General features: G+C 58.7%; 1 protein-coding gene across 1 annotated transcript; it reads left to right on the top strand.

Annotated features, from left to right (window-relative positions):
* The first annotated feature begins 27,449 nt into the window (after nucleotides 1-27,449).
* On the top strand, nucleotides 27,450-58,722 carry MUC5AC (mucin 5AC, oligomeric mucus/gel-forming). Its single transcript, XM_068556171.1, has 52 exons — nucleotides 27,450-27,522; nucleotides 29,149-29,223; nucleotides 30,206-30,265; nucleotides 30,441-30,702; nucleotides 31,021-31,135; nucleotides 31,503-31,593; nucleotides 32,373-32,482; nucleotides 32,605-32,818; nucleotides 32,916-33,041; nucleotides 33,265-33,382; nucleotides 33,675-33,813; nucleotides 34,045-34,155; nucleotides 34,794-34,863; nucleotides 34,943-35,080; nucleotides 35,161-35,325; nucleotides 35,715-35,809; nucleotides 36,536-36,662; nucleotides 36,838-37,093; nucleotides 37,163-37,215; nucleotides 37,478-37,578; nucleotides 37,766-37,917; nucleotides 38,065-38,203; nucleotides 38,291-38,505; nucleotides 38,555-38,732; nucleotides 39,525-39,764; nucleotides 39,994-40,150; nucleotides 40,545-40,673; nucleotides 40,921-41,083; nucleotides 41,557-41,600; nucleotides 41,686-41,874; nucleotides 42,529-44,153; nucleotides 44,364-48,965; nucleotides 50,220-50,829; nucleotides 51,104-51,312; nucleotides 51,829-52,003; nucleotides 52,379-52,629; nucleotides 52,737-52,920; nucleotides 53,349-53,556; nucleotides 54,023-54,201; nucleotides 54,555-54,642; nucleotides 54,752-54,855; nucleotides 55,037-55,068; nucleotides 55,427-55,598; nucleotides 55,952-56,053; nucleotides 56,210-56,247; nucleotides 56,626-56,748; nucleotides 56,829-56,927; nucleotides 57,242-57,361; nucleotides 57,493-57,556; nucleotides 57,664-57,778; nucleotides 58,151-58,387; nucleotides 58,590-58,722. The coding sequence occupies exons 1-52, from the start codon at nucleotides 27,450-27,452 to the stop codon at nucleotides 58,720-58,722; spliced, it is 13,575 nt and encodes a 4,524-aa protein (XP_068412272.1).
* The last annotated feature ends 11,041 nt before the right edge of the window (nucleotides 58,723-69,763 follow it).

Raw genomic sequence — 69,763 nt, 5'->3', positions numbered from 1 at the left:
CGGCCTCCCTGCCTCCGGCTGTCCCTCCAATGCTGCGTCCTTGAGGGTGATGGGGGGCTGGAGAGGTCCTGTCCTCTGAGGCCCTACCTGTGGGCCTTGTCATGGGAGGCCCTGGGAGGGCAGGCATGTTGCCTGCGGGGTGGACTGACGGCCACCCTCCTGCCCCACAGGTGTCTCGAAGGCAAAGAGGGAGCAAAGCCGCGGGGGCCCGATCCCCCATTCACAGGCACCCACTCCGGGTGGGCCCGCCAGGCGGCTGTTGGAAGTGCTTGGGGGCTGCAGGACCACTACCCTGAGCCCAGCGTCCCACCGGCACTGAGCGGCTGTAATCTGAGACTCTGTGCTGACCGCTCTGGTCACCACCTGCTTGCCGTGAGGTCTGGGAGGGCAGGCCGTGCCCATCTCGTGGCCCCCGAGCCCCACCCGCAAGCATGTGCTGTGGGACAAGACGAAGGTGTCCCCTTGGGGCAGCGGGCCAGGCACAGGGTCTCCGAGGCCCTCAGAAGTGGGGGCCTCAGGCAGCTGGGGGAGGCCGTGTCCCCAGCTTGCAGGTGGTTGTCACCCTGTCTTCTGGCTCCTGGGCCGCCATCGCTAACTGACAGGGCTCCCTCCTGCCCGCACAGGCCTGGGAGTGGCCTTGGAACCCTGAAGAACACCCTGTGCCGGGCAGCCCCGCGCCCAGGGCTGGTGCGTAAGGAGCACCCCTACCGTCTGGGAAGCCTGGCCTCCTCGCTTGACGCGGGAGCTGCTGCCCAGAGAGCCTGGTTTGCCAGGAGGGGTCTTTAAGAGTGGGGCACCTAGAGGCCCCCAACCCAGCTGTTCCTCCCCCCCTGCCACCAGCAGCCCCTTACAGGGCGGGAGCAGTGGCTGCAGAGACGTCTGGTTGACCCGCAGGCGGCCCGGTGCTTGGCCGCGTTCTGAGCCGTGTTTCCCTCCTTCCTCTCCTGCCTGGGGCCTTTGATTTACCGGGGAGGAGGGGACCCGAATGGATCTCTTCCTTTCCTGTGAATAGACTAGCCTTTCACTGCCACCGAGCCAAGCACATGGCTCTCTGGCCCGTGAACCCCATGGGAGGCTGCCTGACTCAGGCTCCCCAGACGGGAACTGCCGCCCCTCGGCTGAGAGATCCTGGATTAGCCCCAGAGGGCAGGCAGCTGCCTTTGTCAGGGCTGTTCTCAAATTCTCCTTCAGGGAAGCAACACCCCACTAATCCCCGGGGCAGGTCCTCTCCTCCCGGAGTTCCTGCCTGGGCCCCTCCCTGTGCGGCCCTGGGTTGGTCAGCAGGTTTCTGGCAGACAGCGGTATCCTGCACACAGTGGGACTTAATAAATGTTTGCTGCAGGAGAAAAGGAAAGAATGGTTCCACCCCTGGTCAGCTGGACGTGGGTCCACTGCAACCCCCAGGAAGGCTTCAGTCCTCCTGGTCTAGAGCCACACGGTCAAGTCCTTCGGTGTGGACGGGACAAGGTCTGTGCCGGGAGCAGGGGGTCGGGACACAGTTCCTTCCTTCCCTCCCTCCCTCCTTCCCTTGCGGGATATCAGTTCCCCACCAGGGACTGAATCCGGCTACCGCAGTGAAAGCGCGGAGTCCTAACCACTGGACCGCCAGGGAATTCCCCGCTTTCTATAGGTTATGCTGCTCTGGGGGTGGGAGGGGTTGATTTATTTTTAAAATTATTTTTTTGAATTGCGGCAAAATGCACACAACATAAAACTTACCACCTTAACCACTTGTAAGTGAGATTTCAGCAGCGCTAAGCACATTCACACTGTTGTGTGACCATCACACCGTCCACCTCCAGAACTTCTTCATCTTCCCAAACGGACGCTCTGTCCCCATGAAACACTCACTCCCCTCCCCTCCCCCAGCCCTGGGCCCCCACCGTCTACTTCCTGTCTCTATGGATGTGACCCCTCTAGGGACCTCGTGGGAGTGGAATCAGACAGCATTTGTCCTTCTGTGTCTGGCTTATCTCACTGAGTGTAGTGTCCCCAGGGTCCATCCTATTGTAGCCTGTGTCATGACCTCCTTCCTTTTGAAGGCTGAGTAATGTTCCACTATGTGGACGGACCACACTTTGTGGACCCATCATCCACGGATGGATACTGAGTCACCTCCACCTCTTGGTGACGGCAGCACTGCCGCGAACACAGGTGTGCAAGGGGCCGATGTTCTGTAACGAGCAGGCCGGCGGGATCTAAGGTCACGCGAGAAACATGGAGGGTCCCAGAGCAGCAGGCTTGCAGTCCCCAGTGTGGGCCCAGCTGGAGCTACTGGGGCCCAGCCTGCAAGGGCTGCGTGGGTGTCGGAGCCCCCGGCCCCCCATGTGCTCAGCCCTGCCGGAAGTGCCTTGCCAGATGTTGCTAGGCACCCCAGGGAAGTGGTGGCACAGCCACTTGCAGAGGGTCAGGTCCCTCAGGTGGGAACAAGGCCTGAGACGTCTTGCCGGTTTGGGAAGAGCCCCTGGGGACCCCTGCCTTGCGAAGGCGCTGCCAGCGGGCTTGGGGTGGGCAGCCAGGCGGGGCAGTGAAGAACTGCCCAACGGTCTTGGGACAGGCTTTAAAGTCCCTGAAAACCCCAGGTTCTGCTCTCAGATCAGCAGTGGACCTCGGCCTGACCCCGGGGCTGAAGGCGGCTGAGGCTGAGAGCTGACCAGTGTGCAAGGGGCTGTGTCCAGTCCTGTGTGTCCTCAGAGCTGCCCCAGGCCCGGCTGCTCTCCATGCCAGTCTGGGCTGGGCTGGGCTGGGCTGGGGAGGCGGCCCTGCTTTCTCTCCTACGAGGCCCAGCCTCCTCCAGCCCCCCGCTGACACACCCCCACTCCTAGAGCTCTGATTTCCGCTCTAACCCTCCAGGGCAACCTTCCTCAGTTTCCATGAACCCAGCCAGCAGGGAGGAGCGGGGAGGTCGAGTCCTCCCGCTGGACGCTTCCCCCACTGCTTGCCCTCGGGTTGGAATTTCCAAACTCTCTGAGCAGTGATGCCGAGGGGAGCGGGCAGAGGGGCCGGCGAGGCCTGCAGGGGCTTCTCCGTGCAGATGGCGTGATCTGGCCCCATCCCCTCTGGTCCCGGCGTCTGGCCACCCCCACCAGGCTGGGCTGGTGTAATCCTCACCGCTTCCTGGAGGGCAACCGGGACATACGTGTCCCAGGGACGGGGGACAGCCCTGCCCCAGGGACAGAGGACTTCCTGGCCCTGGAGACCCAGAGTCGTGGTGTCCAAGCAGAGGTGTGAACCCCCTGCTCTCTGACCCAGTGGGGGTCTCGAACTTGGGCTCAAGCCTCTCAGGACTCACCTGAGGCAGGGTCCCTGCTGCCCCTCTGTTCTGACCCCGCATCACCCCTTCACACTGCTGTGTTATGACCTGTGCACGGTCTGTCCCCCAAATCGCAGTGTGCTCTGGAGGGAGGGGCCCCATAAACACTGTGCAATAAACGGGTGAGAGAAAGTGAGCGAGTGAAGGTGAGCACAGGTGAGCGCGGGGGAGCGAGTGGCGTCTGACGAGCAGGTGTCTGACGAACCAGCCGCAAGCACACGGCCCTGGCCTTCCTGCAGAGCCTCCTGGTTCCGGTGGGCCTGTCAGTCACGGAAGCTACGGCAGGAGTGTGTCCCGGCCAGGTCTGCCCGCCCTGGGCGATGGGGGCCCCCCGGCACTGGCCTGTGGTAGCACCGGTTGGCTGAGGTGATGGGGACAGCAAGGGGGGTAGACCGTGGCCAGCTCCCTTGCTGTGTGGCCTTCTGTGGCCTGTCCCCAGTTAGGGTGCCTGCAGGTGCTTTGCACGGGACCACCCCCTCCCGGCCTGTGCACCTGGAGGACGGTGTGCATCCCGGAGGGGCCCGGGCCTGGGAGAGCCCGTGGAGGCCCTCAGGGTCAGAGGTCAGGGAGCCGGAGGCCCCGAGGACGTCGCTCCGGGCCTCTCCCCCAGGCCCGGGGGCTCCGGCGCTGCTGGGCTCGTGGCCACGTCCCCTCCGTCTCTGCTCCTGTCTTCATGGCCATGTCCCCCGCGTGGTCTCTCTTTCTCAGATCTCACTGGGACCCTTGCCATTGGAGTTGGAGCCCAGGATGAAGGCCCCTCAAGGTGCTTAACTTAACTACACCTGTGAAGATCCTTTTCCCAAATACACAGACTCACGGCTTCTGGGGGCGGGGGTGTGGGGCATGTATTTTGGGGGCCACCGTTCACCTGGCTTCACCCCAGGACTCACAGCCCAGACAGCACGGTCCCCGGGGCGGGCAGGGCAGGCGGCCCATCCAATCCGACCACCAGGCAGGACGGGGAGGAACCCCACGCTGGCGGCTCGGCCCCTCGGGAAGTGAGGCTTCACATTCTGAGGGCCTGCGGGCTCCGCTCCGAGCAGCGCAGGGTATCGCCCAGCGGTGCCCGGCCCGTGGACGCCCCTGAGCCCGGGCCAGGCGGGGTGCACCTGACTGCCAGCTGGGGGATCCTGGCAGCTCCCCGAGGCTGGCACGCGGTGAGCACAGAGATCCACCCCAAGCCGGGCCCTGAGCTGGGTCTGACTCAGGAGGATCCACCCTCCAGGAGAACATCCCACACAGCCTGGTGTGAAGAGAGGCCCCCGCTGCCCCAAGGCCTGACCCCGCCAGGTCACTGTCACAGCTCCCCTGGGCCGCTGGGCACTTTCTGCAAAGTCCCCAGGTCCCGCCCCTTTGGGACAGAGACCCTGGGCCGTTGAGCTGTGACAGGTCACTAAGGTCCCTCAAGCACTGGAGACGGAGCCATGTCCCCCGCTCAGCCCCGGCCCCCCTTCACTTCTGCATCTGCAGAGCAGATCCCCGACGGGCGTACCCACAGCCTCTGGGAGCCAGCAGGCCCTGCTCTGGAGAGGAAAGAAGCACGGTCCCCGGAGACCCTCAGATGCCCGTTCTCCAGCCCCCCCTCGGTCCCCCAGACCACACCCAGGGGCTGAGCGTCCCTGGGACTTCCTGGCCATCCGGGAAGGACACTGTCCACGCCTGGTGGCTCTGCCTGTCTAAGCCCTCCCGGCCAGGTGTCTCAGGCCCCGCAGGGCAGCAAAGGCTCTGTGCACGGCCCACCTTCCCGCCCGGCCCGCGTGCTCACCTGGCGCCACCTCCGCCCCCCCACCGTCAGCTGTGCTGGGGGAGGGGCGTCTGTGGGGACCCATGCTCATGCCTGGCCCCTGACCTCCAAGCATATGTCCCCTCCCAGAGGCCCTGTGACTGTGCTTCTGAAATCGCCGACCTGCCCCACACCACCCCGGTCCAAATTCTTCATAGAGTTTGTCACCAGCCGACACTGTCCTGGGCACTCACCGGTTTGTGGGCTGTCCCCTGCCCCCAGCGTCAGAGCCACGAGGGCGAGGTCTGCTTTGCTCTGTGCTGTGTCCCTGGTGCGGGAACACGCCGGGCCCAGAGCAGGCCCTTGGCCGAAATCCTGAATGAAGGAAACAGGCTCATCTGCACGCCCTCCCCGCTTCAGCCTCGAAGTAGCCCCCAGGGGTGGCGATCGGCGTCCTCACGATGTAGGACAGAGTCTGCCCCCCCGGGCAGCCCTGAGTGGGGCTGACCGCTGGCACCCCCAGCCCTGCATCCTATCTGGGGGAACCTCGGCTGCGCTCGGAGCACCTCTGTTGGCCATCTGTGCCCGGGGTGGGGGTGTTCCAGCCTTGGGCTGGGAGGGTCTCCGGGGGGGCAGTTCCCGGGGACGGATGGCCGAGTCCTTGCAGCCAGCACTCCTAGTGGCCAGGGGCAGGGGGAGAGGGCGTGGTCCTTGAGGGGCCCAGGTGGCACCTCGCAAGCCTACTGCAGCCACGGGGGTCTGGCTTCTCAAGACCTCTATCCACTAGCACGTAGCCCTCAAGTGCGGCCCTGCTGCCCCCTCGACAGCTGCCCCCAGGACCCTTCCAGCTGCCCTTTCAAACCACTTCCGGCCCACCATCCTGCTGGTCCCCGCGAGAGGGGCTGGCCCTCAGTCTCCCAGCCCCCTCCACGTGGCAGGCAGCCCTCACTTCTCTGCCTCTGGGTGCCCAGTGCCCATGCCAGCCGGACCTGGCCCCGGGGTGGGGGTGCCTCAGGAGCACCTGCCCCGATGCTCTGTGTGCAGCCGGGGCCTGAGGCCAAGTCACCCATGAGCACGCCCCGCCCAGAGCTGCCCAGTGGGGACGGGCACAAGCCCGGGCTGTGCGGGCACCGTCCAGCCATACAGGAGGGGGTAGGACGTCCCGAGCCTTCCCTCCCACACAGGCACTCCCTGGCCCGGGTTCTGGCCACCACCATGGACGGCGGTCACCTCCTGGCCCAGCTGCCCTGCAGGTGGACATGGCCGCAGGTGTGGGGCGCAGGGAAGGGGGGAGGGGAACATGCTGGACCCTCGGCTCTGGCCTTTGCTGGACAGGATAGCCAAGCTGGGGCAGCGGAGAGAGCCCCTCCCCCTTCCCCATCAGGCCCAGGGGGCTCCTCTTGGGTGTGGCCTGGCGCCCCCGGGTAAGCAGATTAGCGCTGCGGGCGCCAGTGCGCGAGATCAGTGAGGTCAGCCTTATCACGCGGGGATGTTGTCTCAGGTGGAGCTGGACAGGCCCAGGTGAGGAGGGAGTTCCCCACCCCACCCCATGGCTGGCGGGTGGCGGGGGCCGGGAGCCTGGGCCGGGGTCCGCTCCACTTGGCTCCTGGCTGCCACGGACCCGGGAGGGCCAGGGTGTGGAGGACGGCAGGGACCCCGCTGCTTGGTGTTCCGGCCTGGTCTCCAACGGGCCTGCCCTTCCCTGATCGTCCTCGCAGAACCTCCACTCATGCGTCTCCTGAGCTTCTGTGTCGGGGGCGCCGACAGACACCAGGAGGGGGATGCTGGGGTTTGGGGGGGCCCGGCCTGCTCAGGGCACCCAGGGGGAGGGGCCTCGGGCATCAGCGGGGCAGTGCCTGCAGTGGTGTTGGGGGCACCTGGGGGGACCAAGAGCACCCACATGCCATCTGGATGGCTTCTCAAGAGGGGACCACCACCAGCAAATGAGGAAACAAGCTCGGGAATTTGGCTGCCTGGCCTGAGGTCACTGGCTGGTGGTTTGAAGTTCACCTCATCCCTACCGAGCTGGGAAAATATAATAAACCCAGTGAGGAAACTGGGGAAAGAAACGCAGACACGGGGACCTGGGTAGAGCCAGGCCAGTGGCCGGACAGCTGGTGCTGCTGAGGTGGGCCCTGCTCGCAAGCGGCAGGGTGTTGGCACCCAGCATTCCTGTCATTCCTGGCTGGACGTGAGGAGAAGGGCCATGGAGAGGGAGGGGGGAGCCAGGGTGGCTTGGGGGGCCTGGGGGAGGGGCCGAGCCCTGGGGGGAGGTTGCGGAAGAGGAGGGCAGAGGAGGATGGTGTGGGCGCAGACCCGTAGCCGTTGGGGCCCTCCTCGTCTGCCCACCCCGGCCAGGCTGAGCCCCATCTCCCACTTCTTCACTCCCTGAAAGTCCTGTTCTGGATCTGCCCCCGGGACCCCTGCCCGCCCCCAGCCCCAAGTCCATCTAGTGAAGTCTCGCCCTGCAACCAAGCCTTGCTGGACGCACCCTCCACGAAGCCCTTCCACGTCTCCTGTCCATCCTCACCCCACCCACCCCTCGTCCACAGATGGGCAACAGGCTCTGAGGACGAGCTCCCAGGCCAGGTCCTCCAGCCGAGCCCCGCAGCTGCGTGTGCGTCCCGGGAGACTGCCGCAGCCCTGTATCACTCTGGGAGGGGGTTGTCGAGGAGCCTGCAGTCTAGACCGCCCGCCCACAGGGGAGGGCAGAGACACAGAGGCTGTGGGAGCCTGGAACCCACCGAGGGGCCAGAGGAGGGAGAGCCGAGGCCGTGGTCCCACCCTGCCGCCCTCCTCCTGCCCCTGCTTGGCCCTTCCTTCTCTCGCGGTCACCTCCTCCAGGAAGCCAGCAGGATGTGGCCCCCCTCCTGTCTCTTCCCACCCCCCACTAGCCTCAGAGCTCCTCCCGTGGGGCCACGATGGGGGAGCCGTCTGCGGGGCCTGCTAAGGGCTTGTGAGGTGATGCAGCCACCCCAGGCGCCTGGCTGCCATTCGCTGTGCTCCAGTGGTGCCCAGCCTCTGCCACAGGCAATTCAGACCCTCTGGCAGGGGAACCGGCGTGCACCACACCAGCTTCTGATCTCTCCTCCTCGCACGCCCTCACTTCCCCTCCGCATCCCAGCCCAGCCGGTGCTCACCGTGCCGGTATCTGCTCGGCGCTGCTCAAGGGACACCTTCCATGCTTTCCTTGCCCAGCTGCGCACGCACCGTCGGAAATTCTCCGCGGCCCTCCGGGCCGGGTCTGCCTTTTCCACGGAGCCTCGTTTCCCTTGCATCTCGACCGTGCTGGCTACGTGTCTCCAGACTTTCTGGAGACCCCGCGTCATTATCACCCACATTCTTACCCCATCGGGTCCCACCTCAGCCCCCACCTCAGCCCCCTCAGGATTTAACCCTTCGAGGGCCACTTCCTCCCCGGCACCCCAGCCTTCTCATTCATGCACAGATCTCCACTTATTCAGGATGACTTTACCGCTCTGGGCAATAAAGGTACGGAAAAAGGAACATCTTTAGCAAAACTGTTGGACCAGGCTTTGCCCTCTGCCACAGCACATGGCAATGCTCCATCAGCCTGGGTCCTGCAGCGAGGACAGTGAACCCACAACAGACGTGCCACGTGGGTCCCGAGTAAAGCTTGGCTAGTTTAAGCCTCACACTCTTAAGTAACTGACTGATACACTAACCAACTGGTGAGCCCAGGGACCAGTAGAACCTGCGGTCCCCTCAACAGGAAAGTACCAGAAGCCACTTCATAGCAAGCAAACGACAAACAAATAAAACCAACTGAAGTGGGGCCCTTGGAAAGAGTCATTAGCTAGTATGAAAGAAACATTTCTGCTGAGAGACAGGAGAGACACATAGTTTTGTAAGAAAAAGAATTACGACAGGGAAATAAAGTATATTTTAGAAAGTATCTATTAATTCAAGAAACCATTGACTCTGAAACAAGAAGGGAAAGACGGACGATTAAAGATGGCTAAAAATGGGACTTCCCTGGTGGCGGAGTGGTTAAGAATCTGCCTGCCAATGCACGGGACACGGGTTCGAGCGCTGGTCCGGGAAGATCCCACATGCCGTGGAGCAACTGAGCCCGTGCGCCACAACTACAGAGCCTGCGCTCTAGAGCCCGCGAGCTACAACTACTGAGCCCGTGTGCCACAACTACTGAAGCCTGTGCGCCTAGAGCCCATGCTCTGCAACAAGAGAAGCCACCACAATGAGAAGCCTGTGCACTGCAACAAAGAGTAGCCCCCGCTCACCGCAACTACAGAAAGCCAGTGCTCAGCAATGAAGACCCAACGCAGCCAGAAGTAAATAAATAAATAAATTTATTAAAAAAAAACAAAAGATGGCTAAAAAGAATCCTCCTAAAGATCAAGTGATCCACCAATGATTTAACTCCCTGCTGACCCGGAACAGAACCCTCTCCTAAGGATGAGAACAGAACCTAGATTCTCAGCCATGTTTCTTGCACAAGGTTCCATGTGCAATAAAAGCCACTGGGCCTGATAACGTGACCTCCACCAAGAGGAAGAAGACAGCCAAAGAATTGCACTCACAGAGACCCATGTGATGGAATTAGCCCAGAAACATTTTAAAGTAACCATTAGAGGGACTTCCCTGGTGGTCCAGTGGTTAAAACTTTGCCTTCCAATGCAGGGGGTGTGGGTTTGATCCCTGGTCTGGGAACTAAGATCCCACATGCTGTGGGGCAAATAAGCCCGCACACCACAACTAGAGAGAAGCCTGAGCGCCACAAGGAAGAGACTGTGTGCCATAACAAAAAGATCCCGTGTGCCGCAACTAAGACCCAACGCAGCCAAAAAAAAAAAAAAAAAAGGAAAATAAATAAATAAAACTAAAACTAAAAAAAAAAAAAGCTCTACATTAAGAAAACACAATAAGTTAAAAATCTATTTTAAAAAGGTATGTCTACAAAAAGGCTTGCACAAAAATGTTAATGGCAGCGTTATTGATAATTATAAAAGACTGGAAATGACTAAAATATTCATCAAGAGGTGGGTGAAATAAACAAATTGTAATTTATCTGTGCAACGTGATATCACACAAGACTGAAAAGAAACGAACTATGGGTACACACCATAGCACAGGTGAATCTCAGAAATATCCAGACACAAGGAGTTAATCCTTATGATTCCACCTGTATGACATTCCAGAACAGACATGAATAAGGTACAGGGACAAAACTCAGACCAGCGGTTGCCTGGGTCAGGAATAAGGGTGGGGTTGACTGGAAAGGGGCACGAAGTAATTTTTTGAGGTTATGGAAATGTATCTTGATCGTGGTGCTGGTTCCGTGACTGTAAACATTTGCTAAAACTCACTGACTATTGACTTGAAATGAATTAATCTTATGGTGTGTGAATTATATCTCAATAAAGTTTACTCTAGAAGAAAAGAAAAAACTGATTAACTGAAAAGAAATCAGGAAAGAGGAACAAAGAACAGGTGGGTAAAACACAAAACAAATTGCAATATGATAGACTTAAACCCAACTGTGCCAATCACATAACTGGATTGAAGATATGATAAAAGAAAACATTTCTGAGCTGAAGTAAGACGTCAGTTTTGCTCGTTTATTTAGCTATTTGAGAACCTCTCCTTTTCATTGAACAAAGGTCACAAAAACAGACAAAGTCCTTGCTCTCATGGGAATTAATGTTTGGCAGGATCACCATTTTCTGGTTCTATAGTCTCATTAATCAGTGTATAATTGCAAAAGGAACATAACTCTGTGGGAATATTCATCCTGGGGAGGTGAGCCTGCCTGGAGCAGAGAACAGCCAGAGACAGTGCCCCTAAACAGGTGATGGAGGTCAGCGGGGAATGGATGGGGGTCCAGAAGCAGGTGTCAGACACAGGTGTTCAGAAGCTTGTGCAGCCTGGAGTGGGAGGGAACGGGCCCTCTGAACACTGTTAAGTCTAAGGATTAGAAAGAATATTTCCCACATACTTTTCCTGGAAACTAAAAGGACTTGAAGACATCCTTTGAGATCATACAATCAAGATACAATCTCAGTAGCATGCTCAAGAACGGGGAAGTCTTGACCTAAGAAGCCTGGTGAGAGCCCTGGAGCTGTCTGGTTTAAGGGCTGCTCCAGGTGGCTGTGTGCTGTGGCAATAGCCCTGAGTGCAAAGATCAGAAGTAACTCTTGCAGGACAGACACAGGGGTGAAATTGTTATTACAATCCAGGGTGAACATTCCAGAACAAGGCCTGGAAGAATGGAAGGGTGGTGGTTTCTCTGCCATCCACAGTGGTGACTCAATATTGCTAATAGAAAAAGATAGTCTCTATGGTAACATTACTCAGTGAGTATCCACAGGGCAAAAAATGCAAAGCAAACATGAGCCAAATGGCACGAGAAGTGCAGGCCAAAGAAAGAGGCAAGGATGCATCCAACAGGGTGACTGGAGAGCCCACTCTTACCTATGAGAATAAAGGCACATCCAACTTCCCCTGAACACAAAGCTGGAGGTGGGGCTAAAAAGGAAGGAGAATACTTACAGGCTACATGTTTATAGGAGACATATCTAAAAATCATGCTACGGAAGAGTTAGAGGGGAGAGGCAACACCTTCCCCCAGAGTGTCAGTGGAGGTTGTGTAGGGGAGCACTAATGAGGAGCACCTGCTCCCCCCAGCCAGGGAGGCCCCATGGGGAGCCAGGACTCCCACCCCACCCAGCAGTAATGAGAAGGTCTCTCGGGTGTCAACAGAGGGTTAGACCTCCATCTGGTGCTCCCCTTCCCTTGGTAAATCTGCGCTAGAGAAAGCCAACTAAACAGGCTTAAATAAGGTCCAGAATCTCATGACAATACCCAAAATGTCCAGGTTTCAATAAAAATATTGCTCATCATGACAAGCAGGAAGATCTCGAACTGAATGAAAAAGGACAATCAACAGAGGCCAACACTGATGACACAGATGTTAGATTATCCAGCAAAGAGTTTAAAGCAGTTGCCAAAAAATGTTTCGCTTATGAACACATTGAAACAAATAAAAAATATAAAGTGCCCGCAAAGAAAGAGAAAATATAAAGGAGAACCCATGGAAACTTTGGAACTGAAAATTACAATAAATGAAATAAAAACCAAACCAACAAAGGAAAACCTCTCAATGGATGTGCTCACCAGCAAAATGGAGGGAAAGAATCACTGTACTGGATTGTAGAACAATGGAAATTATCCGATCTGATCAACAAAAAGAAAATAAATGGGAAAAAAAAGGAACAGAGACTCAGAAACCCGTGGGATTATAACAAAATATCTAACATCTGTGCCACTGGGGACCTGGAAAAAGTACTCAAAGAAATAATGTTTTAAAACGTCCCAAATTTGGCAAAAGACCCACAGATTGAAAAAGCTGAGTGAATCCTAAACAGGTTAAACCCAAAGAAAGCCATACCAAGACATATCATAGTCAAACTTCTGAAATCTAAAGGCAAGAAAATTTAAAAAATGAAAGCAATGAGAGAAACAGTACTTTACCTTTAGGGGTAAACCAATTTGAATGACAGCCGATTTCTCATTAGAAATCATGAAGGCTAAAAAAGCATGACATCTTCCACATGTTGAAAGAAAAGGACTGTCAGCCCAGAATGCTTAACCCAGTGGAAATACCCTCCAGAACGGAAGGGGAAGACAAACTATTCTCAGATGAAGGAAAGGTTAGAGAATCTGTCACCATAAGATATACCCTAAAAGCTGCAAAATATGTGAACTGAAAACTGATATAACTGAAAGGGGAAATACATAAATTTACAATTACAGCTGGAGATGTCAACCCCTGTCTCTCAACAACTGACAGAACAACTAGACAGAAAATCAACAAGGATGTAGAAGAACTTAATACTATCAACCAACAGGATCTAATCAACATTTACAGAACACTCCACCCAACAGTAGCAGAATACACACACTTTTCAAGTGCCCACAGAAAATATACCAAGAAGGACCATATCCTGGGACATAAAACAAATCTCAACAGATTTAACATAACTGAAACAACACAGAGTTTGTTCTCTGACAACAATAGAATCAGATTAGAAACCAGTAACTGAAAATTAACAAGAAGATCTCCAAATACTCAGAAACACATTTCTAAATAATCCATGGACCAGTGAGGAAGTCTTGAGGGAAACACAAAGATACACTGAACTGAATAGAAATGAAAACTCAACAAATCAAAAATTGAGGGACAAAGCTAAAGCAGTGCTGGGGAAATTTTATATCAGTAAAGGCATATAATAGGAAAGAGGAAAAGTCTCATATCAGGAAACTAAGCTCCCACCTCAAGAACCTAGGAAAAGAAGAGAAAAATGGGCTCAAAGCAGAAGGAAGGAAAAAGCAAAGACAACAGCAGAAACCAGCGAAATTGAAAACAGGAAAATGGGAAAGAAATGAATGAATTTTAACTCATTCAAATGAAATAAATGAAATGAAAGAAAGAAAAATATCAATAAAATTGACAGAACTCTAGAAAGGCTGGAAAGAAAAAAGAGAGAAGACCCAAGTTACCAATATCAGGAATGAAACAGGGGATATCACTACAGAACCCACAGTCGTCAAAAGGGTAATGAGCAAATGCTAGGAACAACTCTACACACAGAAACTTGACAACTTAGATGAAACAAACCAATTCCTCAAAAAGCACAAACTACCACAACTCACTCAATATAGATAATTTGTGTAGCCTTATAACTATTAAGGAAATTAGATTCATAATTTTAAACTCCAAAAAGAGAATCCAGGCTCAGATGGTTTCAGTGAAGAATTCTATCAAACTTTCAAAGAAGAATTAACACCAAGTCTGTGCAATTTCTTCCAGAAAGGAGAAGAGGAGGGGACACGTCCCAACTGATTTTATGAAGCTAGTATTACCCAGACACCATAATTATAGAGACAGTACAAAAAAATTAAAAGTCAAAACCAACAACTACAGATTAACATCTTTCATAAATATAGATACAAAAATGTTTTACAAAGTAACGTCACACAGAGTTCATCAGTACATAAAGAGAATTATACATTTTCACCAAGTGGGGTCTATTCCAGGGATGCAGGCTGCTTCAATATTCAAAAATTAATGAAATCAACTATATTAACAGGCCAAAAAGGAAAAATCACATGAGCATATCAATTAATGCAGAAAAAGCACTTGACAAAGTTCAACATCCATTCATGATAAAAGCTCTCAGAGAAACAGGAATAGAGGGAACTTCCTCAGCTGGCTGAAGACCATCTACAAAAAAACTCTACTGCTAACATTGAACTTCTTGAGGGAGAGATGAGTGCTGGAAACCAGGCAAGGGTGCCCACTCTCACCACTCTTATCCAACAGGCCTGGAAGTTCTAGTCAGTGCAGTAAGGTAAGAAAAGGAAATAAAGAGCATCCAGTTTGGAAGAAATGAAGCTGTCCCTATCTGCAAATGACACAATTGTCTACACAGAAAATTCCAAATAATCTATTAAAAAAATCTAAGAATAAGCCAATTCGGCAAGCTTCAAGGATACAAGATAAACATACACCCATGAGCTGTATTTCTGTAGCTTACCAATGACCACGTGGTCACTGACCATTGTATTAAGAATATAAAACTATTTGCGATGGCTCAAATAAATTGAAAAACTTAGGTGTAGGTCTAACAAGGCATATATAGGACTTGTGTGCCAAAAACTGCAAAACACTGATGAAAGGAATCAAAGAGGATCTGAACAGATGGAAGTGTCACCGACCTCAGGTTTGGCTGCTTGTCAGCTCAAGAATCCAATACTGAGAGACAAGTATCGGCTAAAAGGAAGGTAGCTTTATTGAGGAAGCCAGCAATCCTGGGGAGAATGTGGACTCGTGTCCCAAAGAACCAACTCCCCAGCTGCTGATCAGAGGGCAAGAGCTTTTAAAGGGGGGTTTCAGGGTTGTATAGGCGGAGGGAGGGGCTAAATGCAGAAACGGCGGAGTCAGCTCTGACAGTCATTTTGAAACTGGTCTGCAGTGGTCTGATCAGCGTCATCTTGATGGTTTTAAGGACAGTTAATCTTTAACTCCAGGGTCGGTTTGTTCCCATTTCCTTGAGGCCAGTTCTTGGAATTGTGCAAGATGGAGCAGCTTATGTCATGGCTACAGTCTGGTCACCATGCAGTCAGCTTTTTCCATTCAGTGCCAGTTTCTGTATCTGCAAAACAGCTCAGAGGATATGGCTCAGGATATTATCTGTAGCCCTGGAGGAGGAACTAAAGGTCCTTGACTTTGTTTAATGGCTAAACTATTATTATTTCATCTTGTTTGACTGTTTTCCTTTGTTTTTTCATTTTCTCACGTCTCTGATTAAATTTATTCTTTGGAACTCAGGGAAGGCCTAGGAAGCTAGTTTTCTATAAACAAGAGGCAGTCGGAGGACAGGGCAGGATCTGTCCCAGGAAGGCCCCACAGGGTCCCACTCGCTTAAGGACATACCATGCTCACGCACTGGAGGACTTGACATAGTAAAAATGTCAATTCTCCTCAAATTAACATACAAGTGCAATACAATTCCTATCAAAATCCCAGCAAGAATTTTTGTAGATATAGACAAGATTATTCTAAAATTCATATGGAAACATGAAGGAACTAGAGTAGACAAAGCAACTGTGAATGAGAAGAAATTGGGAGACATCAATGTGCATGATTCCAGGACTTCTTATGTAGCTGGATAACCAAAGCTATGTGGTATAGGTAGAGGGCTAGAGATAGATCAGTGGGACAGAAAAGAGACCCCAGAAACAGACCCACACAAATATGCCCAAAGGTGCCAAAGCAATTCAGTGGATGAAGGGTTGTTTTTTCCACAAGTTGCTGGAGGCATTGGACATACACAGACAAAAAAAAAAAAAAAAAAAAGAATGTGGACCTAACACGTTATGCAAAAATTAGCTCAAGATGGATCACACACTTAAAGGTAAAAAAAGGTAAAAGGCAAAACTCTAAAACTTTTAGGAAAAATGGGAGAAAATCTTCAGGATTTAGGATTAGGCAAAGAGTTCTTAGTCTTGACACTAAAAGCATGATCCATAGAAGGAAATAAAAGGTAAATTTGACTTTATCAAAATTAAAAACGTCTGCTTTGTGAAAGACCCTGTTGTGGGATAAAAAGAGAAGGTACTGACTGGGAGAACATATCTGCAGACCACATATTCACCAAAGGATTAGTATCTAGAATATATAACAAACTCTCAAAACTCAACATTGAAAACCAAACAATCCAATTAGAAAATGGGAAAAAGACATGAAGAGTCACTTCTCTGAAGAGGACATAGAGAAGGCAAATAAGCACATGAGAAGATGCTCAACATCATTAGCCTGGAGGGAAATGTAAATTAAAACCACAATGAGATATCATGACATACTTGTCAGGATGGCTGAGAAAACCAGAATACCAGATGTTGGTGAGGATGTGGAGAAAGTGACTCACTCATTCATTGCTGATGGGAATGCAAAATAATACAATCACTCTAATAATAATAACAGTTTGTCGAGTTCTTAAAATTCTGAACATGCAACTATTGTACAGCGCAGCAATTGCACGAAGGCATTTATTTATCCTGGAGAAATAAGAACTGATGTTTACACCAAAGCCTTTGTACACATCTTCACAGCAACATCATTTGTAACAGCCAAAACCTGGACACAACCCAGATGTCGTTCAACAGGTGAATAGACGAACAAGCTGTGGTCCACCCACGCCCTGGGATCTCACTCGGCAGTAAAAAGCAGTGAACACAAAACAATCTGAGTGAATCCCCAGAGAATTATGCTGAGTGGAAAAATGTCAGTCCCCAAAGGTTATATACAACTCCTGAAACAACAAAGTTATAGAGCTAGAGAACAGATTTGTGGTTGTCAGGGGTTAACTAGGTGGTGAGAGTGAGAGCAAAGGCAAGAGGCAGGATCCTGGTGGGGCTGGAAATGCTCTGTGTCTCGGCTGTATCAATGCCAACATCCTGGTTGAGATGTCCCACTATTGTTTTGTAAGATGTCACCATTGGGGGAGGCTGGGTAAAGGGTACCTGGAATCTTTCTGGATTATTTCTTAGAGCTTCATGAGAATCTACAATTATCTCAAAATAAAAAGCTTACTTGAAAAAAACCCCATAGCATCAAAATACGTTAAACTGTCTTTTCAGCAAATGGTGCTGAAGTACTTGAACATCCACATGCAAAACAATGAAAGAAAGAAAAGGAACCCAATCCTTACATCACACCTCACACACGAATTAACTCAAAATGGATGAGGATCTAAATGTAGAACCTGAAATTATAAGACTTCCAGAGGAAAACAAGAGAAAATCTTGGTGACACTGGTGTAGGCAAAATTTCTTAGCTATGACACCAAAAGCAAGACCCATAAGAGAAGAAATTGATAAATTGGGTCTCATCACAATTAAAAACTTTTGCTCTTTGAAAGACCCTCTGAAAAGTGAAAAGATCAGCCATGGACTGGGAGAAAATGTTGACAAATCACGTGTCTGATAAAGGACTTGTATTCAGAATACACAAAGGTTTTTCAAGACTCAACAATAAGAAAGCAAACAATTCCATTTAAAAATTGGCAAAAGTGTTGACGGTCACCTCAGCAAAGAAGACACACGGATGAAAGGCAAAGAAGGACATAATACATCCTCAACATCAAAAGCTGTTAGAGAAATTCAAATTAAAGCTACAAGGAGACTCACTATGAATCTGTCAGAATGGAGAGGGTACAGAGTGGCCAGGCTACCACACGGCTGGCAGAATCAGGACGGCACAGCTGCGCTGGAATATGGTCCAGCAGTTTATTATAAGTTAGATGTACTCTTACCGTAGGGTCCAGTCACCCATGCCTGGGTGGTGGTTGTTAGACACAACAGTATGCATTCATCAGAACTCCCAGAATTCTGCACCAACAAGAGAGAATTTTACTGTGTATAAATTACACCTTAATAAAACATGAAAAATATACAGAGAGTTGATGTCAAAAAGAGCACAGAGGAATTGCGAAGAGGTGGTTGTAGTCTCCCACCCCATGACAGGTGCAAGATGGACGGCTAGACAGACATAGAGGCAAGATCTGAATTATGTGATTCATAAGATTTATTTATTCATACATTTCTAACTTTATTCCCTAATACAGATGATATTCATTCATTTTTAGAGTCCAGAAGATAGTCACAAAAATTAATCTATATTAGTCTCCAGGGGAAACTGCAACTCATTCCATAGATAATAAATGTTACTTGTTTATGAAATGTTAGCCATGGTCCAGTAAAAATTCAAGCAAAGCGAAACAGTGTAATTGGTGAGTTAACGGTGTGGTTAGCCCCCAGCCCCTCTCCCCTCCTTCTCTCCTTCCCTTTCCCCTCCTCCCTCTCTCCCATCCTCCCCCTCCCCCTCCCCTCCCCCCTCCCCTCCCCCCTCCCCTCCCCCCTCCCCTCCCCCCTCCCCTCCCCTCCCCCTTCCATCAGCTGGGCAGAATGGGAAACCCAGGAAGAGACCCACACATGTGGCTACTTGGCTTGTGACGAACACACCATGAACAGCAGTGCTCGGGCCCTTGGACATCGGATGGAAAGACATGAACCTGACCAGGCCACACCACACACAGACAGGGTTCCAGCTGGATCACGGTCCTGTACGTGGGATGGGAAACAAGAAAACTTCCGGGAGAAAACATGGGAGCATGTCTTCAGACTGTGAGTTAGATGAAGATTACTTAGAACACGAAAACATCAACTAAGAAAGAAAAAAAGGGATAATTGTGTTCCATCAAAAATAAGAACTTCATCAAAACACACTTAAAAAAGGTACTCACAGTACGAGCTTCTGACAAAGAACTTGTATCAAGTATGTATAAAGTACTCTTGCAAATCAATAAGAAAAGAAAAACAAACCAACTTGGAAAACATGGGCATTTGAAATGTCACTATTTACTTGTTTATTTTACTGTACGTGGACATTGGGTTGTTTCCATTTGTTGACTATTATGGATGGTGGTGCCTTGAAATGTATGATTGTAAATTTCCTAAATTTTTTCTTTTAAGTTTCTTCTACTGCTTTTATGCTTCTTACATTTTTCTCTATTTGGGAATTATAGACAGATTCACCTATATTTTTCTAGTTACCAAAATAATGTTATCTTAAATATTCAAATATTAAATACCCGTGATGGAATTAGTTTAGGGAGTCATATCTTATGGGTACAACTATTTTTTTTTCATCCAAATAGTTAAATAATTGAACCTTTAAATGATTAATCGATTTTTGAACATTTGATCTTTCTGCAAACTTTGTGATCTGATAAATTATTAACAGATGCAAGTGTTTACATGTGATTGCTCTATTTTGACATTCACAATGATTTCAAACCAAAGACTAAAAGTTTAAATAAGAGACTAAAAAGATTCATTGAGAAAACAAAAAAAGAAATAGGCAAAGTCTCGCTGCGCTGCAGCAGAGGGGCGCCAAGTGTCATAGCACATGTGGGAAGAAGCTCAGCTTGGTGGCCCTGGACCCCACCTTGCTCCCAGCAGAATGCCCCACGCTGGGGTCACTGACGGGGACACTCCCAGAGCAGGATCTGTGGGTCAGCTGGCCGGACACAGCCAGCCGTGACCAGTGACTGCTCCAGGTCAGTCCTGGCCCGGCCATGTGCAGGGCAGAGGGCTCTTCCTGTACCCGCCTACCCCCCAAGACCCCCAGCCCCCACCTGCTCCCGCCCCATGGCTTTCCGAGTGGTCCGTGGGAGTCCTGCTGGCAGGGCGAGGGTGACCAGCTGTTCTGGTCCCCGGGGACTGAAGGGTTTCTTAGGATGTGGGATTTTTAGCTTTCTGGGGGAGAGGGCGCTGGGGTCTGGCCCAGGCTGCCTGCAGCCCAGGAATGTCCACTGGATCCAGTTTCTAGCTGGGACGCCTCCTTCCCCGAGGGGGCCCTTCCGCTCCTTCATTGGGGGTCACTTGTCATCCCACAGGAAAGCCAGGGGCAGGGCTGAGGGGTCATGGATGGAGAGAGGGGTCCTGGGACAGAGGGATGCGGGACGTGGAAGAGGAGAGGGGCCTGAGCAGGGAGTGAGGTCGCCCAGCGGGGAGCGGACTGGGGACGACTTCCCAAGGGACTGTGGCCCGTGGGTGAGGGGGCGGAGGCGCTAAGTGGCTCCCAGTCTGCGCGCTGGAACTCCGCAGCTCAGTGGCGTGTGGTCCCGGGCGACTGCCAAACCCCTGGCCACGGGGGCTGCGCTTCCAGCCTGGCCCGAGCTCCTGGCCCAGCCCCTGGGGGTCCCAGAATCTGTGCTGCCTCAGCCTCCAGCCCAGGGCTCGGAGGGGGTGTCCAGCCTTGGGAGTGGAGCCTGGTTGTGCCGGGCTTGGGAAGGGCTTGTGTTGCCCTTGGGGCTCCCGAGAGCTCTCCAGGGTCTGTCCAGGGAGGATGTTGGGGGTCCCTCTGCACACCCCAGCTCTGCAGAGCAGATGAGGGGAGAGAGGCGGCCTGGGCTGTGGGGACCGCGTCACTGAGGCGTGGTGCTCACTGCCTCCCCTGCCCTCTGTGTGTGCCTGTGTGCGTGTGTATTTGCATTCGTGTTCCTGCCTGTTTCGTTGGGGTGTGTGTGACTGCTTTGACAGCTACTGAGACAATGTTTCAGTTCCAGCTACAGTGTTTCAGCTCTATTGTTTGTGCACTTGTTTTCAGAAGGAACACCCGCCCATAGCCCCACCGTCCACACCAGAGCAGTCACTGCAGTGATTTCCTTCGGCATCCTTTTGGTCTTATCTTTACAGATCTGGGGTAGTGCAGGCACGAGTGTGATGCGCTGGTGAGCATTTCTCTCCAGATCACTGCCTGGCTGCCTGGGCCCCTGGCGCTCACGTCCCCGGCCCCTCTGGGTGGAGACACCGCTGTCCCTGTCCCCCTCTGGGCCAAGCCTGTTGGGGCCTTGGTCCCTCCACCATTCCCAGGGGCCTGGCCCAGGGAGGTGGGGCGGTGGAGTCCAGGCTCCATCAGTGCTGGAGGCTCGAGGCCCCCCCAGCCGGGCCTGGGGGGCAGTGATTCACAGCAGGTGTGCCCAGGTCACGGGTGGCTATTTGCCTGCACATTGCGCAGAGACTCCAGGTGCGAGTGAGTGGACGCTCCCGGCTGGTGTTTGCCAAGTGGGAGCTCCAGGCAGGGTGGTTCCCCAGCACCTCTGGGTTTCCAGCCCCAGAAGTGGGTGCCAGGCACGTGTGCTCTTACAGGTGGAATCCCGCCAGCCCTGGGAAGGCTAAGCTCCACCAGTATTCCAGGGGCGCTGGCCTGGCCCCCCTGTGGGTCGGCTCCCCTCCAAGCCATGACTTTAATGAATGTTCCTGGAGATGTGTCTGATCTCTTTGTATTTATATGAGCCAGGAAAAGGGACAGGAAGTGGTCCCTTGGAGGGAGGAGGGGCTGGGCCGCCACCAACAGAGGCTCAGAAGAGTGTACTGTGAAAAGCCTGCTTTCAAGATCTGCAAACACAGACACCAGATTATTTACAGGTACTTTCTCAAGGTGAGAGTGGCAACTTTTGCTTCACTTTTTTTCCCATTAAAAAATTGTGTTAAAATACATGTAACAAAATGTACCATCTTAACCATGTCTAAGTGTACAGTTCAGAGGCACTAAGCACATTCACATTCTTGTGCAAACTTCACTACCATCCACTCCAGAACTTTCCATCTTCCCAAACGGACACTCGGTTCCCATTAAACACTCACTCCCCTCTCCTCCCCCAGCCCCTGATCCCCACCATCTGCTTTCTGTCTCTATGGATGTGACTCCCCCAGGGACCTCCTGTGATTGAATCATGCAGGACTTGTCCTGCGTCTGGCTTATTTCACTGAACATCTTGTCCGCAAGATTCATCCTGTGTTGCCTGAGTCAGATTTCCTTCCTTTTTAAGGCTGAATAATATCTCACCGTGTGGATGGACCATGTGTATCCCTTCATCCATCGATGGACACTTGGGTTGCCTCTACCTCTTGGCTGCTGTGAGCACAGGTGTGCAAATATCTCTTCGAAGCCCTGCTTTCAATTCTTTTGGGATACACCCGGAAGTGGTGCTTTAATTTTTATGAGTATGATTTTACACTGTGAAAAATACCTTTTAAATGTGCTGATGGTATTAGACAACCCCCAGCCCCCCGAGTGCTGATGTTCTTTTGTCCTGGGGTCAGAGGCACCCGCTCCACGTCAGGACCCTGGGGGGCCACAGTCAGTGTTGTATGGACGGCATCTCACGTTGGCTCCGTCCTCCCCTCCCCCTAGAGGCTGACAGGACAGTCAAGGGTGACTTTTCCTTGTCCTAATGCAGGCAAGTGGGCCGGGCAGCTCCCCGCCTGCGGGTGGCGGTGTTCGGGGGAGGGGCTGGCACAGTGCTCTTAGGGCAGAGGTGGGGATTCTAGTAGTGTCAGCTGCTACCTGACCCCTGGGTGCCCAGGCTGCCTGGGCAGCTATGAGGGACACAGATGCGGTTGCCTCCAGGGAACAACCTCAACGGACAGTCCCCTCCGTCCCCCCCAGGGAGGTGGAAGGGTGACCGCTGAGCGGAGGCTGAGGAGGAAGGCGTGGTGGGGAGGGGCTGAGGGCCTTTGTGTTTTCTGGGGCAGGAGGAGGCGGGCGGGGGCTCCCAGGAGCCGAGCTGGGTCCAGGGAGATGAGGGACTCCGGGGCCAGCACTTCCCCGCCCAGGCCTGGGCAGAGAGGGGCTCAGCTGTGGGGGGGAGGGGGGGAGCCGCTGTCAGCAGCAAGCGGGGGTCTCACTGCCCTTCATCTACAGCTGTGGATCTGGGGGACCAGGTCAGATCTCGGGAGGAATTCTGTTTGCCCAGTGATGCAGATAAACAAACACGTGCAGGAAGCCTCCAAATCAGTGCAGCCCCGCCATAAAACCAGACTTACTCTCCGCTCCCTTCTCCCGCTGCTCAGAAAGCATCCCCCAGGCGCCCCCCCCCCGCCCCCGCCGCCGGTCCCGGGAGGGTCTTGGCCCCTCGGCCCGGGGAGGCGGACCCCACCCATGGGCATCTTCCAGATGGCTCTCTCCCCCTCGTGCCCCAAAGCCAAGCAGGAGGGATTAGGACGCCGTCCTCCTTATCAAGGAAGTTCCCGGCTTGGAGCAACGCTGAAGTCACCCTGCCCTTTCTGTCAACAGCACAATTCCTGTAAGCTATCAGAGGTTCCCAGCGCCTCCCTGCCAAGGTGGCGCCCACTTCCTCTTCGAAGGTTAGAGGGGTTCCATCTGCTTTTGTCCTGAACTCATTCTCTGTCACACGGAATACGTGGTAAACTTTCCCCAAACTGCTGGTTTCCGCATCTATGACATCAGGCCGCACCCTCGGCCTCACGGTGTCCCCTGCGTCAGGAGTGACTGTGGGTCACGGATGCTAAGCCAACATTGGTGAGAAACTGTGCTGTGATTTTAGGTGCAGCGAAGAGAGGAAGGTGCTGCCTGTTTGATTGTCATGGTGCGGTTAGGCTGACAATGCACCGAGCTTCCAGGTGTGTTAAAATGTGCAGAAAGTCGAGGGGGTGACCCAGCGCGGCACCATCACCCCGTTTCAGGAAGAGAAAGCGGGAGCTTCATGAGGTCCCTCGACTTGCCTGAAGGCTCCTGGAGGTGACCGCTGCGAGGGCGGCAGGGGCTCTTCCGGGGGACCAGACGCAGCTCAGAGGGTGCTTCCCTGATGCATCAGTTGGTTTTGTCCCTGGGGCAACAGTCCTCTGAGCAGTGCTCCTACGGTCACCATTTTCCAGATGAGATGCCCGAGGCACAGAGAGGGTGATGTGCTGGCCCAGGGCTACACAGCTGATGGGTTTCAGGGCCAGGATGCCACCTCCTCCCAGTGTCTGGAGCCCCAGGCCCTGGGTTCGAATTCCAATTGGTTCCTCTGAGGTCAGGTGCCTCCCATCTGTGTCATCCAAAAAGCAGGGATAACCACAGTTCCAACCCCTCAGGAGTTTTTGGTTTTCTATGGACTGAGTTATACAGTGAAGCCTCCAAGAAGTGTGCCCGGCCCACCAGGACTGCCACCAGGCTGGCGTCCGAGACGGGGCTGACAAAGTGTCCACTGGAGACAGCCGTCCACTCCGCGGTCTCGGCAGAAAACAGGAGTCACAGCTGACTGTCTGCTTTAAGACGTGTGGCTGGTCCAGGCCTGGCTCTTCTCCCAGGGCAGGGGGTTGGAGGGACCTGGCGTTTGGGGTGCAGGTGTTGACCTCTGGGTTGGAGATGTGTCCCAGGTGGAAGGGTGGAAGTCAAGTCTGCCCCGCACCGCAGCCCCTCGAGGGCACCGGGCTATAGGGGAGGGAGGGCTGGGTCCGGCTGCCTGGCCACTCCAGCCGGACGGTCTGCGCATCCAGTCAGATCCCGCTGTGCTCACGTCCTCGCCCTGGAGGGGAGGAGGCCAACCCCGCAGAGTCCCACATGGGGAGGGCCATGAACCTGCCCCCTTTTCCTGCCCCAAAGCTGTACCTGTCCCCCAGGACAGAGCCTCTGCCCTGCAGCCTGCGTGGGCTGAGGGAGGTGGGAGCGTCGGTCCCGAAGAAGGCTGCGGGGATGGCTCAGCCCCCAGGTCCTGCAGCTACAGCAGAGTGACCCCAACGGCCCTGCAGGTCACCTGCGTTGGGACCTCGGCCATGCCCAGAAACTGGAAAGGAAGGGACAGGCGTGGGGGAGGAGTGCCAGCCCTGGGCAGGCAATGCTGAAGCCAGTGTCCCCTGCCTTGGTCACCTTGGCCAGAAACAGCTGGGCTGGGCTGGGCTAGGCCAGCGTCAGGATCAGGGTCAGGGTCAGGCAGCCCAGGGTCCTGAGGGTCATGGGGGCCGCTTCTCCACCAGGTCATGCGTCTGAGGAGAGAGCTGTGAGGAACATGCTGCCCCCGGGGGTCGCAGGACACCACCCGCCCCAAGAGGAAAGCGCTGGACTCGCACCTCCCACCCATAGGCTCCTTGCCCACCCGTGGGGCCCTGTTCTTGGCCGGATCCGGGTTGGTGGGCGTTTCATCCTCACCTGGGTCAATCCCTCATACAAATAGGAGCTATCTGATGCCTGCTTCCGGTCCCAAATCAGAGCTGCCAGAGTGAGTCAGCGGCCTGGCCTGCATCCCATCCCCACATCCCTCCACCGTCCTCCTGTTGCCACGGCAATGCTTGGGCGATCCTGTCAGGGCTGGACCCCAGCCCTCTGTCCAAACAAGCACTGCCTTGCTCTCCAGTAAACCCGCTAGTTTATCAGGTCCGGGTGGGGGGCTGGCAGCAGCCCAGGTGCAGGCTGTGTGGCCTCCGGGGAACCCGGGGGAGCAGAGGCTTCTGGGGCCACCGCCCTGGGCGAGCCCCATCCCCACGTGTGGCTCCCGCTCCCCACACACAGCACCCTACTGTGAACCCCTGGACATGAACCCTCTTCCTGCAGGGGTTTTCATGGACCCCCTTTTCAGATGAGGAAACTGAGGGTGGCCGAGGCTCACCCCGGCCGTGCCCCTACCCCTGTGCTGCCCTCACTAAGCGTGAAGGCCCCTGAGAGCAGGAGGGTGGAATCACTGCCCCACTGCTTTAAGGGACCCCTTCCAGCCCCCCACCCCTCCACAGCCCCCACTGGGCTGTGGAGGTCACAGGGAAGAAGACCCCTGGTTTTCAAGGCTGGGTCACTGGTCCCACACACCTGCCCCGACCCCAGACCCCCTCTCCATGGGTCCCTCTTATGGGGTTCCCCCACCCCGGGAAGGGAAGCGTGCCTGGTGACTCAGATGGGTCGGGGGCGAGGTGTGGACTCAGGCCTGTGCCCTACGCCGTGGACACTGGTTGACCTGTTGCCTCCCTGCCTTCCTGGGGTCGTGGGGAGGGGAGGCCCATGTCACTCAAGCTTCCCTCAGCTTGGGTCTGGCCCCCAGCTGCAGACCCTAGAGCCTCCCCACCAAGGCACTGGTTCCCCATGTCCAATATCCTAACCACAAAACCTGCACAGCCCTTTGGAGCCAGACTGGTCCCCTCGGCCTGCCCCTAGGGGCCTGCCCTGCTCAGCACCAGGTGACTTGCTGTCAGGCTCTAGAGCCAGGCAGCCGTGCCGGGGAGGGTGAGGACGTGATACACCAGCCTGCAGGGAGGGTGGGGGGGGCGGGGGGGCACGGAGGTGGCGCCAGCTCCCTTCAACCCGCATCCACGCCCCCTGCTATGTGATCACCCACCCACCCACCCACTCACTCACTCGTTCATTCACTCACTCACTCATTCATTCACTCGTTCATTCACTCATTCATTCATTCACTCATTCATTCACTCACTCTCTTACACTCTCACTCCTTCACTCACTCACCCCCGTGTCCCTCCCCCACTCTCCTGTTATGTGTGAGGCATTCTTTCTACCAGGTACCAGGGCCAATTTGGGGCATGAGGAGGGGATGGCTCAGGGACCAAAAACAAGGTGACCAGAAGGAGCTTGGGACAGGCCCCAAGTGAGCCAGAAGCAAATGCTCGGATCAGCTCCAGGGTGCCCCCTGCCCCCAGACCCCTCCCCAGCATGGTGGGGACCCAGCCCAGCCCCTCCCGCTCACCTTGCTGCCACTCCGCCCCACGTAGAGCTTCCTGGCTGGGCCCACCTGTGGCAGTGGAGCCGCCAGCCTTGGTGGGGGTGTGTGGACCCCTGCGGCGGAGGTCCAGCCGCAGCGCCTGGCTCCCTGATAGGCCCAGGGCTCGCACACCCACTGTCTGAGGCCGGGTGTCCATCACACCAGGGTGCTTTCTCAGCCAGAGCCCATCAGGGCCAAGACCACTGGGCCCGTTTCTGGGCTGGTTCAGTCGGCATCTCTGCAGCTCAGCGGACTCCGCCACCCCTGCCCCTCGAGGCCACAGGCCCACTTGTGCCTGGAGCCGGCCTGGGGTCACCCGCCCAGCTGGAGCACGGCCAGGCTCCCAGGCAGTGCTGGTCGGGGGGCTGCACTGTGGGGCGGGGTCCTGTCACCGGGGGCGCCACGCCCTGAGCCCTTCTCCAGTGAGGGTGGGGCTGGCCCCAGCAGCCCCAGCAGCAGGGAAGATGCCAGTGGCCACTCCAGGTGCCAGGAACTCAGGGGTCCGGCTGCACGGGAGAGCGCCCAGGGAAGGTCCAGGGGCAGGGGCGTGGTGGAGGGTGCCTGAGGCCAGGACTGGGGGACCCTCAGGAACCACATCCCACCTGGCAGACACACCCATCCCTGCCTGTCTTCAGCTGCCAGCCAGCCCGTAGCCAGTGTCCACTGTTTACCTGGGTGAGGGGAACCACAGGCCCTGCCCCACCCTCCCACGTGAGGCCAGTGGGGCTGGAGCCAGCTCTGGGACTACAAAAGGCTCCTGCAGACTCAGAGCCCTCCTCAGAGGCTGCCCTGGGGACTTCTCCCCCCACACACCATGGGTGCCGGCCGGAGGAAGCTGGCCCTGCTCTGGGCCCTGGGCCTCACTCTGGCCTGTGCCCAGCACACAGGTAAGGCTCGTGCTGGCTTTCCCAGGCTGGCCCTGACCATGGCCTGGGGCCCCTGGGGCCCCCCCAAATCCTAGGGTGGCCCTGGCCCCCGGCGGGCAGCAGGCAGCTCTGAGGCCTCGTCCTGGGCTCTGGTCAAGCTGAGTGCATCCGTGAGCGGCTCTTCCAGCTCGGCGCCCGCTCCAGCGGCTTCCAGCTTGTGGGGTTGGGGAGGGGTTCTTGGGGGCTGCGGGGTCCATGTGGGGGTTGGGGGTGGGAGCAGCCCAGCGTCTATGAGCCCCTGGCTGCAGGATCTCATCCACACGTGCGTCTCTGCTGCTCTCTGCCCTCTGCCCCCTGCCAAGCCTGGTCTGAGCAGACTCTCGAACTCCTGGGCCAGCCTGGCAGAGCTGCCCACCTGCCTGGGACACCCCCCCGGGCATCCCCGGTTCACCAGCTCACTTTCCCTGTCTGGTTCTCTATGGTGGGCTCAGTCCCGGCTGGAGGGTGTGATAAGGGAGGCTCACAGCCTCCGTGGTCCTCGGAGGCCCCTCCCCATCTGGGCTGCACCTCCCTCCTCTGCTTCCCAGGGGATAGCAGGGACCTGGATGGGTGAGGGGTGGCTCCCAGGCTCCCGGAACGGCGGCTTGGGGAACATGACATGTTAGCCAAGGTCCCCACTGCCCCAGGCGGCTCGCACATCTCGGTCCCCAGTCTCCCGCTGCTGCCAGACGGTCCCAGAACTGGGAAGCTCTCCCTCGAGTACTCCGGGCAGGGCTGCCCCACTGGATGTTCCCTGGACACATGGCGAGCATGAGTCCAGGTTGTCCCGGGTGATCTGAGAAATGGGGCCAGAACACGAGTGAGTGAAGCTGTGCTCCCTGGGTCAGCCCCCCATCCAGAGGAGGGCTGGGCCTCCCCCTCCGGGTGGGGGGCTAGGCACCCTCCTGCCATGCCAGCTCTGTGCAGGATCATGGCAAGCCTGTGTCTGACGACATTCTGCACCTTTGGAACGGCCTCTGAGGACCCCAGAAATGAGGTCCTTGGGGTGGCCTCCGGGCCGACACTGCCTGTCCCGGGCCCTGCCTGCCTGGCCTCCACGGCGCTGGGCCCTTACCTGTGCAGTGGCCCTGAGCACCCCATTTTGGGTGCAGCTCTGTCCCCACTCTTGGTCCCAGATCCCCAACAGGCTCTGAATTTTCCTCCAGAGCTCTGGTTGCCTTTGGACCAGCTGCAGCAGACCCGTGACTTTACTGTCTGCTCCCTCAGTAGATGGGATGCCCCCGGACGGGGGCTGCCTGCCTGTCCCCTTACGTCCTGAGCAGGGGACCAGCGGCTGGGCCCTGGTGGACACTCGGTGGGCATGAATGAACAGTGAACGAAGGAATGGCCCCTGGAGAGACCAGCCGGGGTCACCCCCACATGCTCATGGGGCCACCTGAGGGGGAGGTCAAGGGAGTGGCGGCCCAGCCGTGGGCCCGGGTGACCTCAGAGGCTCGGCAGCCGGGAAGAGATCCCCCCGGACAGTGCCCCCGTCCGCACAGAGAACCCCACCATCCGGACCTTCCATCCCTCCCTACGTGCATCCTCTGAGGGGACGTGCGGGTCCTTCGGCCGGCTCAGGCCCAGCGCCCTCTCCTCTTCCCAAAGGCCAGGCCCGGGACAGCGCTGCAGAGCTCGGCTATGAGTACCCGGACCTCCCTCCTGCCCCCCAGGGGCCTGGCGGTGAGTGGACCCCCCACCTGTCAGAGCCCCCACCCCGCCCCAGCAGTCAAAGAGCCCTTGAGGGGCCATGGGCCACTCGCCTTGGGCCCTGCAGGCTGCTTGCCATCCCCATCCGGCGTGGCTGAGACAGGGTCACAGGCTCGCTGGGAGCTCACAGAATGTCCCTTTCTCCCTGGAGTTAACACCTGATACTCCAGTGGTGGCAGGGCGGGTGAGGGTCAGCCCCCAGCACGGCCAGACACCCCAGAGCAAGGGGAGGCTCGGGGACAGACCCAGCCACCTCAGTTTGCATGTCCCCAAAAGGGGCTCCCAGGGAGGCGCACCTGTGCCTGATGTCAGCACCCAAGGGATTGTCCGTAGCTGCTGATGCATTTGTTTTTTTTTTTTAATCGGGGTATAGTTTTACAATGTTGTGTTAGTTTCTACCGTACAGCAAAGCAAAGTAGAGTTCCCTGTGCTATCCAGCAGGTTCTCAGTTGTTACCTATTTTATACTTAGTAGTGTATATATGTTAATCCCAATCTCCCAATTCATCCCACCCCCCTTTCCCCGCTTGGTGTCCATACGTTTGTTCTCTACGTCTGTGTCTCTATTTCTGCCTTGCAAACCAGTTCATCTGTACCATTTTTCTAGATTCCACGAATATGCGTTAATATACGATATTTGTTTTTCTCTTTCTGACTTACTTCACTCTGCATGACAGTCTCCAGGTTTTGATTCAGGCATTTTTGAGATTCCGGGAGCAAGGAAGCCCCAGTGCAAACAGCATTCTGGGCCACGTGGTGTGAGAGCTGGGGCCCCTGGGGTGCTCTGCTCTCAGCCCACAGTGGTGCCCGCTGGCCTTGGTGTTCACACCGGCCGGGAGGCCATATACACGGCAGAACCCGGAGCCGGATCTGGAGTCCGCCAGATCCGAGCAGTTGCGGAGCCACCAAAGGGCGGTGGGGGTGAGGGCTGTGCGTCACCCGCCCTGTTTCCACAGGCAACTCCCTCCGCGGGGTGACCATCCACCCGCCTCTGAGGAGCAGCCCCCTGGTGCGAGGTGAGACCCCGAGAGGCCAGGCCGGGGGCTGTGTGGGCCGAGCTCTGCCTTGTCAGACCTGGTGGGGGGACAGGGGGACCGCAGCTTCCCAGGTGGATAAGGGCCCAGGTTTTGGGACGTCCAGGTGTCCCAGACTTGGCACCCTCGGAAAGGCCCTGCTCTGTTCGGCCCACAGCCCTGAACACGGCGCACGGTGGGCGGGTGTGCAGCACGTGGGGCGACTTCCACTACAAGACCTTCGACGGCGACGTCTTCCGCTTCCCCGGGCTGTGCAACTACGTCTTCTCCGCGCACTGCGGTGCCGCCTACGAGGACTTCAACCTCCAGCTCCGCCGCGGCCCAGGCCCCAACGCCACCGCGCCCAGCAGGGTCACCATGAAGCTTGACGGCATGGTTGTCGAGCTGACAAAGGGCTCCGTGCTGGTCAACGGCCGCCCGTGAGTCTGGGCCCCGGACGGCGGGGATGCTTCTGGGCCGTCGGGGGAGGGAAGTGCAGTTGTCCCAAGAGTGGGGCTGGGGGCGGTGCCCCCCAGGCCCCCATGCTCGGCCCCCTGCCCCGCCCAGGGGCTCAGGCTCTCACTCTGCCCCCGAAGCGGCCCCTTCCTCGTTCTTCTGATGCCAGAGCTCCAGGCTCTTGTGGGCGTGTTGACCTTTTCACACGTGTGACCGAAGGGACCCTCCCTGCCTGAGGCCCAGGCCTATGTTGCCCGCCCCCTCGTGCCCTGTGGTGCCTCAGCTGGGCCCTCTCTCCGCAGAGCTCAGCTGCCCTTCAGCCACTCCGGAGTCTTCATTGAGCAGAGCAGCAGCTACGTGAAGGTGGCGGCCAAGCTGGGCCTGGTCTTCATGTGGAACCAGGATGACAGCCTTCTGGTGAGGCGGGGGGCCGGGCTCGGGGGACCAGGCACATGCCTCCAGCCGGGCAGCCTCCCCAGGGAGGGAAGAAGGTGCTCTGGGCGAAGGAGGGTGGGAAAACCAGACACCCCCGGCCCCACGGCAGTGAGGATGGGGGCCCAGAGGCTAACGGGGCCCCAGGGTCCACACCCCTGATGGAGACCCTGCGTGTGGGGGTCGTTTCCTCCAGGACAGACCCCCTGCTCCGGGTCCCAACTGCGTGGAGCAAGTGGGGAGGGTCCTCTGTGAGGAGGCCCAGCTGCTCCAGCCTTGGGAACCTCGTCTGTCCTTCTGGTCCGGGGGTGTCCCTGGCACGGCTGGAGCCTGATGCGTCCTCTCATTGCAGCTGGAGCTGGACGCCAAGTACGCCAACCAGACCTGCGGGCTCTGCGGAGACTTCAATGGCGTCCCCATCTTCAACGAGTTCTTCTCCCACAGTAAGCCCCGGGGCGCGAGCCCCCCTCCCTGCCACCTGCTCCATCTCTGTGCTCCCTGGAAGCCTGCCTTCCAGGGTCCCAAGTCAGAGGTCTCAGTCTTAACACACGTGCACGCACCCACACGTGCACGCAGACCCACACACTCGAGGTCCAGCATGCACGCGCACCCACACCACACACATGTGCACAGACTCTGGCACGCCCCGGCACACACAGACGCACGGCGTGCGCTCACGTGCACTCACCCCCACCCCATCCCACCCAGCACACGCTCTCAGCGGGGCAGCCCCCACTGAGCCCTCCTGTTCTCAGTACCCATCACACACCCTCCTCTGAAATCGAAGACCGGCCTCCATCCAGACCCTGTCTCTGCTTCTTGGTCCTTGAGACTTTGCCAAGCAGTGGCCTTTTATGTGACCCACACCTGCTGCAGTCCCGATCACAGGGTCCCCACTGTCAGGCCCATGAAGCCCCACGCAGAGCCCATCCGTAAGGGACGCCCTCAGGGGAAGCCTGCCCGGGTGCACAGCAGTGGCCGGCAGGGGCCCAGGGTCACTCTCCAGCCCTGGGCCAGCGGAGCGTCAGTTAGCGGACCTCAGCCCGCTGCCCTGCAGCCCCAAATGCCCGGGAGTTCCTCATTTCATCTCCAGACTCCCCGAAAGTCTTGTGTAGCCGCCACTTAAACTGGCAGTGTGGAAGGGGAAGGCAGGCGTAGCCCGGTCGCCCCGAGCGAGGGGTGCTGGGAGCCTGAGAAGAGCCCGGTGTTGTGCTTCTGGCAGACATCAAGCTGACCCCCACCGAGTTTGGGAATCTGCAGAAGATGGACGGCCCCACGGAGCGGTGTCAGGACCCCGCCCCTGAGCCCCCCACGAACTGCTTGACCGGTTTTGTAAGTCCCAGAGTGAACGGGGGTGGCGTCCTGCTCCCACGGCCCCGGGGACAAGTCGAGGAGGGGGCCGTGGGCCAGGGGATGTTCCAGAGCCTGGACTGAGTGCCCCGGCTTTGCCCCAGGGCATCTGCGAGGAGATGTTGAGCAGCGAGCTCTTCTCGGACTGTGCCGCCCTGGTGGACACCAGCAGCTACCTGGAGGCCTGCCGGCAAGACCTCTGCCGCTGTGACCAGGCCAACCCCAGCAGCTGCCTCTGCCACACGCTTGCCGAGTACTCACGCCAGTGCTCCCACGCCGGGGGGCTGCCCCTGGACTGGCGGCGCCCCCAGCTCTGCCGTGAGTGCCCTGCGTGGCCCCGGCCCTGCCATGCGGTCCCTTCTCGGGCCGGAGGCAGGGGCAGGGTGTGACGTGGGCCCCATCCCCCTCCCTGCAGCCCAGACGTGCCCCCTCAACATGCAGTACCGCGAGTGCGGGTCGCCCTGTGCGGACACCTGCTCCAACCCCGAGCACTCCCCGCTCTGTGAGGACCACTGCGTCGCCGGCTGCTTCTGCCCCGAGGGTGAGATGGAGCCCCACCCCCTCTGGGCCCCCAGAATCACCCAGAGGCACTGTGGGTGCTCAGGAAGGAAGGCCCCTCTGACGTGGCCCGAGGCGTCCCTGGGCCCCTGGGTCTGAGGAACCCTCTAGGGCAGGGCCACTGTGGGCAGAGGGCCTGTCCCCTCCACACACTCACATGGTAGACACAGTCCGGCACCTGCCACGTGTCCCGCCTGCCTCTGCAGGGACGGTGCTGGATGACATTGGCCATGCTGGCTGCATCCCGGTGCCCCAGTGCTCCTGTGTGTACAACGGGGCCACCTACACTCCAGGGACCGGCTACTCCACAGACTGCACCAACTGGTAGGACCCTGGGCCCCTGCCCTCCCTTCCCCCTGGAGATGCCCAGGGACGGCCCCTGCCCTCTGGTCCCCCTGGATGCACCCGGGCCGGCCCCTCTGGGGGTTGTGGCCCCGGGGCTGCTCGTCCCCTCCCACGCAGGTCCCCAGGCAGAGGCCAGTGGCTCTCTGGGCAGGCGCTGATGGGCTTCAGTCTATGAGGTGATGCAGGCAGGCCTGGGCAAGTCTACCTGCCATCTTGGGGGGGCGGGCTGCTCCCGTGGGCCGGCACCCACGTGGTCGCTCCCTGCTCTCAGCACCTGCTCTGGAGGCCGGTGGAGATGCCAGGAGGTGCAGTGCCCGGGCACCTGCTCGGTGCTGGGCGGTGCCCACTTCTCCACGTTCGACGAGCGGCAGTACACGGTACATGGGGACTGCAGCTACGTGCTGGCCAAGGTACGTGGCCCCAGGGTCCCCCCGGACAGAGCGGCTTTCAGGCCGTGGGCCCACGTGTCCTTCCCCAGCCTGGGCTGCACATAGGTGCTGCATTTGGGGCCACCTCGGGATCCCCAATGCCGAGTCCTCCAGGAAACCACCCCAGCTCTGGGCGGGCAGACAGGTGGTGGGGAGGGGAGGGTGAGGCAGGCTGGGGGCCGCTGAGCTTTGGGTGAGGACCTGTGTTTCCAGCCCTGTGACAGCAGCGCCTTCACCGTGCTGGCCGAGCTGCGCAGGTGTGGGCTGACCGACAGCGAGACCTGCCTGAAGAGCCTGACGCTGATCCTGGGCGGGGGGCACATGGTGAGTGCAGACCCTGGGGCTGGGGGGGAGGGGCACATGGTGAGAGCAGACCCTGGGGCTGGGGGGGAGGGGCACATGGTGAGTGCAGACCCTGGGGCTGGGGGGGAGGGGCACATGGTGAGTGCAGACCCTGGGGCTCCGGGGAAGGGGCACATGGTGAGTGCAGACCCTGGGGCTGGGGGGGAGGGGCACATGGTGAGTGCAGACCCTGGGGCTGGGGGGGAGGGGCACATGGTGAGTGCAGACCCTGGGGTTGGGGGTGTCCTTCACGGCAAGTGACCTCTGCCCGAGCCCTTGATCCCACATGGGGAGCAGGTGGCCCAGGCACGGCCCGAGGACCCTCCCACTGACTCCCTGCTTCCACCTCTTGTGGCTCTTTTGAGTGACCGTCCCCAAAGGGAACAGCTCAGGGACTGGCATGGGGCCTCCACACCTCCCCCATGAGGCCAGGAAGCTTCTCTGCTGAAGTTGACTTTTTTACTTTAGTAAATCTCTTTGGTTTTCATGTCGCCAAAAAAAGGTCCGGTCCTCGCGGAAAGCTTAGCAGAGCAGGCTGAGCCTGGGGGACGGGGGGCCAGGTCAACAGCCCTCCTCTGCCCTGGGGAGGCCATCGTGAGCCATGTCATGTGCTTCTCCAGGTCTTCGTGGTAAAGGCCAGCGGGGAGGTGTTTGTGAACCAGATCTACACCCAGCTGCCCCTCTCGGCAGGTGAGGGCGCCTGCCCTGCCCAACCCCCTGACAGCCCCGCCCCTTGCGCCCACTGAGACCTGGTCCCCTGTGTCTGCAGCCAACGTCACGCTCTTCAGACCCTCCACCTTCTTCATCATCGCCCAGACCCAGCTGGGCCTGCAGCTGGACGTCCAGCTGGTGCCCGTCATGCAGGTGTTCGTGAGGCTGGCGCCCCAGCTCCGGGGGCAGACCTGCGGTAAGAGGGTCACCACCCAGCACCCGAGCCCACCCTCCGCAGCCCAGCACACAGGGGCCTCACGCCACCCCCGCCCCCAGGCCTGTGCGGGAACTTCAACCAGAACCAGGCCGACGACTTCCGGACCATCAGCGGCGTGGTGGAGGGCACGGCCGCCGCCTTCGCCAACACCTGGAAGACCCAGGCCGCCTGCCCCAACGTCAAGAACGGCTTCGAGGACCCCTGCTCCCTCAGCGTGGAGAACGGTATGTGTGTCCAGCGGCCTTGCGGGCCAACCTGGTGCCGGGGCCCCTGGGCCAGAGGTCTGAGCATGGGCTCCTTGGGGGCCCGGCCTGAAGGGCGAGTCAGGTGGTAGGTAAACAGGCAGAGTCAACATGCGTTGTTCTGGCCGGGTGAGCCCCGGGAGGAGAGGATCAGGGTGCTGGGGGGAGTGGAGGCCCACCCTCCGTGCCTCCTCTCCTGGGGGGACCAGGCTGGGGGGCGCTCGGGAAGTAGCCGAGCTCTGCTCACACCTGGCACTCCTTTATAAGGAGCATCAGGAATTGCGGCTAAAAGGAAAGCTGCTCACCTCCATGTAGCTCCCGCCTGACATGACTGTCCAGCCTCGCTGACCGCCCCCCTCCTCTGTCCACAGAGAAGTACGCTCAGCGCTGGTGCTCGCGGCTGACAGACCCCCACGGCCCCTTCGCCCGGTGTCACGCTGCTGTGAACCCCAGCGCCTACTACTCGGTAATGCCACCCACCTGCCTCTACCCTTGGACCACTCAGCCACCCTCAGGGTCCCAAGGGCCGTGGCAGCAGTGTCTGGGCCCAGCCGGTCTCTCAACCTCCAGTTTCTCCCACCCCCATTCACTCACTCATTCACTCACTCACTCATTCATTCATCCACTCATTCATTCATTCACTCACTCATTCATCCACTCACTCATTCATCCATCACTCACTCACTCATTCATCCACTCACTCATTCATTCACTCACTCATTCATCCACTCACTCATTCATCCACTCACTCATTCATTCATTCATCCACTCACTCATTCATTCATTCATCCACTCACTCATTCATCCACTCACTCATTCATCCATCACTCACTCACTCACTCACCCACCTACTGCGGTTCTGAGCCCGTCCTGTCCTCCTGCTCCACGCTAGGCACAGGGGCTACACCCAGGGAGTGAGTAGCCCGCTGGCCCCGGGGTGCAGATGAGAAACTGGTGTCTAAGGCTGACTACACAGGGCTGGACTGCTGGGTCACAGAGATGAGGGGCTGTGGTCCTTCCAGCACCCCTGTCCCCCAGCCCAGGGGTGTGACTGCAAGATGCTCTGTGCACGTTAGTGGGACCCCCGTGAGGCTCGGGGAGGGGTCCTGGGGAGGCAGGGCCTCCGGCAGCAGTGCGGGGGAAGCTCACCGTGTGTGGCCTGGTGTCCCTGACGTCCCGATGCCCCCCCCAGAACTGCATGTTCGACACGTGCAGCTGCGAGAAGAGTGAGGACTGCATGTGCGCGGCCCTGTCCTCCTACGTGCGGGCCTGCGCCGCCCGGGGCGTGCTGCTCAGCGGCTGGCGGGACGGCGTGTGCAGTGAGTGTCCCAGGGTGGATGGCCCATGGCCCCCGTCCCCCAACCAGGCTCAGAGGCCAAGGAGCGCCCAGGCCGGTATCCCGGGACCCCATCAAGGACGAAGGGCCTGGCGGGAACAGGGAAGCCAGGGGGGCCGGCCCTGTCCTGAGTGCTGCCCCCTCCTGGCATCCTGCAGCAAAGCCCATGACCACCTGCCCCAAGTCGCTGACCTACCTCTACAACATCAGCACCTGTCAGCCCACCTGCCGGGCCCGGAGTGACGCGGATGTCACCTGCAGCGTCAGCTTCGTTCCCGTGGACGGCTGCACCTGCCCTGACGGCACCTTCCTGGATGATATGGGCAAGTGTGTGCCGGCCACCAGCTGCCCCTGCTACCGTGGGGGCTCCGTGGTCCCCGATGGGGAGTCGACGCACGAGCAGGGGGTCATCTGGTAAGAGCCCCTGCTGAGTGGGTGGGGTGGGCGAGGCTGGGGGGCTCTCTGACCACTCTCTCCTTGCAGCACCTGCACCCAGGGCACACTGACCTGCATCGGAGGTCACGCCCCAGCTCCAGGTGAGCCCGGAGTGGGGGAGGGGGAGGGAGGGGGCCCTCGGTTATCTCTGCATAAAGTTACCTAAGTACGGGGTTAAATGCCCACAAGTCAGCGAGGCTGGTGGGTGTCAATCAGCGTCTCTGGGCTCAGCAGTGTGGGCACCCTTCCCACGCACTCACACGCTCACCCCGGGGCAGCCAAACTCTGCCGTCGGGAAACACGTCCCTCAAGCCAGCCTGGCAGGTGGCGTCAGGGTCCCCTGAATGGCCCCTCCCTCCCCAGTCTGTACCCCACCCATGGTCTACTTCGACTGCCGCAATACCACGCCTGGGGCTGCTGGGGCCGGCTGTCAGAAGAGCTGCCACACCCTGGACATGGACTGTGTGAGTGTCCCCAGAGACCCCCCTCCAACAAGCCCACAGCTGCTTGGCGCTCATGGGCACCTGTGGAGAAGCCCACTCGCTGGCCCCCGGGGACCCTTGCCCGCAGGTTGCTGGTCCTCTATCCCTGTGGCCCCGCTGCAGGCCCTGGGGGTCCACTAAGCTGTGTCTGCTCCCCCCGCCTCCACAGTACAGCTCCCAGTGTGTGCCGGGCTGTGTGTGTCCCCACGGGCTGGTGGCCAGTGGCGACGGCGGCTGCATCCCTGTGTCCGACTGCCCTTGTGTGCACAACGAGGCCAGCTACCAGCCGGGCCAGATCATCCGGGTGGGCTGCAACACCTGGTACGGGGAGGGGCTCGGACCCCATCTGGGGGAGGGTTCCTTGCAGCGGGAGGTACAGCCCAGCCGGCAAGTCCTGCCCCCACCCAGGCAGGCAGCTGGCCCGCTAGGAGGGAGGCTTGGGCCTGATGCCTGCCGCCCCTGCCCCAGCACCTGTAAGAGCAGGATGTGGCAGTGCACAGACCAGCCCTGCTCGGCCACCTGCGCGGTGTACGGCGACGGCCACTACCTCACCTTCGACGGGCAGCGCTACAGCTTCAGCGGAGACTGCGAGTACACGCTGCTTCAGGTATGTGGCTGCCGAGCTCTCCCGCCGCCCCGCAGGCCGGCTGTGCTGCCCCGGGGCGCATGCTCAGTCCCACCCCGGCCTCCCCAGGACCACTGCGGGGGGAACGGCAGCGCCCAGGATGGCTTCCGCGTCATCACCGAGAACGTCCCCTGCGGCACCACCGGGACCACCTGCTCCAAGGCCATCAAGATCTTCCTGGGGGTGAGCAGTGGATGGGGGGCTTGGCAGGGAGCCCCCAGGAAGGCCGCGCTCCCATGGCCGAGCCGGGACAGGGGCCACAGGGCCATGGACCCATTCGACAGGTGGCCGGGGTCCTCACCCAGACACTCACTGGCCCTGCCCCACGCAGAGCTACGAGCTGAAGCTGAGTGACGGGAACGTGGAGGTGATCGAGAAGGAACAGGGGCAGCTGCCACCCTTCTCCATCCGCCAGATGGGCATCTACCTGGTGGTAGACACGGATGTCAGCCTGGTGTTGCTGTGGGACAAGGGGACCAGCATCTTCCTCAGACTCAGCCCCGAGTTCAAGGTGAGGCCCTGCCCAGGAAGGACGCCGCCCTCACCCCAGACCAAGGGCCGGCCAGAGACGGGGGTGCGGGTGGGGGAGGGACAGAGAGACAGAGAGAGATTGAGAGACACAGAGACAGCGTGAGAGACACAGAGAGAGATAGAAAAACAGAGAGACACAGAGAGATATAGAGAGACAGAGAGACAGACAGAGAGAAACAGAGAGGCAGAGAGATAGAGAGGAGGTAACAGTAGGAGACCCACGGCCGTGTCCGGGTCCTGCAGCTGCTGGAAGAAATGATCCCTAACTGGTGGCCCTTCTCTCACAGTCTGGACACTAAGTCCAACCAGATGCCCCAGGGCCACATTCCCTCCAGAGGCTCGAGGGGAGGATCCTTCCCGCCTCCTCCAGCTTCCGTGGCCCCAAGCGCCCTATCATCCCAACCTCTGCCTACAACGTCCCTTTACTGTCTTCACTCTGTGTGTGTCCCTCATCCTGTAAGGACACCGGCCACTGGATCAGCCACCCACCCCCCAGTCCAGGATGCCCTCATCCTAACTTGATTGCATCCGCAGAGACCCTACTTCCACTTTGGGCCACACTCGTGGGTCCCGGGTCAGGACCTGAGCCTGCCTTTGGGGGACAATCCATAGCCACTAGGCTGCTTCTCCTGTGCCCTCCCCTCCTGGAGACTTCAGAGCCCAGTGGGGCTCTTCCTGAGGGCGCCGGGGTGGGGGGGGAGTGAGTGAGGTCGCAGGGCCCCTCCTGCGCTTGCCCTGAGCCTGTGCCGTCTCTGCGTCTGTCCGTCCGCAGGGGAGGGTCTGCGGGCTGTGCGGGAACTTTGACGACAATGCCCTCAACGACTTCACCACGCGGAGCCAGTCCGTGGTGGGCGACGCGCTGGAGTTCGGCAACAGCTGGAAATTCTCCCCGTCCTGCCCGGACGCCCAGGCCCCCAAGGACCCCTGCGCCGCCAACCCGTACCGCAAGTCCTGGGCCCAGAAGCAGTGCAGCATAGTCAACAGCGCCACCTTCAGCGCCTGCCACGCCCACGTACGTGGGGTGTTCCTCCAGGCGCCTGGGGAAGAAGGGACAGAAATGGGAGCAGTGGCTCTTTGCCACCCTCTAGGGCCAGCTGTGGCCATGAGGACCCGTCTGGCCGGCCTCGTGGGACAACGAGCTCCAGGGGAAACCGGCCCAGGCCGACACCAAGCTGCATTGATTCCCCGGAGCCCACAGGGATGGCGGGTCCCCCGGCGTCTGAAGCCTCTCTCTCCCGTAGGTGGAGTCGGCCAGGTACTACGAGGCCTGCGTGAGCGACGCATGTGCCTGCGACTCGGGGGGTGACTGCGAGTGTTTCTGCACGGCCGTGGCCGCCTACGCCCAGGCTTGTCACGAAGCGGGCGTGTGCGTGTCCTGGCGGACCCCGGACGTCTGCCGTGAGTGCCCACGGATGTGTCCGTCAGGGTGGGGCGGAGACACAGGGAGTGACAAGAGTGGTATTGAATGTGCGAGGGGAGGAAGGGCTTGAAGGGAATCAGCAGAGCACCCCCCCCCTCCATGGAGACTGGCTGCCGTGGGTGGGCGCCCCTGACAACCAGCCCGCCACCCTCCCCACTGCCCCCTCTTGTCCCTGGGCATCCTAGGCCCATGTCCTCTGAGGCCGCGCCCGGGAGGCACAGAGGAGGGACGTGTCTTCAGAACAGCTCACAGGACTTGGTCAAGGATCGGGGTACAGGGGAGCCCCCCGGGGCTGTCCTTGCAAGGGCGGCACTCCACCCGGGACCCCCTGGGCCGAGCGCCCGGCCCTGAGCCCGCCCCCGTTGTCCGCAGCCCTCTTCTGCGACTACTACAACCCCCAGGGCCAGTGCGAGTGGCACTACCAGCCCTGCGGGGCCCCCTTCCTGAGGACCTGCCGGAACCCCCGCGGCCAGTACCTGCACGACATCCGCGGCCTGGAAGGTGCACTGCTGCCCTGCTGGTCTGGGCGGGGCCGTGCTGGGGAGCTGGTGGTTGGGGCTGAGGTTTGTCCTGGGGATCCTGGGACCCTTGGCCAGGCTGGGCTCCTCCTGACCCTCGTGGTGCCTTTGCGGCCGTAGCCTCAAGCTCCCCACGGCGTGATGGGGTCCAGGGCTGGGGACTGAGTCGAGGCGGGGGTGAGGCAGTGGGCAGTTGGTGTGGCTGGGACTCAGGCCTCTCTGGTCCACAGGCTGCTACCCCAAGTGCCCATCAGAGGCCCCCATCTTCGATGAGGACCAGATGCGATGTGTAGCTTCATGCCCAACCCCGACCCCACCAACGCCCTGCCGTGTCCAGGGCAAGTCCTACCGGCCGGGCTCCACGGTACCCTTGGAAAAGAACTGCCACTACTGGTGAGACGCTTGGCGGGAGCCAAGAAGACCCTGGAGCACGTTGGGGATTCGCCCAGCCCTCCACCACTGGGGAAAGGCCCCACCCGGCCACCCCCCAGCAGAGCCTCCCTCTTTCAGGGCCAGAGGGTCCCCCAGCCTGGGTTTCCTGTGGGGTCCAACAGGGAGCTTCCTTTATGCAGGATGAGGGTGGGGGGTCTGGGGGTGAAGGAAGAGGCCAGAGGGGAAGCTGAGCAGTGACACGGCCCAAGGACCTCTGGGAAGACACCCTGGAGAGGGAGTGGCCTTCAGAAGGTCCAGGAGGCTCAGTGGCTATGCGCGAACTGCCTTCTCCGGTCATAGATAGGAAGGGCTCCCTGGGAGGGTGTGACTTCTGGGGCTGAGGCATGGCCCCCAGGGACCCCAGTGGGGCTTCCCCTGCCTGCCTGCCCCTGGGTGAGTCTCCACCCCCAGACTCATCTCCCTTCTGTCACCAGCGTTTGCACCGAGAGCGGCGTGCATTGCACCTACAACTCTGAGGGTGAGTGGTGGGCAGCCCTCCTTGTGCCCGGGGTCTCGGGTCCCTGCCTGCGCCCCAGCCCCCTAACCGCCTGTCCTCCCCACAGCCTGTGTCTGCACCTACGACGGGAAGCGCTTCCGTCCCGGGGAAGTCATCTACCACACGATGGACGGCACGGGGGGCTGCATCTCCGCCCACTGTGGGGCTAACGGCACCATCGAGAGGAGGGTCGAAGCCTGCAGCCCTACCCCCCGCACCCCCCAAACCACCTTCGTCTTCTCTACAACCCCATTTGGTAAGGCAGACACGTGGGGTGCCGACCGGGTGGGGCCGTCCCCCCACCCCTGGCCCCAAGAAGCAGGAAGGAGCCAGGACGAGACAGAGGGCATGTCCCTGTGCCCGCCGGCCCGCAGCCAGGAAGGGCCAGCCACCTTGAGGCTGGCAGGTCCCATGTCCCCAGTCATGCTCTCAGGGCTGAGGCACCCAGCACGGGGCAGGGGCTGTGAGCAAAGGTATCCCAGGCTGGTTCCTGGGAAGAGGACCACGAGAAGCCCAGCTGGGGAGTCCCTGCCTGGATCCACTGCTCTCCGATCGCCTTGCGTTGCCCCAGGGCCAGGCACCTCCGCATCCTCACCTCTTCTAAGGGCGCCTTAGGGCCTTATTAGAGCTTCCCCCAAGGGTGAAGAGCCCCTGTAACTCTGGCTTTAGATTCCGGGGAGCAGGCTTCCCTTACACAAGCTTAATTCACCCCTTGACTCAGCTGCAGTGAGCTTTACCCCTGCCCGGTTTGGGCGTATCCCAGACGCTTGGCAGCTGCCCTCTCTCCCAAGTTCCCGTCATGGGCGGAGACAGACAGTCGGCTGACACTGACAGAGGGGGCAGGGGGGTGTCCTCAAGGAGCGTGGGGAGACCTGGCCCCTGACGCTTGCCCTTTCTCTCCTGCCCTCAGTCATGAGCTCCACGCTTCCACCCAGCACACACCCCAGCCCTTCCGAAAGCACAGCACACACTCCGAGCTCGGCCCCGGCCACCACCCCGGGCACATCCCCTGGACCAACTCCTCCCACAGCCTCCTCCCCGCCCTCGTCCCGGCCGCACTGTGGGGAGGAGTGCCAGTGGTCGCCGTGGCTGGATGTCAGCCGTCCGGGATGGGGCATAGACAGCGGTGACTTCGACACGCTGGAGAACCTCCGTGCCTATGGGTACCGGGTTTGCCGAGCGCCGAGGGCGGTGGAGTGCCGAGCCGAGGGTGCCCCCGAGGTGCCGCTGGAAGTCCTGGGGCAGCACGTGGAGTGCAGCCCGACGGTGGGGCTGACCTGCTACAACAGGGACCAGGCCTCTGGGCGCTGTGACAACTACCAGATCAGGATCCTGTGCTGCTCCCCCCGGGCCTGCCCCACTAGCAGTACAGAGACCACCCCTCCTGCAACCTTCAGCACGACTGAAACTGGGCCCACGCCAGGAGCCAGCAGGGTTACATCTGTGCCGACAGGGAGCACAGGTTCCTCAGCCCCTGTCAGCACACCTGGCCCAACCACTGCCTCTACGACTAGCAAAACACCTGGCCCAGGTACCTCTACACCTGCCCCAGGTACCTCAACAACTGGGAAAACAACCCTCTCGACTCCCAGCCGAGCGCCAGTTTCAACAACAGTTACAACCACAACCTCTGTGTCAACCACAACCCCAGGGCCCTCGAAGGGAACGTCATCTGAGCCAACCCAGGTCACCTGTTTACAAGAATCATGCACCTGGACCAAGTGGATTGACGGCAGCTACCCAGGGGCAGGGAGGAACAGTGGAGATTTTGACAGTTTTCAGAATCTGAGATCCAAAGGTTATAAATTCTGTGCAAAGCCCAAGAACGTGGAATGCCGGGCAGAGGTCTTTCCCAACACCCCACTGCAGGCACTGGGGCAGAACCTGATCTGTGACAAAAACGTGGGGCTGATTTGCTGGAACAAAGACCAGCTGCCCCCCATCTGCTACAACTACCAAATCCGGATCCTGTGCTGTGAGGTGGTGGACGTTTGCAGAACAAAGACCACACCACCTACCACACCTGGGCCCACACAGACGACCACAGGCGAAACCAGCACTGCCTGGGCCACTGCAACCTTCTCGTCTTCCACACAACACAGCACTGCCAGCTCGGCACACGTGCCCCCAAGAACGAGGGTCACAGCCAGAACAAATGAGCGGACCTCTCCAGGGACCACCTCCTGCCAGCCACAGTGCACGTGGACCAAGTGGTTCGATGTGGACTTCCCATTTCCTGGGCCCCACGGAGGAGACTTTGAAACCTACAGCAACATCGTCAGAAGAGGAGAGAAGATCTGCCACCGACCCGAATACATCAGCGCCCTGGAGTGCCGAGCCGAGAACCACCCAGATGTCAGCATCCAGACACTGGGGCAGGTGGTGCAGTGCAGCCCGGAAGTGGGCTTGGTGTGTCGGAACCGGGACCAGAAGGGCAAGTTCAGGATGTGCCTCAACTACGAGGTGCGTGTGCTGTGCTGTGAGCCCCAGAAAGGCTGCACTGTCACACATGTCACAGTTCCCAGCACCTCAAGTGTGAGTGTCACCGGCCAGACAAGGACCACCTCCCATGAGGCCACATCCAGTGCAACCACTGTGCAGACAACCAGCCCAACCGCAGTGCCTATAACCAGCACAGCCTCTGTGGAGACAACCAGCACAACCTCAGCTCCTACAACCAGCACCACTACTGTGGAGACAGCCAGCACAACCCCAGTTCCTACAATTAGCACCACCACTGTGGAGACAACCAGCCAAACTACAGGTCCTACAGTTAGCACCACCACTGTGGAGACAACCAGCACCACCACTGTGGAGACAACTGGCCCAACCACAGCTCCTACAACCAGCACCACCACTGCTGAGACAGTCAGCACAACCACAGCTCCTACAACCAGCACCACCACTGTTGAGAGAGCCAGCACAACCTCAGCTCCTATAACCAGCACCACCACTGTGGAGACAACCGGCCCAAACACAGCTCCTACAACCAGCACAACCGCCGTGGAGACAACCAGCACAAACTCCGTGGAGAAAACCAGCCCAACCACAGGTCCTACAACCAGCACCACCACTGTGGAGACAACCGGCCCAACATCAGCTCCTACAACCAGCACCACCACTGTTGAGACAGCCAGCACAACCTCAGCTCCTACAACCAGCACCACCACTGTGGAGACAACCAGCCCAACCACAGCTCCTACAACCAGCACCACCACTGTGGAGACAACCGGCCCAACATCAGCTCCTACAACCAGCACAACTTTTGTCCCTATACCTGAAACTACTCCCTCCCAACTCGGGACCACCTCCTGCCAGCCACAGTGCACGTGGACCAAGTGGTTCGATGCGGACTTCCCATCTCCTGGGCCCCACGGAGGAGACTTTGAAACCTACAGCAACATCGTCAGAAGAGGAGAGAAGATCTGCCACCGACCCGAATACATCAGCGCCCTGGAGTGCCGGGCCGAGAACCACCCAGATGTCAGCATCCAGACGCTGGGGCAGGTGGTGCAGTGCAGCCCGGAAGTGGGCTTGGTGTGTCGGAACCGGGACCAGAAGGGCAAGTTCAGGATGTGCCTCAACTACGAGGTGCGCGTGCTGTGCTGTGAGCCCCAGAAAGGCTGCACTGCCACACATGTCACAGTTCCCAGCACGTCAAGTGTGAGTGTCACCAGCCACACAAGGACCACCTCCCGTGAGGCCACATCCAGTGCAACCACTGTGCAGACAACCAGCCCAACCGCAGTGCCTACAACCAGCACAGCCTCTGTGGAGACAACCAGCCCAACCTCAGCTCCTACAACCAGCACCACCACTGTTGAGACAGCCAGCACAACCTCAGCTCCTAGAACCAGCACCACCACTGTGGAGACAACCAGCCCAACCACAGCTCCTACAACCAGCACCACCACTGTGGAGACAACTAGCACAACATCAGCTCCTACAACCAGCACAACTTTTGTCCCTATACCTGAAACTACCCCCTCCCAACCTGGGACCACCTCCTGCCAGCCACAGTGCCTGTGGACCAAGTGGTTTGATGTGGACTTCCCATTTCCTGGGCCCCACGGAGGAGACTTTGAAACCTACAGCAACATCGTCAGAAGAGGAGAGAAGATCTGCCACCGACCCGAATACATCAGCGCCCTGGAGTGCCGAGCCGAGAACCACCCAGATGTCAGCATCCAGACGCTGGGGCAGGTGGTGCAGTGCAGCCCGGAAGTGGGCTTGGTGTGTCGGAACCGGGACCAGAAGGGCAAGTTCAGGATGTGCCTCAACTACGAGGTGCGCGTGCTGTGCTGTGAGCCCCAGGAAGGCTGCACTGTCACACATGTCACAGTTCCCAGCACCTCAAGTGTGAGTGTCACCGGCCACACAAGGACCACCTCCCGTGAGGCCACATCCAGTGCAACCACTGTGCAGACAACCAGCCCAACCGCAGTGCCTATAACCAGCACAGCCTCTGTGGAGACAACCAGCACAACCTCAGCTCCTACAACCAGCACCACTACTGTGGAGACAGCCAGCACAACCCCAGTTCCTACAATTAGCACCACCACTGTGGAGACAACCAGCCCAACCACAGCTCCTAGAACCAGCACCACCACTCTGGAGAAAACCAGCCCAACCACAGCTCCTAGAACCAGCACCACCACTGTTGAGACAGCCAGCACAACCACACCTCCTACAATTAGCACCACCACTGTGGAGACAACCAGCCAAACTACAGGTCCTACAGTTAGCACCACCACTGTGGAGACAACCAGCACCACCACTGTGGAGACAACTGGCCCAACCACAGCTCCTACAACCAGCACCACCACTGCTGAGACAGGCAGCACAACCACAGCTCCTACAACCAGCACCACCACTGTTGAGAGAGCCAGCACAACCTCAGCTCCTATAACCAGCACCACCACTGTGGAGACAACCGGCCCAAACACAGCTCCTACAACCAGCACAACCGCCGTGGAGACAACCAGCACAAACTCCGTGGAGAAAACCAGCCCAACCACAGGTCCTACAACCAGCACCACCACTGTGGAGATAACCAGCCCAACCTCAGCTCCTACAACCAGCACCACCACTGTGGAGACAACCGGCCCAACATCAGCTCCTACAACCAGCACCACCACTGTTGAGACAGCCAGCACAACCTCAGCTCCTACAACCAGCACCACCACTGTGGAGACAACCAGCCCAACCACAGCTCCTACAACCAGCACCACCACTGTGGAGACAACCGGCCCAACATCAGCTCCTACAACCAGCACAACTTTTGTCCCTATACCTGAAACTACTCCCTCCCAACTCGGGACCACCTCCTGCCAGCCACAGTGCACGTGGACCAAGTGGTTCGATGCGGACTTCCCATCTCCTGGGCCCCACGGAGGAGACTTTGAAACCTACAGCAACATCGTCAGAAGAGGAGAGAAGATCTGCCACCGACCCGAATACATCAGCGCCCTGGAGTGCCGAGCCGAGAACCACCCAGATGTCAGCATCCAGACGCTGGGGCAGGTGGTGCAGTGCAGCCCGGAAGTGGGCTTGGTGTGTCGGAATCGGGACCAGAAGGGCAAGTTCAGGATGTGCCTCAACTACGAGGTGCGCGTGCTGTGCTGTGAGCCCCAGAAAGGCTGCACTGCCACACATGTCACAGTTCCCAGCACGTCAAGTGTGAGTGTCACCAGCCACACAAGGACCACCTCCCGTGAGGCCACATCCAGTGCAACCACTGTGCAGACAACCAGCCCAACCGCAGTGCCTATAACCAGCACAGCCTCTGTGGAGACAACCAGCACAACCTCAGCTCCTACAGCCAGCACCACCACTGTTCAGACAGCCAGCACAACCTCAGCTCCTACAACCAGCACCACCACTGTGGAGACAACCAGCCCAACCACAGCTCCTAGAACCAGCACCACCACTGTTGAGACAGTCAGCACAGCCTCAGCTCCTACAACCAGCACCACCACTGTGGAGACAACCAGCCCAACCACAGCTCCTACAACCAGCACAAGCTCCATGGAGACAACCAGCACAAACTCCGTGGAGAAAACCAGCACAACCTCAGCTCCTACAACCAGCACCACCACTGTGGAGACAACCAGCCCAACCACAGCTCCTAGAACCAGCACCACCCCTGTGGAGACAACTGGCCCAACCACAGCTCCTACAAGAAGTACCACCACTGTGGAGACAATCAGCCCAACCACAGCTCCTAGAACCAGCACCACCACTGTTGAGACAGCCAGCACAACCTCAGCTCCTACAACCAGCACCACCACTGTGGAGACAGCCAGCCCAACCACAGCTCCTAGAACCAGCACCACCACTATTGAGACAGCCAGCACAACCTCAGCTCCTAGAACCAGCACCACCACTGTTGAGACAGCCAGCCCAACCACAGCTCCTACAACCAGCACCACCACTGTGGAGACAACTAGCACAACATCAGCTCCTACAACCAGCACAACTTTTGTCCCTATACCTGAAACTACCCCCTCCCAACCTGGGACCACCTCCTGCCAGCCACAGTGCCTGTGGACCAAGTGGTTCGATGTGGACTTCCCATTTCCTGGGCCCCACGGAGGAGACTTTGAAACCTACAGCAACATCGTCAGAAGAGGAGAGAAGATCTGCCACCGACCCGAATACATCAGCACCCTGGAGTGCCGAGCCGAGAACCACCCAGATGTCAGCATCCAGACGCTGGGGCAGGTGGTGCAGTGCAGCCCGGAAGTGGGCTTGGTGTGTCGGAACCGGGACCAGAAGGGCAAGTTCAGGATGTGCCTCAACTACGAGGTGCGCGTGCTGTGCTGTGAGCCCCAGGAAGGCTGCACTGTCACACATGTCACAGTTCCCAGCACCTCAAGTGTGAGTGTCACTGGCCACACAAGGACCACCTCCCGTGAGGCCACATCCAGTGCAACCACTGTGCAGACAACCAGCCCAACCGCAGTGCCTATAACCAGCACAGCCTCTGTGGAGACAACCAGCACAACCTCAGCTCCTACAGAAGGCCCAACCTCTGCAGAGATGACCAGCGCAACCACAGCTCCTACAACCAGCCCAACCGCAGTTCCTCTAACCAGCACAAACTCTGTGGAGACTACCAGCCCAACCATAGCTCCTACAACCAGCACCACCACTGTTGAGACAGCCAGCACAACCACAGCTCCTAGAACCAGCACCACCACTGTGGAGACAGCCAGCCCAACCAAAGCTCCTAGAACCAGCACCACCACTGTTGAGACAACCAGCACAACCTCAGCTCCTACAACCAGCAGAACATCTGCGGAGACAACCAGCTCAACCTCAGCTCCTACAACCAGCACAATCTCTGTGCAGACAACCAGCCCAAGCACAGCTCTTACAATTAGCACCACCACTGTGGGGACAACCAGCCCAATCACAGCTCCTAAAACCAGCACCACCACTGTGGAGACAACAAGCCCAACCACAGCTCCTAGAACCAGCACCACCACTGTTGAGACAGCCAGCACAACCTCAGCTCCTACAACCAGCACCACCACTGTGGAGACAACTGGCCCAACCACAGCTCCTCCAACCATCACCACCACTGTTGAGACAGCCAGCACAACCTCAGCTCCTACATCCAGCACCACTACTGTGGAGACGACCAGCCCAACCCAAGTTCCTACAATTACCACCACCACTGTGGAGACAACCAGCCCAACCACAGGTCCTACAGCCAGCACCACCACTCAGGAGACAACCAGCCCAACCACAGGTCCTACAATTAGCACCACCACTCTGGAGACAACCAGCTCAACCACAGCTCCTAGAACCAGCACCTCCACTGTGGAGACAACCAGCCCAACCACACCTCCTACAATTAGCACCACCACTGTGGAGACAACCAGCCCAACCACAGGTCCTACAATTAGCATCACCACTGTGGAGACAACCAGCACCACCACTGTGGAGACAACTGGCCCATCCAAAGCTCCTAGAACCAGCACCACCGTTGTGGAGACAACTAGCGCAACCACAGGTCCTACAATTAGCACCACAACTGTTGAGACAACCGGCCCATCCACAGCTCCTAGAACCAGCACCACCACTGTGGAGACAACCAGCCCAACCACAGCTCCTACAACCAGTACCACCACTGTGGAGACAACCAGCCCAACCACAGCTCCTACAACCAGCACCACCACTCAGGAGACAACCAGCCCAACCACAGGACCTACAATTAGCACCACCACTCTGGAGACAACCAGCTCAACCACAGCTCCTAGAACCGGCACCACCACTGTGGAGACAACCAGCCCAACCACACCTCCTACAATTAGCACCACCACTGTGGAGACAATCAGCCCAACCACACCTCCTACAATTAGCACCACCACTGTGGAGACAACCAGCCCAACCACACCTCCTACAATTAGCACCACCACTGTGGAGACAACCAGCACCACCACTGTGGAGACAACTGGCCCATCCACAGCTCCTAGAACCAGCACCACCACTGTGGAGACAACCGGCCCAACCACAGCTCCTACAACCAGTACCATCACTGTGGAGACAACCAGCCCAACCACAGGTCCTACAACCAGCACCACCACTGTGGAGACAACCAGCACAACATCAGCTCCTACAACCAGCACCTCCACTGTGGAGACAACTAGCCCAACCTCAGCTCCTTCATCCAGCACAACTTTTGTCCCTATACCTGAAACTACCCCCTCCCCACCCGGGACCACCTCCTGCCAGCCACAGTGCACGTGGACCAAGTGGTTCGATGCGGACTTCCCATCTCCTGGGCCCCACGGAGGAGACTTTGAAACCTACAGCAACATCATCAGAAGAGGAGAGAAGATCTGCCACCGACCCGAATACATCAGCGCCCTGGAGTGCCGAGCCGAGAACCACCCAGATGTCAGCATCCAGACACTGGGGCAGGTGGTGCAGTGCAGCCCGGAAGTGGGCTTGGTGTGTCGGAACCGGGACCAGAAGGGCAAGTTCAGGATGTGCCTCAACTACGAGGTGCGCGTGCTGTGCTGTGAGCCCCAGAAAGGCTGCCCTGTCAACTCTGTGACTCCCTTTGTGACTTCAAGTCCCCAGTCCTCACTCTCTCCCGAGTCCACCACCCTCACGGTTTCCCTGGTGACCTCCCCCAGCTCCGCAGCGCCCTCCACCTCCACGTGCTACTGCAGTGTGGCCCACGGGTTCTACTCCGCAGGTATGTGTACTCTACCTGGGTGTGTGGTGTGTGCTGACCCTGGGCACTGTTGTCCTGTTCACAAAACTACGGTGGTAAGGAGAGGGAGGGGTGTCTTGTCTTTGCGAAAGGGCTAGGTCTTGTGTATCGGAAGGCAGTAAGCCGTCTCTGAGGACATGCCATCTACATCTGGGCAGGAAGGCCACCTGCCAGACTGGCACCCAGGTGGACCACCAGCCTGGTTAGAGTCGCTCCCGGCGGCTCTGCTAGTGCCCTCCTGTTCCTTTTCTTGCAGGATCCATCATTTACCAACAGACGGACCTCTCCGGGCACTGCTATTATGCCGTTTGCAGCCTGGACTGCCACGTGGTCAGGCGGACCGACCACACTTGTCCCACCAGCACGCCACCTCCCACCCCGGCCACCTCCACGCCAGCGTCCTCCCCTTCTGCCTCTGTGCCCGTTACTCAGCGAGGATGCCCAAATGCAGTCCCCCCAAGAATGGTACCCTCACCTTTCCTGCCCTTCTCGGGGGCTCGGGGGGGCCAGGGCAGGGACCCTCAGCATCATTCAAAGTAGGCTGTGGCATCAAGTGTGCATGAAGGTTGGTGACTCCTTGGCTGATGTAGGCTGACCATGGCAAGTGGCCATTTCTGGTCCTCCAGAACTTCTGGAAGGGGGTGCCAGGAGCGTGGGGCCCGAGGTTGAGACTCTGTTGCCTATAAAGGGGGCTAGAGCAGGTGACTGATGCTCTGGACAGGGTCAAACAGCCAAGGAGTGGAAACGGTGGGTGGGGAACAGGGTGGAAACGGGCAGAGGGGGAAGGGGGCAACCCTCAACACCCGGAACCCCTCCTAGTCGGCAGGGCGCTTGGCGGGGGCTGGGGGAGGAGAGGCCTGGTGTGAGTGTTGGTCCCAATCCCGGTGGCTCTTCTCTCCCTGGAGACCCAGGCGAGCTCTGAGCCCCGAGGGGTGGGCACCGGGTCAGGGCAAGGCCCTGCAGCAGTCTTTGCTTCCGCAGAAAGGTGAAACCTGGGCCATGCCCAACTGCTCTGAGGCCACTTGTGAGGGCAACGGGGCCATCACTGTGAGGTCGCGCCAGTGTCCAAAGGTGCAGGAGCTCACCTGCGCCAATGGCTACCCCGCTGTGACGGTGGCCAACCAGGAGGACTGCTGCCCACACTACGCGTGCCAGTGTGAGTGGGCGGGGCCGGGGGTGGTGGCCACGGCAGAGAAGGCGGGACGGAATTGGTGGGACCCAGGAAGGACTTCCTAAGATCAGGGCAGCGGTGGTGGCGCCCAGCCTCCTCCCCAGGTGCCCGGCGGAACCCTGCCCGATCCCAGAGCAGCCGGGCCACGCAGGCGCGAGGAGGCGTCCGGAGTCTGGTCCCACCTCTTGGCCGCTTCGGGCACCTACTGGACAGAGTTCTGTGGGCTGTTGGCGTGTGGGTCCCGACAACAGGGCAGTCGCCTGCTCCCCTTGCTGCGGGACACACTTGCCCCTGGGGGAGCCCCGGGGCGGCGGGAGGAGGCCCATAGTGCGGCCCGTAAGGTGGCTCCTCCACCCGCAGGCGTGTGTAGTGGCTGGGGCGACCCCCACTACATCACTTTTGATGGCACATACTACACGCTTCTGGATAACTGCACGTACGTGCTGGTGCAGCAGATCGTGCCCGTGTTCGGACACTTCCGGGTGCTGATCGACAACTACTTCTGTGATGCTGAGGATAGGCTGTCCTGCCCACAGTCCATCATCGTCGAGTACCAGCAGGACCGCGTCGTGCTGACCCGCCAGCCCGTCCGAGGGGTGATGACCAACGAGGTGGGGACGCCCGCCGGGCAGCCCCCGTTTGTGCCGGGGGGGCTGGGGGCGCCAGGCACTGGCTGATCGCCACCCGGTTCTCTTTCCCTCGCTGGGTCACCGTCCAGATCATCTTCAACGGTGAGGTGGTCAGACCCGGCTTCCAGAAAGACGGCATCGTCGTCTCCCAAATCGGCATCAAGATGTACGTGGCCATCCCCGCCCTCGGTGTCCAGGTCATGTTCAGCGGCCTCATCTTCTCCGTGGAGGTGCCTTTCAGCAAGTTCAGCAACAACACGGAAGGGCAGTGCGGTGAGCGCCCGGCCCCAGCCCCGCTCTGGCCCTCCGGACTCTGGGCCCTTTCTCCGGCTGGGAGTGTCTGGTGTGAGAAGGGTCGGCCTCGGGTGTGTCCCTCCAGGAACTGCATTCTTGGCTGGGGGTGAGGCCGCCCGTGTAGCGCCGAGCCTTCAGGTGATTCTGCTTTCCAGCCGCACCAAGAATGTGCGGCCACACGGCCCAGGGGCCTGGCCCCGTGGCCCATACCTGAGGCCTCTTTGGGAACTGCCCCAGGGTCTGGCTTCTTGGAGGCAGAGGAAAGCACAGGGAGGTCAGGGGACAGGTCCCACAGCAACCCATCGAGTGCTGCGCGGAGACGCTGGGGCCCGGCCCCCAGCGCCCCAAGGGAGGGTGAGGGTGCCTCCGCTTTCCCCGGCTGCCTGACCGCTGCTTCCACGCCCCAGGCACCTGTACCAACGACCAGAAGGACGAGTGCCGCCTGCCCGGGGGGGCGGTGGTATCTTCTTGCTCCGACATGTCCGGCCACTGGAATGTGACATACCCCGGCCAGCCATCCTGCCACAGGCCTCCCCTGACACCCACCACAGTTGAGCCCAAGAAATCGCCCACCTCGTGCCCACCTTCGCCAATCTGCCTGCTAATTCTGAGCGAGTGAGCTTCCCTGGCAGGGCTGGGGTGTGGGGGGTGTCGAGTAGCCCTGCTAATCCCACGCTGCCTGGGAGATGGGAAGAAGTGGGCGGGCCTGCAGGGGGCTCCGAGGGAGAGTGGGTCACAGCTGCTGGAACGCCAGGCGCAGAGCCCAGCGGGGCTCATGGCGGGTCGGCCTCTGAGGCTCTGAGGCAGCTCATGGTGGCTCCGGGCATAAGTCCTCAGCCAGCGGCAGCACCCGGGTGTGCAGGGCACGGGGGGAGCCCAGCGGAGAATTTGCAGAAAGAAAAGCTGCGCTGCAGCCAGACACCGTCCCCGCCTCACACAGATGGCCCCAGAGGCTGGGGTCCCTCGGCGCACAGGTCGGCCCGGTGACGCCTCTCCCTCGGGCCCCTTCGTTAGGGAAAGCCTACAGCCTGGCAACCCCACCATGGAGCTGCCCCATGACCCGTGTGTCTCTGTGCTGCAGGGTCTTCAAGCCGTGTCACTCGGTGATCCCCCCGTGGCCATACTACCAAGGCTGCACCTTCGACCAGTGCCACATGCCCAGGGGGGACGTGGTGTGCTCCAGCCTGGAGCTGTACGCCGCCCTGTGTGCTTCGCTCAGTGTGTGCATCGACTGGCGGGGCCTGACCAACCACACGTGCTGTGAGTGCCCACCCCCGCCCCAGAGTGCCCCGTCCCGCTGGGTGGTGGCGATCAGCGTGTTCGAGGGGACAGACACACTGGGCAATCCATGGGTGGGCTTGGGTGGTCAGGGTGGGCTTCCGGGAGGAGGAGGGCTGAACCCAGGATGGAGTGCATTTGTTTCCTGGAGGGACAAGGGGGGCATCCAGGTCAGAGCACCGGGGCCCAGGGTGCAGGGGTCCAGGGCTCAGACAGGCTGGGCGGTGCAGGGCACACAGCAGGTGCCTGGGCCAAGAGCTCCAGCCAGCAGGGCCCAGGCCAGGGCTCGCTGCTCGTGCCCTCCAGCCTCAGGTGTGGCCTCACCCTTCGCACAGCTTTCACCTGCCCTGCTGACAAAGTGTACCGGCCCTGCGGCCCGTCCAATCCTTCCTACTGTTACATGAACGACAGTGCCAACACCCTGTAAGCACCTGCCCTCTCCCTCTGGGACACCCCCACCCCGCCCCGTGTCCCCAGGCCGCCTCTCCCCACCCTGGAGGTCACGGCCCCACTCCCCCTCCGCTCCCCACAGGGCCCTCCCGGAAGCCATTCCCATCACGGAAGGCTGCTTCTGCCCGGAGGACATGATGCTGTTCAGCTCGGGCACGGAGGTCTGCGTGCCAGCCAACTGCAGCAGTACGTCCCTGGGGCTGGGCTTGGGGCCTCCACGCACTGCGCCCTCGGGGTCCGCACGCCTCGGCCAGACCCCAGGGCTTTCCACCACAGCCCAGGTTTCCCCAGCCCCCGACACCGGGGCTGCCCGTGATGGGCTGGGGGCCGTGGAGGCCCAGAGATGACGTCCTCTCTTTCCCTCCAGGTTGCCTGGGGCCCCACGGGGAGCCCGTGGAGGTAAGTGTGGCCCCCTCGGGGGACTCGGAGGAGGGGAAGGGAGGGGCCGGGGTTTCCTGAGCAAAGACTCAGGAGGCTTCCTTGCACGGCCCCGGAGGAGGGTGGGTGCTGGCCCCAAGGCTGGCCACGTCCCGCCCTCCCGCCCTGCTCCCACACAGTGAAGGTGGGGACGGTGGGGAGGGAGGCCAGTCACCCACACAACCCCCTCCCACCCCACCTCCTGGCCCCCATGGGCCCCCCAGAGCCCCAGCAGCCCTCAGCCCCACCCACACCTTTGAAGACCCCTTGCGGGCCCTCGGGTGCCACGGGACAGGCAGGTGACCAATGGCCCGGGGGCCCCATGTCCTCCCCCTGCCAGCCTGGCCACACTGTCAGCGTGGGCTGTCAAGAGTGCACCTGCAAGGGAAGCACCCAGACTCTGAGCTGCCAGACTCGGCCCTGCCCCCTGCCCCCCGCCTGCCCCGAGCCCGGCTTCGTGCCAGCGCCCGCGGCCCTGCAGACCGGCCAGTGCTGTCCCCAGTACACCTGCGGTGAGCCCCAGGCTGGGCGGGGGGTGCACAGGCACAGGCTCAGGGCTGGCCAGCTTTGCCCCTGAAGGGTCCCGAGGTGCTGGCACCCGGGGGCACGCCCCAGGAGGGTGGTGGGCATACCCTCCCTTTATGTGGCTTCAGCTGCTGACCCCCAGCAGGAAGGCTCAAGAGTAAGGGGTACCATGGAGGTCAGGGCCGACCAGAAGCCTCATCCCCCGTGGCGGTGGGCACCCCCTGGAGAGCCTACCACCTGTCCACTGGGTAGTCAGTACTCCTGGAGACCCCCAGGGAGAGGCGACACTCAGGCTTGGGAGGGAGGCAGGTCCCCTGACGCCCCCTTCCGTCTGCTGCAGTCTGCAACGCCACACACTGCCCCGCGCCCGTGGACTGTCCAGAAGGCTCCCGTTCCATCCTGACCTATAAGGAAGGGGCTTGCTGCCCGACCCAAAACTGCAGTGAGTGTCCTGGCTCAGCGGCGCCAGGCTGGGGAGGAGCATGGGCCGTCGCCCGGGGCTGGGATGCTGTAGTGGTGGGCGCGGGCAGCTGCTACTCGGGAGACTGGCGGGACAAGAGGAGGGCGGGTCCGCAGGTCTGTTTTCTCCCCTGAGCAGGCTGGACCGTCTGCAGCATCAACGGCACCTTGTACCAGGTAAGAACCAGCCGAAGGTCTGGTGCACAGGGACCGGAGTCCCCCCCGTCCTGCCAGCTTCTCCCCGAGGCTGCGTCCCTGAGGGCCTGGGTGGCCTTTGGAGCAGCAGTGGGTTCTTCTGGGACCACAACCCCTGTCCTGAACTTGAGAAGGCCCCCAGCCTCGCTCTCCCCATGCCGGGTCCTCCAGAGCATGTGACCTCCCTGGAGGAGCAGCCTTGGGGCTCTGTCCCCAAGACCGGGACCCCAACCAGGAGGCACTACTGAGGGTCACCTCAGAGGAAGAGTCTGCCTGGTGGGGGCAGGCCTGGAGGGGATGTCCGGGAGGGCAGGGGCACCAGGCCCGACTGGGCAGACACTGTCACCTTGACTCCCCCAGCCTGGTGCCATAGTTTCCTCGAACCTGTGCGAAAAGTGTTGGTGTGAGTTGGCCGGTGGCCCCCAGTCAGACACGTTCGTGATCAGCTGTGAGACCCAGATCTGCAGCACCCGTTGCCCCGTGGTGAGTGCCCCCCCTTCTCACTCCCACCCCCACGCAGCGCCCAGTCCGGGCTCAGGCCACACATCCTGCCCCCCTCCCAGGGCTTCGAGTACCAGACACGGAGCGGGCAGTGCTGTGGCGAGTGTGTACAGGTGGCCTGTGTCATGAACACCAGCGGCAGCTCCGCCCACCTCTTCTACGTGAGTAGCGGTCACGGGGCCTTGGGGTGGGTTCCGGGCGGGGCCGGCCACAGGCTCCGGGGGGGCCAGCCCCACCCCTGAACGGGGGGGCGCCGGGAGCGCACAGCGGCAGCGGGGGTGCTGGGTGGATGGCTTCCTGGTGCACCGGGGCCCCTGGGGAGCCATCAGTGCAAGGCGGGCGCAGGGCAGAGGCCGCGGGAGCCCCTGGAAGCCCGTGGGCTGGGGGCTGACAGACAGACGGATGCAGCACCCTCCCCTGCTGGAAGGGGGGCCTTGGGGAGGGCCACTCACTTGCTGGCTGGGCCTCCCTGCAGCCCGGCGAGTCCTGGTCAGACCCCAGGAGCCGCTGCGTGACACACGAGTGTGAGAAGCACCAGGATGGGCTCGTGGTGGTGACCACGAAGAAGGCGTGTCTCCCACTCAACTGTCCTGCGGTGAGTCCTGGGAGCCCACCGGCCCTGCCCAGGGGGGTCGACAGTGGCCACGGGAGGATCAGGCCGTGGATGGGAGTGGGCACCACTGTCTTGCGTCCCTGCCCTCGCTAACGGCCTCTCTGTCCTCATAGGATAAGGCTCGGCTGAGCGAGGACGGCTGCTGCCTCTCCTGCCCCCAACACCCACCCCAGAACAGTGAGTGGGCGTGTCTGCCAGGGGAGGGGGACGCAGGAGGCGGCGTGGGGCGGGGGGAGCGCCCGGCCAGGGCTGACCTCTGCGCCGCCTCCCGTGTCCCTCCCCAGGGTCGACCTGCACCGTGTACCACAAGCTCCAGGTCCTCCGGCAGCCAGGCTGCAGCTCTGTGGAGCCCGTGCGCCTCACCTACTGCCAGGGCAACTGTGGGGACACCAGCTCCGTGTACGTGAGCCCCTGACTCACCCAGGGCAGACGCGCACCCCCCCCCCACAGAGGGCTCCTGCAGGGCAGGGCTTGGGGTGGGCAGACAGGGGCAGGATGGGGGGCTGGGGGCCAGCAGCGGGCTGGGTCGGGGTCCAGGGATGGCTCGCGGCCTGTCTGGACTCACACTCTTCTCTTTACTGAGACCCCAGGCTCGGGGTCCCCGTTGGTGACCTGCTGGTCAAGTGGTTGGTGAGAGGCTGCTGGGCCCCTCCCTAGCCTTTGGGGGGCTCAGAAGGAGCCACAGGGCACCTCAGCTGCTGTGACCGGCACGCGGGAGCCACTGTTAAACGCCACCCGCGAGCCTCTAGCTCAGGCGGCCCCTGCCCACAGGTACTCCCTGGAGGCCCACACTGTGGAGCACAAGTGCAGGTGCTGCCGTGAGCTGCGGGCCTCTCTGCGGAACGTGACCCTGCGCTGTGAGGACGGCTCCAGCCAGGCCTTCAGCTACACGGAGGTGGAGGAGTGCGGCTGCGTGGGCCTGCAGTGCGACTCCCACGGGGGCCTCGGCCGCTCAGGGGAGGTGCAGCTGGAGCAGGGTGCTGAGCGGAGCCAGGAGACGGGGCTCAGGCACTGGAGGAGAGGGGCCCCGGGTCCCCGGCCTTCGCAGTAGACGGGCCGGAGCCCCGCCCTGTCCCTCCAGGACAGGCCCACAAGAACGTTTGTACTTGCTGCAATCTCAGCCTCCAAGGCCAGTGGAACCTGAGCCCCGGTCCAGGTGACCCAAGCCTAGGACGCACGGTCCACCCCTCTCGTCCCTCTCCGGGTCCAGCGGCCCCGGGTGTGCAGTGGCCCTGACGGGATTGCAGCTGCCTGCTCTGGACCAGCCCGGGTGGGCAGGGGGTGGGGGAGGCTCCTCTGGCTGTGGGTCCAGCCTGCTGGTCCCTGCCTTCAGCATCACGTAAGGGCCTGATCCACAGCGGTCCCTCAGATGCAGCAATTGACTGCTCGGCCGGCCACTGGGAGGCAGAGCCTCACCCCTGCCTCGGCCCTGGGCCTCAGGAAAGGGCTGTCGGTTTCGGAAATACACTTGGAGAATTTGCAATTCGTGGGCTCCGTGTGATTTTTAAGCTTGTCCATAAAAGCCGGGAGCAGGTCGGAGGGCAGACATGGGCCCGGGGCGGGGCAGGCCAGCTGCCTGGTCTGCTGTGCATTTGGCCGGACAGAGGGCGGGAGTCCCGCGGGTCCACCCAGCTGAGCCGTCAAACTGGGAAGGCTCCATCTTCTCTCTACAAATCTCTGGACTCTCCCATCACACCAAAGTCAAGCTCGGTGTGCGGTGCACCTGTGTCTGTGCACGTGTGTGCACATTTGTGTGCTCACAAAGTGTGTGTGCACGCAGGCCCAAGGGAGACCAGTCCCCCAGGAGTGCTGTTGCCCTCCCCTCTGTGACCCCTGCCCCCTGCCCTGGGAACCTCCAAGTTTCGAAAACCCAGCCCCCTCTTCCTTGGAGGCCCCAGGGGAGTGCCCGACACCCCCGGTGACACACTGGCCTCAGGCTGGACCCGGCCCCACAGCAGCACCGGGAGGGTTGGCAAGGGCCGTGCGGATGTCCCGCTCCCAGACAGGGCAGCGGAGAGGGGCAGGGGGCAGGGTCCAGCACAGGAATGCACAGGGTGTCCCGAGCTCCCCGAGCCCGAGTGCCAGGAGGGGGCACCCAGAGCAGACAAGCCCACGGGGCCAGGTGCCAGCCAGCTGACCCCGGCCATTGCTGGGAGGCCAGCCTGGCCTGGACCCTGACGGGGCGGGGGGCTGCCAGGCTGGACAGTGCTGGCCACCAGGGTCGCCCGGGGGCTCACAATCCCGCCGAGCTCCCCACTGCTCCACGCATCTTGGGGCCCCTTTGCTGGGCCAGAGAAGGCCTTGGGGACCTGTGGACACTGGGCAGTGGGCTCGAGTGGCCAGGTGTGGATGCAGGGCAGGGGCGGATGCTTCACCACCTGTCCTCCACGACAACATGGAGCAGGGGTGGTAGCAGGCTCTCAGTCCTGCTGGAACCTAGGCCCGGGGAGGGCAGCTTGCTGGAGGTCAACTGTGGAAACACAGGAAGCTGGACTCATGTCCTCATGTCCCTGCTGAGGCTCCTGGAATTAGATGCCCACTGCGTCCACCTCACGCTGCCTTGGTCACAAGAACCAGGCCCAGGCTGAGTTGGGTCTGGGGGCCGGTGGGTCCGGGGCTGGTGGCACCGAAAGTCCCACCTCCAGGATCTGGTTGCAGTCCCTGCACCGCCACAAGGTGGCAGCACAGTGGTCCTGGTGCCTCCGGCTGGGCCAGGGGCTCAGGAAGCAGAGTCAGGGGTCTCAGGGGTCCAGGGAGGTGGCTTACGCCCTCTGAGGCTGGGCCACCCCTTGAGGTCTGCAGGACCGCGAGGACCCTGGATGAGGACGAGGACCGCCCTTTACAGTTTACACCCCTCTGGCCGGCATTGCCCACTCCCACCCCTGTCTGCCCTGTCCTGAGGGCCAAGTGCCCAGTGCCCTGGTCCAGCCCCCCACGGCCTGCCTGACCCGGCTGTTTGCTCCGGCCAGCCGTGTGGGCAGTGGAGCTGACCCCTCCTGTCAGAGACCAGGTAGGGGCCGAGGGGCTCCCGCAGCCATGACCCCACGACCCCTTGGGCCCAGGAGACGGCCTGAGTGGGAGGTGTACGGACGTGGCAACGAGGTCCGGGCAGGGAAGTCACTTCCACCCCCATGGGACGCCCTCCTTGGGAGCAGGAAGTTCCCGGCCCTCTGGCTCTGGGAGCTGCTGCCCCAGTGACTGGCTGGCCCTGTAGCCGCAGGTGGCACCCTGATCAGTGCCACTGCCCCCTGAGGGGATCGGGTGTCGGAGGGAGCCACCTCTTCCTCTCTGGCTGGGACAGACGCCAGCACAGTGACCAAGCCTCCACTCCCCCGGGAGCGCACAGCCCCTCCCCTGCCTGCAACTGTGACCAAGTGGCAGGAGTAACCAGATAACGGGTCCCTGCTGCCACCCAGACCCGCAGCCCTGGCCAGGTGGCGCCAGAAAGAGCAACAGAGCTGGGTTTGGCCCACTGAGGCGTCCACGGCTCTGCCTGCAGGGCGGCTCCTCCAGGCTGTGCTTGGAGCCCCCACCTCCTGGATGCCGGGAGGGGAGGGGGGGGTGATTTGACACCACTGGGGTGGGGACACATGGCCAGAAGAGGTCCCAGGCCAGGGCTGGCCTCGGCGGCTCACACCCCACCTCCTTTGGCCCCCGTGGAGTCTGGCCTTGGCAGGGCCATCCCTTCATCTCTGGGTCCTGCCCCAGGCAGATGGGGAAGGGGCGTCCACCCTCTTGCTGGGGGGACCTGATTGGGGGCAGCTTCTGCCCAGATAAAGGGCGCTGGGGGCTCCTGGATATGGGGAAGGAGATGGACAGGGACACAGGACACTGGGGAGCCTGTGACCGTGGTGGGCAGGTCGGGTTGCAGCCCTCTCCTGACCTCTGCCCCCAGCACGCCCACCCCATCCAGGGACACTTGGACTCCCACCCAGCCCGGAGAGGGCTGCTTGGTCTGAGGCCAGAGCTGGGGCGCCAGCGGCCGGCCTGGTCCTGGGCACATGCAGGTCACAGCTCTGACCTATTTGACCTGGGCCCTGGGCAGCGGATTGGCGATTCACAGCCAACCCCGCGGGCACACGTGGGGCCCGGGCCATCACACAGGCATCTCTGTGAGCACAACCCAGACAGCCTCGTGGCCCGGTTTTCAGAGGAAGTCAGCAAACTCACTGCAGAACCTGCATGGACGTCAAAGGTCCTCAGATATCCGGATCAACTGACAAAGAGCAGAGGGTGCTGCCCGCTGGCGCGGGAAGCACCGCGGCGATCTCGGAGCCAGGGCTGCGCCAGGAGCTGTGCCACTTGGCAGCCCGGGACCCAGGGCGAGCCGCGCTCAGGGACCGGGCCATGTGGGGAGCGCACAGCGCGAGCCTGGCGATGGCGGGCAGAGTGGGCAGATCACTGGGAATGAGGCCACGCGTTAGTGCCACGGGGGAGTAAAGCAGAGAACCCCTTTCTGCTGCTGGGGTCCCGCTCAGTGGCCGGCATGGGAGGGAGGGAGGAAGGGAAGGAGGGAGCCTGGGCATGTCTGGGGGAGGTGCCCCAGCAGGGCCTGGCGGGGTCGGAGATCAGAGCTGTAGGGACACAGATGTGTCCGAGGTGGGCGGGGAGAGGGGGTTGGAGGGCAGCCGGGCCAGGGTCAGCCAGAACCAGGCCTTAGCCCTGAGTGAAGGGGCACTGGGGGACTGGGCAGAGGTTGTAGAGCTCTACCTTGTCCTTCAGACCCCACTGCGGGGTGAGGACAGACACGCGGGCGGAGGGAAGAAGCAGGAGACTAGCTGGGGTCTGAGCTGGGGGGTAGGTCAGTGGTGAAGGTGGCTGTTTGGCGATGGACCGGCCGTGGAGTGTGGGTGAATAGGCAGGAGCCTCCATCGGAGGCTGGGGAAGGATGGGGTGGCTGGGGAAGGGCGCTGGGGGGGGTAGGAGCTTGGTGGGGTCACACTGTGTTTGACCATTAGATGCCCGGTGGAGAGGTCAGGGTGGTAGGTGGACATGTGAGTCGGGGGCCAGGGCTGGAGGCTGCCCTCACTGGGAGGCAAAGACGGGAGAAGCCGGAGCTTCAGCCGTTCAGCTCGGGAGATTGTCAAGGGAGTGAGTGCAGATAGAAAAGAAGGGGAGGGGAGGGGAGGGAGGCGGGAGGTAGGTCTCTGCTCTGGACTCCAGGAGGCTCAAGACCTCGCAGGTGAGGACCCCGCAGCCCCAGGGAAGCTGTGGGAGATGGTTCTGTGATGGGAAGTGGGGAGGGAGCCCTTCCGCGAGATGTAAAACATCAAATGCTGGCAACAACCCTGGGCTTTGCTGACATAAACTCTGTGGTTCTCCTTCACACCTGAGGTCACTGTCTGCATCTGTGGCTTTCTCACAGCTCATAGAACCCACCTATAGAGAGGCACACAGGGTTTTATTTCTTTACAGAATAGAATAAAAATAAAACATCATCGTGTTACCATCATAAAGCCCCTGTGTCCTGGCTTCCTGAAGAAAATGTGTTTATGACTGAGGTTCCAAAGAGCATGGTTCCCAGAGCCAAGCAAGGACAGACAGAGGGACGTGGAAGACGCCTAGAGCTGCAAACAAAAACGAAGATGGAAAACCAGCCCAGAACTCAGATGATGGGCACGATTAGGTGTGTTTCTGACAACAGCGGGGGGCCCTGCGCGATCAGTGATCAGCCTGGGACTCAGGACACCCCCTCAACCCAGCATCCACCCCGGGGAGGGTCAGCTGCCGAGCAGGGGGCTGCCCGGGGGGCTGGGCAGGAGGGTCGCCAGGGCAGGTCAGAGCTGACGCAGCTGGATGGGAACCGCCCTCCACCAAGACAAATAGCCTGGGTGCCCCGAGCCCCCGCAGGGCTCAGGGAACTCGGTGCCCTCACTCCCAGGTTGACAGGCCCTGAGGGGACCCCAGCACCCTGCCAAGCTCAGGGCCACCCTGTCCTGTGGGTGCCACAGCCCCCCACCCCCATGAAACGAAGGAACAGGTAGGGTGCCCTCCGGGGACACAGCCTGTGAGCGGGAGCTGCCCACTTCAGGAGACCTTTCTGAGCAAGGCACCCAGCCCACTGGAGGCCGTGAGGGGCAAGAAATCCCCGGGGGCATGAGGTGGCCCCCCCTTCCCGCCCAGCCCCTCCCGGGGGCCCCTCCCCGCCCTGGGCCCCGGCCCTTCCTGCTTCCACCAGGGAAGCCAGCTCCGGGGGCACACAGCGTCCACAGAGCCAGCGGCCCCATGGCAGCCTGGGTGTCTGGAGACTGTCCCCCAGGTGAGACGGGTGGCCTGGCCTCGTGGACCCTAGACTCAACCTCGCAGGCCATAAGCTGAGCCCTCGTGTGGAGGGACTTTCCGCCCTGTCTCCAGACCCGTCCTTTCCTGGACCCCCTCCCAGCCCTTAGCCTCCAGCCCCAGGAAGTGGGGCCTGGAGTTCCATCCCTGCGGTGGGGTCTCTGTTTCCTGCTGGCTGCATCAACGCTCTGTCCTCAGCTGACAGCCGAGCCTCCATGGTTCCACGAGGGGACGGTTCAGTGTGTGTGAAACCAGCAGGGACCCGGTCCTGCTGCTCCGGGTTAGGCCATGCTTGGTGGGGCCCAGGAAACCACCAGGAGCTCCCCCGGGCCCCCGTCTCCTCCCAGGGCCCCTGCAGAAGCCGCCCCTGGGGCGGCGGCCACACCTCCAACCCCAGGCATCAGGGAGACGGCGTCTCTCCAGCCACCGCACCTACGTCTCTGCTCATGTTGCACCCGGGTGTGCATGTCGCTCACACGGTCCCTGGCCAGACCTGCAGACGTGGACACCGGCGCCCTGGGGATGGAGGGCGGGGCTGCTCTGCTGGCAGAAACCCCTCCTGCGGAGGCCAGGCAGCCTCCCGGGGAAGGGGTCTGGGGCAGGGGGCTGTGGGCAGGGCGCTCCGGCCACCACTGCCCCCTGCGGGTCCCACCATCCTGCTGGCCAGCGAGGCCCCTCCCGAGCGGTCCTGAGTTCTGAGGGGCCTGGCAGCAGCTCTGCTGGGCAGATGAGGGGGCAGACATGGCGAGGCGGCTCTAGCGCCTCCTCCCCTGGGCTGGTGCTCCCCCCAGCCCGCCCCTCGAGGCCTTTCCTGGCCACCAGGACCGCTGCTGTTAGCCATCTTCCCCGCCCTCCTGTTACAGTTCAGAGTTCAAACTCACCTGTTGCTGGGGTTACCCCGCTTGCAGCATCGGCCACCTTCCAGACGTGGGGGGAGGCGGGGGCCCCGACAGGACACGGACAAGATACCCAGACACGAGGGAACCCCTTCAGCCTCCCCAGGAAAACGCAGCAGAGTGAAGTCGGGGCCTCCAGAGGTCAGAGATCAGGCCTGGGCCTGTGACCCCTAGGAGGGCTGGGCCTCCCCCACCCCAGGGCCTGAGCCCAGACGAGGGCGGCGTGGCCCAGGATGGTGGTGTGTCCCCCGGCCACCCTCTCCGGCCACTGGTCACCGCTGGGGCCTTGAGGCCGGTGGGAGAGGGCAGCAGGCGGGGCTTGGATGTGGATGACCGGCCTGCATAGCCTCAGGGCCAGGCGCCCCTCAGCACCGGCTGGGGGTGTGGCCCGGGCTGTGTAGGGCTGCGTTGGGCCCCTCTGCCAGCCTGTTGTGCTGAGTCAACACTGGGGTTCCTGGAGGGAGGAGGGCACGCTGCCCACTGACACCTGGTCACCTCTGCTGGCGACCAGGACACCCCGCCCGCTACTGTTTATTCTCCCTCATGCTGTCTTAATCCTGAGCAAACGTGGGCCCAGGGGCCCAGCCTTCTCCTCTGTCCACATCTGCCTGCCCACGCTGGGCCATGCCTGCCCCCTCGCTCAGGCTCTGCCCCCTCGGGGGGTCCCGGGGCCCTCCCCAAGACCTTGGCCCTGTATGGGGGTGCTGCTTCTCCAGGAGATTCACAACAGGGCTGGGGAAGAGGAGGGGGGAGGGGGTGGAGAGGGAGGGGGGAGAAGGGGACAGGGAGGCACCTCTTGCACCTGCCTGGGACCTGCCACGTCACGGGGCCCCTGCTCAGGCTGGCTCTGCCCAGAAGATAGGGCGCCTGCCCCTCCTCGCTCTCCCTTATTTCCTCCCCCTCCCCCTTCCCCCCTTTCCCTTTGGCCCTCCCCCACCTCACCACTCTGTCCCTGCCATGTCTAGGTGCAGTGGTCCCCCAATGGCCTCCCTCTAGTCCATTCCCCAAATCACAGCCAGCATGGAGCTTTCTGGAGAACTTTTGGATACAATTTCCAATTTATGGATAAGTTGCAGAAATAGTATAAAGAGCTCCTGTCTGCCTTTAGCCCAGATTCTCCAGGGTTTGTATTTTGCTCCCTTTGCTGCACTGTTTGCTCTTGGGCTGTGCTGTGCCTGCCCTCCCCTCTCTCTGTGCCTACATATTTTCTCTGTACCACTGGAGTTTAAGAAGCTTGCCCCTTCACCCTAAATAGATGGGGGTGTGTCTCCCAGAAGCAGGGTGGGGTCTGTGAAGATGCAGCACCACCTGCGGTCCTCAGGCCGCTACACCCCTCGCTTGTCCTGCTGGTGTCCATTCCTCCCAGTCTGGGGTCTTACCCAGGACTGCATGTCGTGTGAGTGCAGCCTCCTTGGTCATCTTTAACCTGGAATCTTTCCCCAGCCTTTCTCTGGGCTTCTTGACCATGCCCTTTTTGAGTAGTGTGGGCCGGTTACGTGGTGCAGCAACCCCAAGTCTGGGTCTGTCTGTGGCTTCCTTGTGTCGAGGTTGGAGTACACACTTAGCAGGAGTGAAGCTGTGTCCTTCTCGGTTCCTTAGACCTTGAGGCACTTGATGTCGGTTGGATCCACCACTGGGAGTTCACTTTGGCTCAGGGTGGGTCTGTCAGGTTTTCCACTGGAAAGTAGCCATTTCCCCCCTTGGAATTAATAAGGGTCTTGTGGGAGAGGCTTGGGACCATGTAAGGGTCCCATTCCCTTTAGCGTTAGCACCCACCTGTGCTTTTCTAATCACATCCACTCTTCTTACCTGCATTCTGCAGTAGGAAGAGCTTTCTCTTTTCTCCCATTTATTTATTTTTCATTTATTCATTTATATCCATTTAGCCTCACAAACTTGTATTTTCAGAATGACTCTGTGGTGGGCTGGGAAGATCTAAGATCTCATTTTCCATAGAAACATTGAAAAGGACAAGGAGAAACTGTCTGGAATAACTGTCTTCAGAGCTCTAGAAGATAGTCAGAGGTTTACAGCAACCAAGCTAATGTTCAATACAGAAAAGGCCATCTTCAGAAAGACAGGAAAGTTTTGTGGCATTTTCACTCATCCTTGCCCATCCCCAGTGCAGTGGCAGTTTTGGTCTTGAGTTGCCAGCCCAGTTCCATTCCCCTCCCCCACCCCAAGCCAGAAGGAGCAGAGAATACCATATTTGCAAATTACTGTGAACATCTGGTGGATTCATGAAGGAATGATGCAAGGCACGCAACTCTGTTTTGCTTAACCTGGAATTAGAGTGGCAAAAGTGGCAGACACTGCTCATAAAAGCTGCGAAGTGACTACAGACCCACAGACTCCTGGGGCAAGAGATTACTGTTGGAGACATATAATGGACCATCTAAGGCCTGGAGGAGTTGAAGTAGGACTCTTTGAGAAATTCGGGCATTCAAAAGCAGCCATGCACATGCAGGAATTTAGAAAGACACACTCATGCCCAGGCAAGATTTCATCTTGGGCTGGTCCCCAGGCTCAGGGCAAGCCTGCCTAAGTGTTGAAGGACAGAACCAGGTTGTGAAGACTGGGAAAGCTCCTGCTACTCAAGGAAACTCTGCCCAAACACCAGCTGAACACAAGCTAAACCAGCAAAGATTCAGTGATCACACACAACAAGGAATAGTCTTTGTAAAAACTGAGACTTTGGAAAAGTCTCAAAACAAATGGACCGCTACATCCTTCAACAACAAAAAAAAAGAAAGAAAAGAAAAAGAATAGCAAACACTGGGAAGGGGGAGAATCTGATTTCCAGAGTTACCTCCCAATTTTCAACAAAAAATCACAAGGCTTACAAAGAACAAGAAAATATGGCCCATCCAAAGGAGCAAAATAAATTTACAGAAATCATCCATAAGGAGGTTGAAACATCAGTCTCACCAGACAAATACTTTAAAACTACTGCCTTAGGTGTGCTCAAAGAGCTAAAGTAAAATATGGACAAAAACCAAAGGAAATCAGGGAAATGATGCATGTACAAAATGAGAATATTAACACAAAGGTAGAAATTAATTAAAAAAGTAGAAATTAATTAAAAAAATAGAAATTCTGGGGCTGAAAAATACAGTGACTGAAATGGAAAATTCACTAGAGCTCAATAGCAGACTTGAGCAAGCAGAAGAAAGACTCAACGAACTTGAAGACAGAACAATTGAAATTTTCAAATTTGGGGAGCGGGAAAAAAAGAATGAAGAAAAGTGAATAGAGCCTAAAGGACTTGTCAGGCATCATCAGGTGGGCCAACATATGCATAATGAGAGTCCCTGCAGAGAAGAGAAAGGGGCAAAAATATTATGTGAAGAAATAATGGCTGAAAACTTCTAAGAAGCTCAACAAACTCCAGGTAGGATAAACTCAAAGAGGTCCACAATGACATACATTATAACTAAACTGTTGAAAGTCAAAGAAGAAAATCTCAAAAGTACCAAGAGAAAAGAGAATTCATTCTCAATAAGATTATCAGCTGATTTATCATAGGAAACCTTGGAAGCCATTAAGGCACTGAACGATACATCTGAAGTGGTGAAAGAAAAAACAATCAACCAAGAATTCTTTATCTGGCAAAGCTGCCCTTTGAAAGTGAGAGCAAAATTAAGACATTTCCAGATAAACAAAAACTAAACCTACTCTATAAGAAATGCTAAAAGAAGCCCTTCAGGTTGAAATGAAAAGACACTAGACAGTAAATCAAAGCTCTATAAGAAAATAAAGATATCCAATAAAGCTAAATATGTGAGCAAATATAAAAGCCAGTATTATTGTAATTTTTGTTTGTAACACTACAGTTTATTTTCTATGATTTAAAAGATAAATTCATGAAAATAATTGCAAATCTATGTTATTAGCACACAAGGCATAAAGATTTAATCTGTTACAACAATAACATTAGGAGGGGAAGGAACTCTATGGGATTAGAGTTTTGTATGCATAAACTAAACTGATGTCAATTCAAATTAGATGGTTTTAACTTTAGGGTGTTACATATAATCCCATGATAACCACAAAGAAAATATCTACATAATATATACAAAAGGAAATGAGAAAGGAATCAAAATTTGTCACTACAAAAAATCAACTAAACACAAAAGAAGGCAGTAAAGGAGGAAATGAGGAACAAAAGAGCTAGAAGACATATAGAAAACAAATAGCAAAATGGCAGAAGTAAGTCCATCCTTATCAGTAATCACTTTAAATGTAATTCGATTTAAACTTTCCATTCACAAGGCAGAATTGATTAAAAACAACAACAACAATCCAACTATATGCTGTCCACAAGAGATTCACTTCAGAACTAAAGACACAAATAGGTTGAAAGTGAAAGGATGGAAAAAGATATTTCATGCAAATAGTAACCAAAAGAGAGCTGGGGTGGCTACACTAATATCAGACAAAATAGACTTTAAGTTTAAAAAAAAAGTTTATAAGAGACAAAGAAGGATATTATTTATTGATAAAAGAAAAAAAAAATCAACCATAAAGATATATGCACCAAACAGTATAGTCCCAAAATATATGATGCAAACATTGGCCAACTTGAAAGGAGAGCTAGATTCTAAAACTACTAATAATAGTTGGATAATTCAATACCACACTTTCAATAATGTATAGAACAACAAGACAGAAGATCAATAATGGAACAGAGGACTTGAACAAGACTATAAACCAACTATGCCTAACATACATATACAGAACACTCCACCTATCAACTGCAGAATATACATTTTCTCAAGTGCACATGGGATATTCTCCAGAATAAACTAATTGTTATGCTCTAAAACAAGCTTTAGTAAATGTTAGAAGATTAATATCATATAAAGTATCTTTTCTAACCATAAAGGAATGAAGCTACAAATCAATAATGGAAGGAAAATTGTAAAATTCACAAATACATGGAACATAAACAACACACTCTTAAACAACTAATAGGTCAAAGAAGAAATGAGAAAATCCTTAGAGATGAATGAAAACAAAAACACAACATACCAAAACAGGAGATTCAGCAAAGGCAGTGCTAAGAAGAAAATTTATAGCTGTAAAACCTACATTAAAAAAGAAAAAAGATCTCAAACCAATAACTTAACTTTACACCTTAAAGAACTAGAAAAAGAAGAGAAAACTAAACTCAAATCTAGCAGAAGGAAGGAAAAAATAAAGGTTAGAG

Source organism: Eschrichtius robustus, chromosome 11 (assembly GCF_028021215.1).
Source record: "Eschrichtius robustus isolate mEscRob2 chromosome 11, mEscRob2.pri, whole genome shotgun sequence".
Classification (NCBI taxonomy): Eukaryota; Metazoa; Chordata; class Mammalia; order Artiodactyla; family Eschrichtiidae; genus Eschrichtius; species Eschrichtius robustus.
This window is presented reverse-complemented; position numbering and strand designations above follow the sequence as displayed.

Bases quoted from the DNA above. Each gene is read 5' to 3' on its own strand.
- MUC5AC (XM_068556171.1), top strand. From the start codon at position 27,450: ATGGGTGCCGGCCGGAGGAAGCTGGCCCTGCTCTGGGCCCTGGGCCTC. The intron at 35,810-36,535 runs GTAATGCCACCC...TGCCCCCCCCAG, and splicing joins ACCCCAGCGCCTACTACTCG to AACTGCATGTTCGACACGTG. The intron at 58,388-58,589 runs GCACTGGAGGAG...CTCCGGGTCCAG, and splicing joins AGCCAGGAGACGGGGCTCAG to CGGCCCCGGGTGTGCAGTGG.